At 32.2% G+C, this 70,002-nt stretch overlaps 8 protein-coding genes, 4 non-coding genes and 2 pseudogenes across 16 annotated transcripts in view; 11 read left to right on the forward strand and 3 right to left on the reverse strand.

Moving 5' to 3' along the window:
- The first annotated feature begins 5,612 nt into the window (after positions 1-5,612).
- Positions 5,613-13,885, forward strand: LOC124822470 (SPX domain-containing membrane protein At4g22990-like). The gene is made up of 12 exons (XM_047294475.2): positions 5,613-5,812; positions 8,708-8,814; positions 8,906-8,981; positions 9,347-9,467; positions 10,117-10,428; positions 10,657-10,770; positions 11,079-11,533; positions 11,633-11,934; positions 12,049-12,221; positions 12,497-12,687; positions 12,986-13,119; positions 13,424-13,885. The coding sequence occupies exons 3-12, from the start codon at positions 8,929-8,931 to the stop codon at positions 13,660-13,662; spliced, it is 2,094 nt and encodes a 697-aa protein (XP_047150431.1). The 5' UTR covers positions 5,613-5,812; positions 8,708-8,814; positions 8,906-8,928; the 3' UTR covers positions 13,663-13,885.
- A 96-nt stretch (positions 13,886-13,981) lies between these two features.
- On the reverse strand, positions 13,982-14,819 carry LOC148199099 (kiwellin-1-like). The gene has a single exon (XM_088114432.1). It carries the CDS (start codon positions 14,792-14,794, stop codon positions 14,228-14,230), a length of 567 nt encoding a protein of 188 aa, XP_087970558.1. The 5' UTR covers positions 14,795-14,819; the 3' UTR covers positions 13,982-14,227.
- Positions 14,820-16,522: 1,703 nt separating this feature from the next.
- LOC124822472 (uncharacterized) lies at positions 16,523-24,298 on the reverse strand. The gene is made up of 5 exons (XM_088111956.1): positions 23,944-24,298; positions 20,463-20,561; positions 17,366-17,512; positions 17,112-17,219; positions 16,523-16,748 (listed from the first exon to the last, which is right to left on the reverse strand). Exons 2-5 carry the CDS (start codon positions 20,547-20,549, stop codon positions 16,650-16,652), a joined length of 441 nt encoding a protein of 146 aa, XP_087968082.1. The 5' UTR covers positions 20,550-20,561; positions 23,944-24,298; the 3' UTR covers positions 16,523-16,649.
- A 1,838-nt stretch (positions 24,299-26,136) lies between these two features.
- LOC148199100 (digalactosyldiacylglycerol synthase 2, chloroplastic) lies at positions 26,137-30,408 on the reverse strand. Its single transcript, XM_088114534.1, has 5 exons — positions 30,234-30,408; positions 29,081-29,474; positions 28,710-28,976; positions 27,613-27,962; positions 26,137-26,887 (listed from the first exon to the last, which is right to left on the reverse strand). Exons 2-5 carry the CDS (start codon positions 29,360-29,362, stop codon positions 26,395-26,397), a joined length of 1,392 nt encoding a protein of 463 aa, XP_087970660.1. The 5' UTR covers positions 29,363-29,474; positions 30,234-30,408; the 3' UTR covers positions 26,137-26,394.
- Positions 30,409-31,377: 969 nt separating this feature from the next.
- LOC148199101 (uncharacterized) lies at positions 31,378-34,649 on the forward strand. The gene is made up of 7 exons (XM_088114136.1): positions 31,378-31,572; positions 32,130-32,462; positions 32,558-32,651; positions 33,174-33,295; positions 33,461-33,610; positions 33,826-33,915; positions 34,281-34,649. Exons 2-7 carry the CDS (start codon positions 32,145-32,147, stop codon positions 34,329-34,331), a joined length of 825 nt encoding a protein of 274 aa, XP_087970262.1. The 5' UTR covers positions 31,378-31,572; positions 32,130-32,144; the 3' UTR covers positions 34,332-34,649.
- A 1,223-nt stretch (positions 34,650-35,872) lies between these two features.
- On the forward strand, positions 35,873-36,654 carry LOC148199102 (NAD(P)H-quinone oxidoreductase subunit S, chloroplastic pseudogene; annotated as a pseudogene).
- Positions 36,655-49,001: 12,347 nt separating this feature from the next.
- Positions 49,002-54,125, forward strand: LOC148199103 (uncharacterized). The gene is made up of 2 exons (XM_088111244.1): positions 49,002-49,276; positions 53,757-54,125. The coding sequence occupies exons 1-2, from the start codon at positions 49,100-49,102 to the stop codon at positions 53,832-53,834; spliced, it is 255 nt and encodes an 84-aa protein (XP_087967370.1). The 5' UTR covers positions 49,002-49,099; the 3' UTR covers positions 53,835-54,125.
- Positions 50,184-50,326, forward strand: LOC148199104 (small nucleolar RNA snoR135). Its single transcript, XR_015786420.1, has one exon. It is a non-coding gene; the product is annotated as a small nucleolar RNA snoR135 (small nucleolar RNA).
- On the forward strand, positions 50,611-50,734 carry LOC148199105 (small nucleolar RNA snoR135; annotated as a pseudogene).
- On the forward strand, positions 51,014-51,156 carry LOC148199106 (small nucleolar RNA snoR135). The gene has a single exon (XR_015786418.1). It is a non-coding gene; the product is annotated as a small nucleolar RNA snoR135 (small nucleolar RNA).
- Positions 51,445-51,585, forward strand: LOC148199107 (small nucleolar RNA snoR135). The gene has a single exon (XR_015786419.1). It is a non-coding gene; the product is annotated as a small nucleolar RNA snoR135 (small nucleolar RNA).
- On the forward strand, positions 51,902-52,044 carry LOC148199108 (small nucleolar RNA snoR135). Its single transcript, XR_015786421.1, has one exon. It is a non-coding gene; the product is annotated as a small nucleolar RNA snoR135 (small nucleolar RNA).
- Positions 54,126-57,422: 3,297 nt separating the features above from the next.
- Positions 57,423-64,786, forward strand: LOC124820019 (NAD-dependent malic enzyme 59 kDa isoform, mitochondrial-like). Of its 2 annotated transcripts, XM_088112184.1 has the most exons (19): positions 57,423-57,784; positions 58,684-58,780; positions 58,928-59,046; positions 59,155-59,322; positions 60,237-60,365; positions 60,963-61,023; positions 61,366-61,469; positions 61,556-61,639; positions 61,759-61,865; positions 62,011-62,119; positions 62,417-62,524; positions 62,709-62,774; positions 62,930-63,002; positions 63,095-63,181; positions 63,345-63,396; positions 63,491-63,562; positions 63,866-63,928; positions 64,187-64,301; positions 64,529-64,786. In XM_088112184.1, exons 1-19 carry the CDS (start codon positions 57,665-57,667, stop codon positions 64,598-64,600), a joined length of 1,806 nt encoding a protein of 601 aa, XP_087968310.1. In that variant the 5' UTR covers positions 57,423-57,664; the 3' UTR covers positions 64,601-64,786. The 2 variants fall into 2 exon arrangements, with proteins under 2 accessions (XP_087968310.1, XP_087968311.1); XM_088112185.1 differs by lacking the exons at positions 57,423-57,784; positions 58,684-58,780; positions 58,928-59,046; positions 59,155-59,322 and adding an exon at positions 59,757-59,912.
- Positions 64,787-69,287: 4,501 nt separating this feature from the next.
- The window catches only part of LOC148199109 (short-chain dehydrogenase/reductase 1-like), a 2,323-nt gene continuing 1,608 nt past the window's right edge, over positions 69,288-70,002 (forward strand). For all 4 annotated transcript variants that reach the window (XM_088112191.1, XM_088112193.1, XM_088112194.1 and 1 more), the window contains exons 1-2: positions 69,288-69,307; positions 69,409-69,655. In XM_088112191.1, the coding sequence (XP_087968317.1) occupies positions 69,288-69,307; positions 69,409-69,655 (267 nt within the window). The remainder of the gene's footprint in view (positions 69,308-69,408; positions 69,656-70,002) is intronic.

Consider the following 70,002-nt stretch of genomic DNA (forward strand, 5'->3'; position numbering starts at 1 on the left):
TTAAATAATGGTATAAGTACTCGTGTAATCGTCCGCATCAGCCTAGTACTTAATACTCTTGATCTAAAAATTAAATAATGGTATAAGTACTCGTGCGATCGTCCGTATCAGCCTAGTACTTAATATCATTAATGTAAAAATTAAATAATGATATGAGTGTTCGTGCGATCGTCCGCATCAGCCTAACACTCAATACTCTCAAGTCTCCCTAAATAAGTAGATAACGGTATGAGTGCTCGTGTGATCGTTCGTATCGTCCTAGTGCTTAATATCGTTATTTCTCTTTTAAAAAAAATAATTAAAAATATTTAAATATCATTCTAAAGGTATGAGTACTCGTGTGACCGTCCGCATCGGCCTAGTACTCATTACCTTCTTTTTTCTCGAAAATATAAAAAAATATATATAAAATATTCAAAAGCCAAAAACATCAACACTTTAAAGCAAACAAACAATATTTTGACCAGAACTACGTGATCCTTGATTCTCCATCAAAAGTGGAGATACGTAGGAGCAAGGCTAGTCCTTGTCAGGTTCACTTCCCCAAAAATCCAAATTTATCCAAAATCATTTTCCAAACAAATTTTCTAAATCATTTCCAAACAAACTTCTCAAACAGTTTCCAAAGAACTACGTAACCCTGATTTCTCATTTTGAATGAGAATACGTAGGAGCAAGGTCAATCCTTGTCGGGCCCAAAAAACTAAAAAATACATTTTGTTTATTTAGAATTTTATTTTAGGGGATAGTTAAACATTTTGAAAACCACATCATATTCGTGCATTTAGTTAAAGGTACTGCCTTAGGGCAGGCGTTGTAGGGTGCTAACACCTTCCCTACGCGTAACCGACTCCTGAACCCAGAATCTGGTTTTCGTGGACCGTGTCTTATCATTTTATGGTTTTTCCGTAGTTTTCCAGAATAAACTATGGTGGCGACTCCAAATCTCTTTTCAAAACCCGTTCCATTTTTTTGGATCGTCGTCCCGTCGCGAATTCCGGTTGCGACACCACCAACAACTGACCACCATATGTTGTCTTCAGATGACAATCATCTACCCCTATGAAGGACCTGCAACTTCCTAAGAAGCCTTGCTTACAGCCCTCTAAACACATAAAATGACCCAAATCTTGGTGGCAAACTTGGTTGGGGTTGATTCACTTTAATTTTAAAGGTTCTAGACTTCACTCTTAGCAATTCACCCACATAATCATATAGACGACCATTTTGTCGTTCTCCATCACCAACAAAAGAATCCAAAGCAATTTGCTTGGCCTTTCCAGCTTTCCAAGCAGTTATTCCAACACTGAATGACTTCTTAATGTCATCAATGATTTGATTGACTGTCATGTTAGCCACATTTACAAACCTGTCTACTAATACTTGTGCAATCCAGTTTACATTTGCACTTTTGTTTCCAAAAACCCTTCCACAACTGTGTCGTCCAACCAAGTTTTTGACCCTAAATGTTTGCTTGCCTCCTACCTTGCTAGCCATAATAAGAAAACCACATTTGTTTTTACAAACTGCCCTTACTCTGTTCAGGTCATTATTCACAAACTTAACCTCTTTTCCATTTAATACACTATGTTCCATTAGTGCATTTTTAAATTCCTTTAATGAACAAAACTCGATCCCCAGTTCGAATATGAAGTTCTTGTTCATATAATCTTTTCTATACTTTTTAAAGTTTCCATTTTTCAACCTCACATCCTCATCACTATCTACATTTGAATCCAATTCATCACTATTGTATTCTTCATTGATGTCATGATCTCCAACTTCTTCATTCATTATAAATGAACCGTCCCCAACATTGCCTCTTCTAGTCACACATTTCTTCTTCTTTTTTCATTGTAGTCCACCTATCCAAAACTGGATTAATGTTTCTACGAACTTGGTCCACCCTATCATGCTCAACACCAAACCCATCATCATCATTAGCCATTCTATCTTCACTGTCATCCAGACATTCTTCAGCTAAAGCTTCTACTTCCCCCTCAACCACATTCCCCCTTCTTCTTCTTCACGAAGATAATCATATTCATCACCACCATCACATTCTTCTTCTTCCTCACCCATTTCAACCTCTTCTTGTTCATCACCACCATCACACTCTTCTTCTTCCTCACCCATTTCAACCTCTTCCTGTTCGTCACCACCATCACACTCTTCTTCTTCCTCACCCATTTCAACCTCTTCCTGTTCATGACCACCATCACACTCTTCCCTTTCCTCACCCATTTCAACCTCTTCATGTTCCTCATCACCATCACACTCTTCCTCACCCATTTCAACCTCTACAGCCACATTAACATGTGAACACTGTTGCTCAACACATTCACCCTCTTCTACAACACCATCACCCTCTTCCAAACCCATTCCATCCTCTTCTACAATCTTAGCCACTTCTTCCTCATGTAAATTAACCTCTTCGTCACCCACTTTCGAAACCACTTCCTCCTCTTCCACTTTTCCTTCATCTGCCACTTCACCACAACTAAGAAAGTGAACTTCCACTACCTCACTAGGAACATGTTGAACATAGATTTCTACCTCTTCCTTATTCTCCTCTACATAGTTAGCCAAGTACAGTGCTTCCCTGTCATCACTCAATAATCTCACATTATTCATCAGCCTTTGTTTCGACCTCTTCCACCATAGTTTGAAGTCTGCATCATACTTAAATTCTTTAACTATTCCAACTGCTTCAAAATACAACCAACGATCCGGATCAAGTCCTTTGATCATGTGTATCTCTCCTCCAACATATTATACCCCCTTATTACTAACAAACTTCCTCATGTGATGCAAACAAATGTCGAAAACCATTTCTAGACCTACATTTAGACATCAACGCTTTACGCCCAAATTACAACAACCATAACCGAAAAAGAAAAACAATATCTTAGCTTACCTTTACGCTTGTCTTTCACACCCACCGTTTCTTTCACGAGCACCGCAAGGACCACCTTGATAGAATGCTTCGAGTGGAATGTTTCCAGTACAATGTTTGGAGTACAATGCTTCGAGTAAAACTACTTTTCCCCAATTGAAAAAATAAACTTTGCCCAATTAAGAACCCTAATTGTTAATCTGATTTCAATCAACAACGTGTCAATCACTTAATCTCATTTCAAAAATTAAACAACCAACGTGGCAGAGAGTGAACAGGGCAATTGGCATAAAATGTGGCCTCGCCGTTTGCCACATCTACTAAAAGTTAACGCCGTCCAATTTTAAGGACTAATAGTAACAGTTTCAAAACTATGAGGACTAAAAACCATCAAAGTTTTGAGTAAGGACTAAAACCGAATTCGTGTGATACTTAATGGACGAAAAACATATTTAACCCTAAATTTAACTTATTTATCATTAATGATGAATTATTTTAATGAATTTTCTCGCAATAAATGAAATAAAAAATTTCTAATTTCGAATTCTTTACACAATTTTACACAATCCTTAGCAAACTCCCAAATAGGATGTTGAAGTTAAATTAAAGCCAAAAGTACAAAAACTAGTTAAGATTTTGTTTAGTGCTGAATAATATTAAAATATGAAGCTAAGATCTTAAAATAGAATCATGCCTACTCAAAATCTTAACCTAACACATTGTAAATAAAAAGAAAGGACTCCCACTAAGGTAAACTAGAAAGACTATTAGCCAATGCTCATTAATTATTTTTTAAATGAAAAAGATTAAGAGTGCTCTTAACTTTTAGACCAAAAGTGACAAATTGAATGGGAATGTAATGATATTTTAGTTTAGATCGCCTCTATATGTGAACTGTCAAGTTAATATCTTTCTCTTTTATAACATTACATCACTCCTCTTTATTTTAAATACACGTGCCTTTTAATTTAAGTAAAAAAATTAAACACGGTTTTATAGACACTAATGCAAAAATCTTTAGTCTAGTTAAACCTAACGATGAATTATTAGTGTAAATCGGAGATGACAATATCAAGAAATATCAAAGAAAAATTATTAGTGATTGTAGTTTTAGAAGAGATAATTAATAAATAATAAAGGAAAGAAAGAAGTATTAAAAGATTGTAGGAAAATAAAAAATGAAAGAAAATGAAGAACCACCTTTTACATGGTTTACATTAATACTTTGTTTACTACCACATTTGGGATTTGGCAATTTTGATTGACGAATAACATCTAGCCAGCACATAAACTTACATGTTCTTATCTATGTCTGAGTGACCCACATTTATAGTGTAAAGAATACTTAAACAAAGAAATTGTGGGAAAAAGTGAGACCATGTATATTATTCATCTTGCGATATGGATAGAACAAGTATATTCTTTGTGGACCATACAAAATAGTCATTTATTATTTTCATCAATATGGACCCTAACTAGATTTTGTTGTGTCCTATACTAAATTTTTAGTTTGGGAAGTATCCAAACTCATATATATCTGCATCAGAAATACAGTTAGGAATATTTGGATTATTTCTTTCACATTTTTTAAGCATATATAAAATTGTTTTATATAGTTTATGGATTATTATTATACATATAATAATAATAATAATAATTCATAAAGTATATAAATAATATATTTAAATTTTTTGAATTATTACACACACATATATATATATATATACTTGAGTTTATCACAGAATACCCAGACTCAACTATGCTTGGCCGAACGCTCAAGCATAGTATTACAACACGAAGACGCTCGTCCTCAACTAAGATTCTTCTCAAATGAAAGAATGTAGAAGCTCCTTAGATAGAAGAATTGAAATGTAATACAAGTTCTAAAATATTCTAGAAAAACCTAAGATAGGAAGAAAAATCAAGAATATTCTACATAGGTAAAAATCTAGAACATTCCACATAAATTGTGGCTAGCATGTTCTAGAATAATCTATGGGTCTATAAATACCCATGAACTCTACCATTTGATGCAAGAAGTAGCCAACATCTATCATTTGTATGAACCAACATCTACTACAACTAAAGACAACTACAACACTTCTTCCAACTACTACTTCTACATTCTACTATCTCTACATTTTCTCTACCACATCAACTACTCCTTTCACAACCTTAAAATACTAACACTTATGATAGTATGTAGTTATAATAAAATATGATTTAACAGTTGAATTTTTAATAGTTTACATGACATAAAGTTCTTGAAAAGTATGTGTTAAGACACATTGATAGAAACACTCCCTAGAGTTTCTGATAAACTCTAGAAGTCCTTCACGTTTGGTAGGGTAGTGCTTATAAGAAATTCATAACACTGTTAATGACAGAAAAGGGAAGATATATTATATATAACAGTAATTATCAACAACTATGGACAAAAATAATTAACTAAACTGCATAAAGTCACTTTTGCAATCAGGACAAAACACCTGTCCACTACTGATAAAAAGGTTTGGTATTCCATCATTTACTAAGATCATCATGGTGATTCTTACCAGGCTATAAATTCAATAGAGGAGTTGTATAACATGTGAATGTGGCCTTTGGTTTTTCTAAAAGCCAAAAGAGTGTCTGAGTGCTGCATACTGGTGAGTGTGGCCTGTAAAAATGGATTTGTTGGTTGTCAAATCACTCAGTTTCTTACACATACATGTCTATGTGTATCTAAGAGCTCCTGAAATATTTTTAACATTACCACATGCATTCGCTAGTAAAACTTAATTTCCATATACTTTCTTTCAGGTAAATTTTTCCTCCATTGAGTTCAGCTTCTGTCAAACTGGAGTGGCTAAACTACTAAACCAGAAACATTGCACTCATGATTGAAATGATATCTTCAATCTCATATCAGCTATGGTAAGTAATGCATATCTCTAATCTGACTACGTGCATATATTTTTCCTTTTTCATTTTCATTTTCATTGACAAGTTAAAAGTACACATACTTCGTATTTTGCATCTCACGGTGTGTGTGTGTGTGTATATATATATATATATGTATATATATATATATATGTATATATATATATATATATGTATATATATATATATATATATATATATGTATGTATATATATATATATGTATGTATATGTTGTTGTTGAGTACTATGTCATATTTGAATTTCTTGGCATCATGTTTCTCTCATCATGTAAACATGAAGTAGGAAAGAATCAGACAAGGAAAAGTGTGATTGGATTATTCTAATAAAACGAGCAATTATATAAATAATCTATATTATCAATGAGAAAATCCATGGTTAATGTCATGTGTGCATCTGTTAAAAGATTGGCCATTATTTTTTCAGCAATCATTGATGTTACTTTACTGAGCCAAATCTGAAAAAGTAGACCATATATATCCATTGCAAGGAAAAAATAATTACTGGATAGAGCTATGTTATATTTGCTACTATCATTACCTCTTTACTAATCAGAAGGGTGATTAATTGGGTCCCATACTCATCATAAATTAAGTAATATTTTAGTTAGTGCAAGAGTATCTTTATCTCTGTTATAAAAACTCATTTTTTCTTGTAGTTAAACTTAACTGTATTTACTTCTGTAAGAATTTTATAAGCAATAGCTCTGCTCTCACACAACAGTAATTCTTATTATTTCTTTGCTCATATCTGTATTTTGAGCACATATTTTATGGTGCATGATTTTTCAAGACTTACTTCCTATGCATAATCTCAGAAAGCTAAACTGATGAGTCACTGGTGAGAACAAGCTTTGTGATATATCAGTTTTATTCTGTGTTGTATATTCTTTTGGAAGAATCATTTTGTCTGTATGTGTTCTTAAGATTCTCTCTATCACCTTCATGCTTTGCTCGTGTTTCTCTAATTTCTTTCTATATAAATATAGTTTTACTTGGTCCATATTCTTTCTACATGAGATTTCTCATCAGGATCACACATGACTCTCCTGTGAAAATATTTTTTAAATTTATATATTTATCTATCTATCTATATATATATATAGATCAATGATGATAAAAGAATGATGTGGCTGATGCTTTTTCCAAACATGGTCTTACTACTTTTTGAGAAGCTCAGTTTTTCTTTATCTTCTATAATCTTTATTCGTTAGCCACGAGAAATTATATTATAAATAATTTTAGAAACTAGTCATAAACCATTTTAATGAGTTTAATGGACATATATTTAAAGAAATCATAATAGTTAACAAATTTCAAAGGAACTATAAAACTGATATTTATAATAATTTTAGGAAACCTTAGAGTAACTATGATATTTTAGGAAGTTAATAAAAAGAAGCACTATAGCAATTTTGAATATAACATATAACCGTATTCTTTTACAATAATATGTAAAAAATAAATAATTGTTTTTAGTCTATTACACTGTCAATTAAATTCTTTTATAAGGAAATTAGATCCAGGTAATTTTAACGTTTAAAGCTTATATAAATTGATTGATTGATTTTACATTATATAGACTTTTCATAAAAAATTAAACTACATTTTTAATTAGTTGATGGTGAAAAAATTCAGAAAACTCGTCTCCACATACATAGGTTAGTGCATACGTGTGTGGTGGCAAAGAGAGTTTTCCTTCATGTCACGTGCTTCGTCTATCAACATTACATTTGTTACTTCCGATTGCTGTTTATAAATAAAAGGTTTAAATAAATTTGAGGTAGTGGTATGTCATCCATGTTTTTTTTGAAGACCTAATAGTATTTATTAAATATTTAATTTTAAAAAATAAATATTTAATAAAATTTGGTTATATATTTAAAATTTAAAATTTATTTAAGCTTCAACAAACTAATTCAACTTAATAAAACTCTGAAAAAAGAATTAAAGACAAAAAACCTAACAATTTAACAAATTAAATATATAAACTAATTTTTTTATATTAGATTGGATTTTTAATTTATTTTTAAAAAACTGATTTAATTCAATTGAAATTGATGTTATATAAACTAAAAAACATTTTTTTATTATATTGCAACTAATTTTGAATATAACTTAAAAACATAATTTAATCCAATTCAAATAAAAGTTATATTATATATATATATATATATATATATATATATATTTTACGAAATATCCTCCCAAAAAAATTGGACTAAAACCGATAACTAATTTTAGTTTTGAAAATAAGTTATTTAGTTTTATACTTTAATCATAAAATATAAATTACGATAAATTTGATTTCTTCAAAGTGATCTAACAGAAGTTTTTAATTTGTAGTCATTAAACTTTTTTTATTAAATGAGAAGAAATTTAAATTTTAAATACAACCATTTTCTATCGGCAAACATGCATGCTTCCGTTTCTAGAATCCCAAATATTTGTGATTCTCTATCACATGCAATTACCGTTTAACAGCATTTCCTTGGTTTGTCTTTGTCATGGGAACTTGAGTTTCTGAATTGTTTATGCATGTTTTTGTTGTTTCTGATGAAACTAGAACACACAAGATACTATATCCATGTCCCTGACAATGACATAGACAAAGGTGCTTATGTTTCAATATTTTGAACTCGGTATTGCTTTCTTTACTTTCTGCACTCTCTTTCCTCACTTCCTGGTGATCATTTACTTTTGGAAATCATCACAGGGCATGTTTGGTGTTTTTACTTCTGCATAAAACCACTGTTGCAGTTTTGGATTTTCAATTTAGTGCTGATTTTCAAAATGATTTTTTGTGTTTATGATATCAATGGTTCGTGAAGAAGATCATAAGTTTTCATTGAATGACTCTTCCTGATTAAGGTTGCAGAGTCCATGATGCTGTACCCTTACTAGTATTCCTTTTCTCTGTGGTCTTCCGATTGAAGTATTGATCTGAGAGGAAAGAGAGTTGCGGCTATTATTATCAGGTTCATCATTCCATTTCCATAGTCTTACAAAGCTTGAAGTTTGTTATGTAGCTTTGTAGGGATTCTAACTCTTGTTTCTGGTCTGCTACAGTTCACTGACATTCTTTCTTGAATATGGTTGGCTACGGTAAAAAGTTGAGAGAATTACAGATTCAAGAATGGAAAGGGTACGTTCGTTTGATCAGCTCTATCAAAATTTTGAAGATTTTTATTTATTTATATCATATTTATGTTATTATATTATATTGTGTAGCACCTTCCATGTCTTGTTCCACCTTGACTTTGGACAGATTGGACTTTCTGTTAAATAACAAGTACGATGACGAGAAATAAAGATGATTTCATAAGATTTTTCTGATTCTTTTTTTTTTTGTTTATGGCATGATTGGTGAACTTTAATATTGTTTAATTCTTTCTGTTCTATTTGGTAGTCGTATTTTTAACTCTTTTGTTTTAATGGTGGTAATGATACTTGCACCAAAACGAGAAATGGTTGTTTAAATTCTGGTAAAACTGATTGAACTTTTTTCAGATATTATATCAACTATAAGTTAATGAAAAAGAAAGTTAAGAGATATGTAGAACAAATGGAGGTTGGAGCTCAAAATCGCCATAATGTTCTCAGGGACTTTTCAATGCTGCTAGACAATCAGGTAACTTAATGTTGTCACTTATATAAGATTGAAATACATATTCCACTTTGTGTGGAAAAGTTCATCTCATCCTTTTTTGGCTTTTATGAATTTGTCAAACACATTCCAACTCATCTACTACAAAAGATGCTTTATTTAGGATAAGCACACCAGACATTGTTATCATTTTTCTTTTATGGGAATTAATTATTCCGTACTTTAAAATAGTCCCTTTTAAACCTTGAGGTTTAGATAGCAACTACATGAAGTAAACCACACTGAAACTGACACCCCCACTCTGTATAAAACTTGAATACATGTGTTGAAAGTCCAATATCGACCGGAGATAAGACTAATTTATAATATATAAGTGGATGCAATCTTAATTTACTGTAAGGTTGAGTTAGACTTTTAAAGTCTCTTTCTTAACCTCTTATTAGATAGTCAATTATGGGTTTTCCAACAACATACATGATCTTTCTGTGATATTCCTTTATTTTGTTAACTTCCCATGTACAAAGAGAAAAACCAAAGAGGTTTTTGTGTTATCAAATAAAAATGCCACTTAAAATTTTCAAAAAACAAATTGAGGTTAAGAGTCATATCAGTCATGTCATATATCCAAAATATGATAAAGACTAAGTAATCTTTCATTGATCTTGAATTTCAGATTGAAAAAATTGTTTTGTTTCTTCTTGAACAACAAGGAGTACTTGCACATAGGCTGTCAGATATTGGAAAAGAGCATAACACTCTTTTCCAGCAGCCAAATAGTATAAACATCTCTGAACTCCAAGAAGCCTATAGAGATGTGGGACGAGATCTTTTAAGGCTTCTTACTTTTGTGGAAATGAATGCTATTGGTCTGAGAAAGATCTTGAAGAAGATTGACAAACGGTTTGGCTATAAATTCACAGACTATTACGTCAAGACACGAGCAAATCATCCTTATTCCCAACTAAGGCAGGTTTTCAGGCAAGTGGTAATGTTTCTATCCCTGAATACCACTTTTTTCAAATTTTAGTTCAAATTATTTGAGATTGTATGATGCAGTAGGTTTTTTATTTTTCAAAGTAGGTTCTTTATCATCCTGCTTAATGTTACAACACTAACACTACAAAATGTGAGATTGTATGATGCAGTAGGTTTTTTATTTTTCACTGTTTGCTCTTTGTTTGTTTGAGCAGTATCAGTAATAGCTTCTTTGCAGGGCATTGGGGCAGTTGTTGGTGTTTTATCTCATGGTCTGGCAGACCTTCAAGATCTACAACAATGTCAAGGAAGCTACATTTCTATATATGACCAGCCTTCTTATACTCATCAGGTTAGCAGTTGCATGATATTTGTTGGCATTACCAACACTTTTCTTTGCTCTGATACCAATTTCGGTGGAGAAAAGACAAGCACAGAGATTTTTTGTTTTTGTTTTCTATCTTTATTTTTAGTTAAAAAAGAGTTCCCTTGGTCTTCTACAATTTATAGCATCCAAGGGGCTATTTTATGCTCTGTTTTCAGAAGTTTGTACATAAAACAGTGTAAACAATTTTTGATTGTTTTCAATTTCTATTTTTCCTATTTCCTAATGTATCCTTGCAACACTTGATGACTGTCTCCTTCTGACTTCTCTTGAAGGATCCTGTTCTCAAATCTATCAAAGCAGCTGTAGGCAGATTATCAAACTCAACAAACTTTCTTCAGTTTTTGGGAAGACATGCTTTTACCATGCAAGAGGAGCTACCATCTCCATCAGAAGATCAAATTGTTGATGAAAGATATCATTTTATGTCACTTCTTTTGAACTTGGCAAACACATTTTTGTATATGGTGAACACTTACATTATCGTACCTACGGCAGACAACTATACTTTGAACCTTGGAGCTGCAGCAAGTGTCTGCGGTGTTGTCATTGGTACAATGGCTGTTGCACAGATGTTTTCTTCAGTTTATTTCAGTGCATGGTCAAACCGATCATATCTAAGACCCCTCGTATTCAGTAGCATCGTTCTTCTGATTGGAAACACCTTGTATGCATTGGCTTTTGATATGAATTCAATAGTAGTTCTACTAATAGGACGCCTTTTCTGCGGGTATGTTGTTCCTGTTCTCTTTGGTTCTATCCATTTTAGAACAACCAAAGTGATTTCCATCTTTTATTAAGTTACATGATTGATATAATTATATTTCAGGTTAGGATCTGCAAGGGCTATTAACAGGCGTTATATCAGTGATTGTGTACCTTCGAAACTTCGGATGCAGGCTTCAGCAGGTTTTGTTAGTGCAAGTGCTCTGGGAATGGCTTGTGGTCCAGCTCTTGCTTGTTTGTTACAGACAGATTTTAGGATTTACAAGTTAACCATGAACCAAGACACTCTACCTGGCTGGGTAATGTCTCTTTCATGGCTTATCTATCTACTGTGGTTGTGGATTTGTTTCAAGGAACCCGCTCATGAGAATGAAGCAAATCTTGTGCTATATGAAGCAACTACAGGTATGACAGCAGGATCACTTTTATATGAAACGAATCCACCATGTTGATCTGAAGTGATGCTTCTCTCAAACTGTTCCATTAGTTTTACTTTTTTCATTTCATTAAAATTCATAGGACCAGCAATACATGTTGCAGTAGAGAACGAGCCTACTCAACCATTACTAATGAACTCCGAAGAAAAAGAGCATGATGAAGAAGGAGAAGAGGAAAATGATAATGCTGAAGAAACCAAGAAACCAGTGACTTCTATTGTGGTGGCATACAAGTTACTTACACCATCAGTAAAGGTCAGAAACCCATGATTATGATTTTTGTTTCATCTACATTGTTTGATGTGATAGAAAATATGATGCACTAACCCTATTATACTAATACTGAACTGGACTGAACTCCTATTCCTAGTATCAAATTGAACAAAAAACAGATAAAGAAGTATGATATCTGAAAACCACTATTGACTTTTTCTGTTATTGTTGTAGTAGAATCTTCATGGCTTTTGTGCTGGAAAAATTTAATGTGATGGTATTCAAGCTTTTGCACTAACTATAAATATATTTATCAGGTTCAGTTATTTGTGTATTTTATGCTCAAGTATGCAATGGAGATCGTACTTGCCGAATCAAGCCTCATCACGGAATACTATTTCATTTGGTCAACCAGCAACGTATCCATTTTTCTTGCATGTCTTGGTCTTACAGTGCTTCCAGTAAATATTGTTGTTGGAAACTACATCAGCAACATGTTTGAAGAAAGGTACAGATTCAAGTATTACTAAGGAAATCTTGTCTTATTAATCATCGTCATCATCATTCAAATTCCTTGTGATCCTAAAGATTGGCGTTTTAATAGTTATTTTGTTTCTGATCCTCAAAAGCTCTAGGATTTGTTTTGTGATAAAAAAAATTTAGTTACTTGCTCATGGTTTAATGTACATTTTAAATGGAGTTTGTACCACATTTGTCATCTGCTATCTCAAAACAACTAATCTTACCTCTTTCTATTACTTTCTCACACATTTGATCATTCCATTCTGGTTGGCTTCTGGTTGCAGGCAAATTCTACTCACATCAGAAATCATGGTTTGCATTGGACTACTCCTAAGCTTCCATATAATGATTCCTTATTCAGTGACTCAATATGTTGGATCAGCCCTTCTCACATTTGTGTCTGCTGAAGTTCTTGAAGGTAATTTGTTAATGATTCCCAAAATTTATAAGTAGAATCTTTGCTGACAACTCTACATTATCCGACGAAAATGGCAATATTTAAACTATTCAGATAATTATGAATTTTTACTTGAACTGGGAAGTGTCACATGAACAAAGTCCATTAGTTGTTAAAAAGGAAACAAAAAGGATACTTTACGTGACAATCTGAAATCTCATGAAAATATTTTAGATCTATTAAATTGCTTCACAACTTGTGGTAAAATCTGAGGCTGAAATCTGCTCCTTGAATGTGCCCTCTTATTTTTGTTTGCTGTATTCAGGAGTAAACCTTTCACTTCTATCAAAAGTGATGTCATCAAGGCTTTCACGTGGAACCTTCAATGGGGGATTGCTGTCAACGGAAGCTGGAACTCTAGCTCGAGTAATTGCAGATGGAACAATAACAATCTCTGGATATTTCAGTGAAAGTAATCTCCTCAACACCACCTTACTCCCTGCACTTCTCATCTGCATCTCATCCATTATTGCTACCTGCTACAGCTACAACTCTCTTTATTAGAACAATAGCAGTCAGCCTTTCCATAAAGGCATTGAAATCTGAAGTGTATATAGTGATTCTGTAAGCTGATCACTTACCTGTGATCAGTAAAAGGCTGTAATAGTTAGTGTCAGCAGATAACTGAATCAAGTTGACAGAATAACGTTTTTGACATCTACTGATATGCTTTTGAAGATAACGCTGGAACATATCTCTCTAGTGGATGATTTTCTTTTTCAAGATACACCTTCTTTCCCTAATGTTGAGCTGTTTCAATCAGAGTATATTAAAAAACAATTAGGATTTGAAATCAAGATGAGTTTGTAACTATCAGAGTATATTAAAAAACAATCATGATAATGGTAAGTGTCCCATAGTCAACAAATTTAAGATTAATCCTCGTATACGTTTCAGTTCTTTTTGCCATAGAGAACTGACACAACACCTTCAATATAATACAATACAATAGGATGATAACCTCACACTCACATCTCACAGCATGTACATGATACATGATACACACACAATAAAAACTAAAGATCTTATCCAATACAGAAACATTTACTTAAACATTACACTTATAATATCAAGCATCCGACCATGTAATGTCAAGGCCACCCCATTGATTTTGGGGCACTCCCAATGCTTTCCAGACAGCCTTAGAAGCATCAACAATGTTGTTGGGACATGGAGGTTGATAATCATGGTCTGCATCACATCCCTCAGTTGAGTCACACTCATCAACCACCATGGCCACCACACTTCTTCCATTCGCACTGATGGTGATGTTGTGGAGACACCTGCTTCTGTGGTTGAACCAGCCTGTAGACAGTGCGACCACAGGTGTGTCATCAGAATGGTACTGGTTGTCACATTCTGAAGGGCCACCACCATCTCCACCCTTCTGAAAACTGTTGAGAGTGAGGTAGGCCTTGGTGTGGCTGGACATAGGTGGTGAACATTCATATGTGGTGTAAAGTTTGCCTTCTATGCAGCAGTCTGAATCATTCTCTTGGTTGCATTGTCCTGGAGGTGCTTTCCTTCCTCTGATTCTCCCACTTGGCCGACACTTTTGAGCCTCAGACTCAATACAACTTGCTAAGATGAGAGTAGCTAATAAAATGAAGGATGCGTTTGAGAAAAACCTCTTCATTCTATCTATCAACTTCTCTGTTTCTGCTATTTGTTCTTCTTTTGAGTGTTTGATTCTTGAATGTGAAGATTTTACTTTCTATATATCGAGGTCTCTTGATCAGGTACATGTTTTTGCTTCGAAACATAGGTTTCTTTTAGGGTCAAGCAATGATTTATAAATTGTCTTGTGTTGTCAAAATGACAAGCAGAAATTCAAATAACGTTTGATTTGGATTTTGAACATATATTTGTCCTTGTTGCAATAAATATAGTCAGACCGTAATCTCATACTATGGAAAATCAGAACATGTATATGTTGGCGTAACGATGATGGTGTTATTATTTGGATGATAAACATTCTTGTTGCATGTTAAAAAAATTGGTTTCTTGATTTTGAATAGCACCAAGAAGTTGGTCTAAATAATAATGAATAAATAATAACCCTTCACGATCCATATAAAAAGGACAGAACCCTTAAAAGAAACAAGATTCATAACCATAATAAATACAAAGTTGCAGTCTGTATGATTTTTAATTTTTTTTTGTAAAAGTATTTATTAACCTTTCGTAAATTTGCGCATGTCTTCAATAAATGGTTAAATCAATGCTCTAAATTCATAAAAAATGTTTCATGTTTGGTATTATATTTCCTGTGCAAGAGCCGATTTTGTGATTTAGGACCTAAGTGCTAACTATTACATATTTTTTCTTTTGATTGAATGGATACATATTTTAAAATCCGTGAATTAATTTGAATTTTTTATTTTTCAATTTCAAGTTTAAATCAATGATTCTGATTTTTTTTTTAATTTTTATAATTAATATGATTTCTGAATGTACTGCCAATGTGATCGTTACATTGATTGAATAGGCTTAATACATATTCTTATGATCGACTGCAATTTTTTTTTATTACTGCTTTGTTAAATTTAGGGTTTCAGCTACTCACATGAGACCTGGGGATGTTTGACTTCCAGAAAAAAAATTTGAAATTGTTTTTTATGTTTAAAATAAATTTCAGAAATGATGGAGTGAAGGAAGAAAATGATGGAGTGTAGAAAGTAATGGTTAGATATGAATTGTTAGAGAAAATACTAGTTTAGGGATAGATATTGCTTCCTGCACCCCCTATAATGATAGAAAAAGATTCAAACATCCTCCACTACATCATTGTTGCTGCTTCTATCATTACCGTCACTGCAGAAAAAGAAGATAGGAAAAACGCTGCAGAGAAAAAAGAAAAAATAAAAAAAAAATAATTTGTTCTGAAAAGCTCTTTCAGAAACATATTTTGAGTATTTCATAAAAGCTCTTTTCAAAATATATTTTATGTATTTCGAAAAAAAAAATTCTGAAATATATTTCATTTAGGAATATTATAGAAAACTAGTTTCCAAAGACAATATATACATTTTGAAAAGTTTATTCTAGAAATCCTATTATGGAAAACCTTCTTGGGAATGTATTTAATGTTTTCTGAAAATCTGATTCCAAAATTTCTATTCCGAAAACCTGATTCCAAAAATTCTATTTGGAAATTTGTGAAGGTATGCTAACAAATTGAAGGGTGCAGGAAGTAAAAGCCCTTATGTTCATATATTTAGCTTCTCAAAAAGTCATTCTCCATCAAAGCCACACTGTGATTTAGTTCATGATGCTTAAAATAACTTTTTCCAACATGAAGTCATGATCAGCATTTGCAACAGAGATTATGCATACAAATAAGCCATGCCCGAATGGAGAAAAATTAGGAAGAACCAAATCTGTATTTATAATCAGTTCGTTTAAGATGAAAAAGTTTAAAAGAGAATGTTGAGAAATGAAAAGATAAAAAAGTACTGATATTCTTAATAACATATTGTAGCCATAAACATTCAATCACGTCCTGCTTGCAAACATGTCCTTCGGTTATGTCCAACTTTACCACACAATCCACAATGCACTGACCTCTTTTTGGGAACAGGAATTTCAGCCTACAAAATTCAGAATTACAAGTTGGATTAACTATCTAGAATTAACAAACCATGCTCTCCAACAATCTCACATGTAAATTTCCTTCTAAGTTCATCTTACTCTAAAATGCATTTCAATTCTCATCATTCTATCATATTTCCATGTGCCCCATTAAGCATCATGCTCTATTTATTAGTTTCTTATCTTCTGTCAAATGGAGAAATAAGAAAGACTCAAGTTTCTCCCTTTCCAAAAGTTCTCATCTTCTGCATTCATTTCAACAACTCTTGTTTACTAATGAGTTTACTATTCATGTATGCTTTTCTGTGTTATGTTATTTAATCATAAACAGAATCTATGTATGTAATTCATTCTTCTAGTACCGATTTTTGAGTTGTAAAAGAGAGATCACAATCCGGATCGAGGTGTCCACGTTCATTACATCTATTGCAAGTTTGATTGAGCTCTTCAACGGTTACTCTCCTTAAAGCCTAAAATCATAAATGCATATGAAAATGTCATCATTCTGGAAAACGAAAACGAGCTCAACAAATCGTCAAAAATAATACTTTTGCGAATAATTTTGTTCATGGTAATTTAGTTGGATAATAGAACAACACATGAAAGTTTTACATACCCATTTTCGGAAGTTTGGGGAAAAGCAGACTAGCTGTCCAACTTTACCACATTGTCCACAGCGTCTGTCAGCCACACCCCATGCTATGCATAATTTCTTGTGGACTCTTGGACCATTCCCAAAAAACAAACGTAATGGTAGTTCTTTCTGCACATAAATATGTATGAACAAGAATGAAACAAACTAGAACTCATATCAAGTATGATCGGTTTCTAAGATAAGAGTACTAAAGTCATATAAGTGGATATTCATAGTGGTTCTTGAATATTTGTTTCTCCATATGATCTTTTTCTTTATATAAGATGTTGGAAGTCTCACATCGACTAGAGATAAGGCTAAATTATAATATACAAGGGAGGTGCAAACCTCACCTTACAAGCCGGTTTTGTGGGATTGAGTTAGGTTTAAAGTTCACTTCTAACATGGTATCAGAGCCATGGTTAGAGCTTATTCTAGTCATATTTCTTATTTCTACTATCGGATCACCCATTTCTACTATCACACTCGAGATGTCTATACCTCGGCGTGAAGGAGGCGTGTTGGAAGTCCCACATCGACTAGAATAAGGTCAAATTATAATATATAAGTGGGATGCAAACCTCACCATACAAGTCGGTTTTGTGGGGATGAGTTAGTGGTTCTTGAATATCTATTTCTCCAGATTATCTTTTTCTTCATGTAAAATGTCTTAAAGTCCACTTCTAACATAAGATTTACTAGATTATTATTTTGAGTTTATTCAATCAAATTCTAACCCATCTCATTATTAATTATCAGTATGCAACTATGTTACCTTCTACTACAAGAATACATTTTATTAAGTTTCCAAATATTTAGAGTCGTCTCTATATATAGAACTTTGATAGAGAATGGATGAAATATATTTTTGTTAAAGTCGCCTATACCTACTCTAAATTGTGACTATAATTTATAAGAAACAAGTGTAATATTTTTTTAGAGTTGCACACTAACTCACTAATTGTGAAAATTAAATTCATTTTATTGTTAAAGTTGGTCTAGCTGACATTAACTAAAATTTAAAAATTAATTATATATTATTCTTAGAGTTGGTTGAATCATTGATAACTCTAACTTTAAAATTTAAATATATTTTATAATTAAAGTTGGAAAAGCTGATTCTAATTTACAGAGCAGAAAAGTACCATCACATATGCTTTTGTGTCTCCTTTTAATTTTCAAAATCTGAATATAATTTCTTATATTCCTACTCTCTTTTTTCCTACTCTTAATCTCTTCCTCTCTTTCATAATTTCTTCTGAAAACATCACTCATTTTTTCTCTCCGTATTTCATTTTTTTCTTCTCCCTTTTGTAAATGTTTAGACATGTTTTATTACTGTTGCAAGTAGATGAAGCATTATGCAATAAAGATATCATCGTCAACATTGTTGCTAGCATGAAAACAACTGAACTGGTAAAGCAAACGATAGATAGAAAAGAGAAGACCAGGGTGGCGGTGGTGTGGAGAAGTTTTCTTGTATTAAGTCCCTTCTTTGAGTCAATGTCTTGGTTCTAGATATGCTTAGTGGACAAATCCAAGGAAAGGTATTATGGTGCATACTTTTGTAGATGAGATAATCTTAGTTGTAGAATCAAGAGAAGAAACAAAATGGATGTTACAAATTCAAAGACAAGCATTGGAAACACATTCCACGTAAGTAGAAGTATAAGATAAAATAAATCGAATGCAAGTTTAGGAAGAAATATAGCAATTCTAACGTAGGTAAAAACGGGTGAAAACACTGCGACAAGTTGAATGTTATAAGTACCTTGGGTCCACTGTACAAAATGACAAGACAAAGAATGATGTAAATAACAAGATCCAAGACAATTTAGTTCCTGAATTTACCCTCCCTCCAAAATAATCCTTAAACTAACGAAACCAAACTGTTGAAAGTTGAGAGGGATAATTGGTTTTGAGCATGTATGGAGAATAGCCATGGAAACACAAAGAGGGTGGTTAAAGGGATGAAAGTCAATAAATTGGAGGTAGAGGGAATCATAGAAAAACTATAGTCAAATCATTAGAATTTAGAACTTTTGAGGTAAATAGTTTAATAGTACACTTCATACATGACAGAAATTTATGGTATCATATGATCCTACAGCAGACTCCATCATATACCGAAAGGTTTTGCCATTGCTGTATGATTTACTAAATTTGGGAAAATAATATCAATATAAAAAACTTATAAAACACGTCAAATGGGAATTACAAGGTAGCCAGAAACAAAGACCAATCCCACTTTACATCGCAACAGTGTTAACCCTTCCAATAGAAAATCCTAGCATTTTTCTAGAAACAGTTCACAAACTACTACACACATCATAGCTTAACAAAACCTCCAACTATCTTTCCGTTTTGTATCTTCTAAAATGAATTTATGGCAGGGTTAATTTAGTATGAAGATGTGGCATGATAGGTTGGCTCCTTAATCAAAAGTACTTCTAAGAATAATTAATATATACATATATATATATATATATGTATGTATATATATACATACATATATATTATATATATATATGTATATGTATGCATACATATACATATATATATAATATATATGTATATATACATATATATATATATGTATGTATATACATACATATACATATTTATATATATATATATATATATACATATTTATATATATATATATATATATATATATATATATATATATATACATATTTATATATATATATATGTATGAATATCAAGTATATCATTTACTCAAAGAAACTATAAATTCTCATAATCTCTTCTTTGAAGCAAAATCTAACTCCTTGAGCCATTTGAGGACAGAGACAAATAACACATGACAGATTTATACCTTAATTACCTTTCACCTAAAAACATCACTGCTGAAAATAAAATGAAACAAAGGCGAAACCAGACTAGATAACGCTTGATTTGTCTAAAGCATTCAAAGTCAGACAACTTGAAAAGCCATTACTATAAAAGATAGGTTGGCTCGTAGAGCCTTAGGAAATAAACTATTCTTTTTTATTTTTATGTTAGTGATAAAGAAAAAAACAAAGAAAATAAAACGCAACAAAAAATGAAAACTTACCTTTTTTGAAACAACTTCAGGTTCTGCAGTTGCTTTGTCAGCCAAACCTTGTGGATCTGTTGAACTTAATCTATCCTCCAAATCCATAATCGTGTAACACTACAAGCACAAATTGCATTCTTTCAATTTTGTAGAAATATAAAAAACCTTAGTGCATGTACTAGCTATCCTCACAGATCAAATCATCAAAGTCTTATTCTTCCATAAAGAAGTCAAAGAACTTGATAAATAGAAACGCATACAAATTGGTAACAAAATTAGTAGCCTGTTTTCACTTATTTATGTGAAGGAGATTCATTTAAGACCTTTAACAAGCAACTACAACCATTTAAAGATGCAATTAGTTTATTCCCAGCAACTGCTTCTATGTCTCAAAGCCTTCATTTTCTACCTTATACGGTTACGTAGTATATGCTGTGGATGATTCTATTAAACAAGCATTTTATTCCATTTCTGTTCATCTGGTTTAATCTGTATACATATCATTTCTGTAAGAAATTATGACAAATTTTGAAAGAAAAGCATGCCACCATACTTTGTACTGAATTTGGGAGCACTTCCTCCATGAAAAAGGATATCTTTCATGAGTCATCTCATGATATGACAGTTTGTCAAGTGATTAAAACAAAAAATAATAATAATGCCGCATGCTTTATTTGGCATGTGACACAGTTGCTGATTCTATTGATCATTTTCAAAGAAGATGAAACAAAATGAATTGCTAATACCAAATAGTGACTAATCAACAACCTATATCTAGCCCGTCACTTGCTGAGTTGATTTCTAATGAGATAAAACTATAAATGCATTCATATATTTTACACAGTAAGGGACTATGTTAAAGTGTTATAAATGGAGGACATAATTAGAGTAAATGAGAAATATATTTTGGTTAAATTAAGTTGAGATGAAAAAAGAAGAATAGGTTTTGTTTATTTTCACAAAATAATGCTTTACAATCACAACAAAAACAAACTGTATTTACAAATAATCCTAATAGTTGTTTTTAAAGGCCTATACAATATAGGTCTTCTCTTACTTGGATTAGATGGATTTACTCAGTTAAGAATGTTTTATCTTCTAATTTATTTTCTTATATTTATTGTAGTAAAAAAAGCAGATTGACTATCCTCCTCTATTTGCAGTAATACAATAAAAGTGTCCATCTATTCCATGAACTTTATTATAATAATGGTAATTACAAATTAAAATAACATCTGTAATTGGAATTAAACATCTAAAATATTCAAACAATATTGAACAAGATTGTAGTCTTCAAAAATATCAAATTTTCAACCAACATAATTAGAACTAATAAATAATTATAACAAAAAGGTTATGAAAAAAATGATAAAAAAAATAATAAAGAATTATTAGTGCAGAGTTATCGGTTAACCCACTTCTAACCTGACTTAAACCTATTTAACTCAGGTTAAGTATGTTGGATTGAGTTTGACCCATGTTAAAGAACTAAATTTTCTAAACCAACCCAGTTCAAATAAACAGTGAGCCAGGTTGACTCACTAGTTAAAACCATTGTAAAACCTAATAAGAAAAGGTTGACAAAAAAAATAAGGAAAAAATATAAGTGAATAGTAACAAATTTTTTTTGAAATTTTACTTTATTGTTATTAAGTTAGATTCACTGGATCTGGAAACAAGTTTATATTAGGAATAATCAGTTAGACAAGTGGTTAACTATTAAGAAGAGATTGATGGGCTAATAATATATTCGTACAACTAAAAATTTATAAACCCTATTTTTCCCATAAAGAACATATATAAAATTCCAGTTTCTAATTTTCTCATTTTCCCCGGGAAGTACAAATTCAGGAAAAAGTGTGAAAAAGTCTCAAACTATGACAATTTTAACATTTCATAATTTCTAGCCAAGACTGCGAAGTCAGAAACTACATACAAAGAGAGTAAATACAAGGGCATGCACCAACCATGCTAATTGTTAAGCTTGCTCTTAGTAACTAATTGTTAAGCTTGCTCTTAGTAATGCACATAGAAAACTACTAAACAATAAACAGAAAGAAGTGAAAGCTCTCATATTCTAAGATGATGAGGCAGATTGGTAAAGCAAAAACAGCTCCTCACTTTAACAAAATGCATCCCTTGTGTCCAAATTTCTGTCACAAAATAATCACAAATTCAAAGTTGCTATTTTTTAAACAACTATAATAATTTGCTACATGCAAGTCCTATCCTAAAGAAGAAAAGTAAAGGCTTCCAAAGATGGTTCAGTAATGTCTTTCATTGAAAAGAAATGAAGGAACTCTTTACATTTCAACAAATTGGCACAAAAATAGCATTCACCTATGTTTACTTATCCATAGGGAGGCGTCCTCTGTGACCAATAATAAGCAAATGAACCATTAAAAAATAGATTATAAAAGCTCATACAACTAGACAAAAGTGTGTATTCTCATAATGTATCCAATGTCGGCCACAGAGAATCCGATGAAACTAGCAACAATTCTAGTTCAGTATATTTGGTTTTAAAACATCTTTTTTTTGTGACTTGTTGATTATAATTTAAACGTGTAGCTTCTGTTAGTGGTTCTTAGTACTACTATATAAATGCATACTATTATGCATATGCTTCCTGAAGAATAAAGGTTAGCACTTGGTCCATCAAAATTTTTACCTCAGATTTTTCCTGGGATTAATAAAAAAAATAGCACATTGTAATATTTGGCATGTAATACTCGTGGATATTAATATCAATCTGGCAAACAATAAAAAAAAATTGGTGTTCGGACCTAGCACCTGCTAGATTAGATTATTTGTTCTTGTAAAAAGCAAAAACGGCTTAACCTGCATAGCTAAGGTTATTAGCAAAGTTTTAAGAATGATTTTAGTTACTCTAACCAGACAAGGTGGGATCTTAGATGAATGACTAATCTTCTGGGTAACACCTAGAGACTGAGAAAGAAGAAAATGACAACTTAGTTCATCAAACATAGAATTAAGACTTGTGGTTAGAATATGGTACATGCAACATATCAATTTCATTTCTAAAAAAAAAGCTCTAATGTAGGGAAAACAACGCAGTAATAACCCTAAATTAATCTAAAGTACACTAGCCTTAAGAGCAAACAACCAAATCAAACTATAATGAGAAAAGGGGGCTATTCCACATATCAAAGAATAAAAAAAATTGATAAATGGATTTGAACACTGAATTCACTATAAATATTTTCTTCCAACACAAGCTGTGGTCAATTCGGATACATCAAACTTTGGTGAATTCTGTGGTGAATTCGGATACATCAAACTGAATACAGAAAATCCATTTAAATAGAAAAAAAAATCAGCTGGAAATGAATGAAACTGGCAGAAAAACTAGTGAAAATGAAATAAAAGAAATCAAATCCACCATTACACAATCATGTTGCAAGGCTCTTGAAATTCAAGAAGAATATGTTGATGGAATAATAAATAGTGCTGCAAAACAATTAATCAGCGCGCTTACCTCAGAGGATCTATGAAGCTATTGAATGAGGAATTAAACATAAGTTTGGAACCCCTTTATGCTGCAGCACCTCAAGCAGCAGAATCCACAGGAAAATAATACCAAAGGTAGGAAATTTATACATGCAATGGTCCAAACAAAGTAAAAACAACAGTGGGGTAATGAGTAAAGCTGGTTTTGAGTACGTGTCATACATTCCATACTGAGGAATGACCATAACGTGTTCAATGCATGAAACACTGCACAAATTGCAAACGGCACTTGGTGGTGGGATTGTGCGCATGAATTCGAAACTGGGTTGGAAGTAGTTTCGTCGTTTTGCTGATAGCTTCTGGGTTTCTGAGGTGACAACCAGACCAAATTATGGAAACAACAGTTGCTGGTTTAAATAATGTTAGGTCCGATCTGAGGTTGCTGGTTTAATAAAACGACGACGTTCTTACAGCGGTTGAAGTGTCCAAAATCAAGGTTAAATTGAACATATTTCTAATCAAATTTTCATGTGAGATATCTTCACACAACCAAACAATCACAAGTTCTTAAATAAGTCATTTCTAAACTAGATATTATACAATTTTATAAATCTATCATATACTTAATATGAAAGTTTTTAAATTAAATGCATTTATTAGGTATGTAATGTGAATTAAATTATCTTATGACATCTTATTGTTTATTTGAGTTAGTATATTTACTACTATAATTTTTTTCATCTTGAATTAATTTATTTCCCCTTTAAGCTGATTTTGATGATAAGTGAGAAATCAATTATATATTTTCAATACATTAATTTTTATTATTCATTTCTGTCCCTCTCATGCATGTCAGAAGTTTAAGCATTTCAATCTCAATTTTATATTTTATGTAATTTTGGATGTAGTTATTATTATTTTTTACTCTGTGTTACACGGGCAATGGAAATGGATGATTTTACCATATTCAAAAAAATTCACTAAATTTTTGTATATGCATTATAAAAAATTATAAAACTAAAAAATATCACTTTAAATTGTTAATAATGTTGTTACCTTTTTATTGAAGTACTTCTCTCTCATTCAAGTGTAAATATTAATAATTATTATTTTATTATTGTTTAGAAAGCATTGTTTATGAATATATTTTAAATAGAAAATAATATTTAGATTAACATAATATTTAAAAATGTTTCATAATATATTATAAATTTTTATTTAAAAATTAAAACAAAAATGTTATCGGAATTTAATTTTCATTTTTTATTTGAGTTAAAAGAAGGTTAAAATTGATTTAAAAATACTTATCATACACTTGTTCATATCTGACTAAGATAATTTGACTATTTACTATATTTTTATTAAGCTATCTATCTATCTCTGTCTATCTCTATATATAATACATTATTATTTTGATCTCATTCGGTGGAGAATAATGTTAGGTGGTTGTGCTCTTCATTCGGTGAGATAACAACAAAATATATATATATATATATATATATTAAATTTGTTTTTTTATTTTTTGTTTGTATTTTATACTTATTAGCTAAATTTTCAATTTTTATTAGATAAAAATATTTTTAATAAAAACTAAAAGTAATTTCATCTTATAATTATATTAAATAGATTGAATTTTCTAATTATATTTTTTTACTTCATTTATTGTTTGTATTTTTATATTTATTAGCTAAATTTTTAATTTCTATTAGATAAAAATATTTTCAATAAAAATTAAAAGTAATCTCATTATATAATTATAGCCATAAATTTTTAAATAAAAAATATTTAAATAGTATTTTTTTAAACTTTTGTAATAATTTGATAAAAAATTGAGGATATTTCTATTATATAATTATAATATTACTAAAATTAGAAAATAGTGTTTATGATGTTTTTTAAATATACATTTTTTTATAATTTTAGTAATACTTATTAACATTATTTATTTATTTATTGTCATCATAGATTATTAGACACAAATATGTGCACATAAGTATCTACCACTTAAAAATATTAAAAAGATAAAATTAAAAACAAAATATATGTATGAACTACTTTTTAGAAATTCTCTTATATAATTTATTAAAACTTTTATTTTTAACTTGTATGTAAATTCACTTTGATTTTAAATGAAAATTCATTTTATCTTTTTCCTCTATAAATTTAAGTTTTTATAGAGAAAATCACATAAAAAAATATCTATATTTTTTAGAACAAATACTAAGAAAAGATAAAAATATTCCTCTGAAATAAATTATTCATAATAATTTATAAATTGATATCACTTAGATTAATAGAAGCTGTGTAATATAAATGGACACATGTCTAATGCTACACTTACAGGGATGCCTTTCTCTAGATATATATGTTCCAAAGACCGAACATTTTCCACCATGGCTAGGAAGAGACTATTTTGCAACAAACATTTTAGGGACAAAACATACAAACAATCTCTACAGCATTACAACATCATTTTTTCTTATTTTGTGGTAGCATTAGTCAACCCAAGTTCCTTGCGTAGCTCTTCATCTGGCTGCAAGGTATGTGGAATAGCACCAAAGAATCTTCTTGATACCTCAAACCCAGAAGCTACATGATGCACATATGCTGATGCCTCATCGACTGTCTGCTGCAAATTTAATGAGGCAGCCATAAAGACTGAAGAATTTCTTGACAACCTTTTATCTAATTGTTTGTCCATGCCAACAGCCTTAAGAAACCGATTTGTCGCAGCCTCCCAAGACAGTTCACGTCTCTCAGCATTAGTAGGCTGTGCAGGCTCTTCAGCCAGTGCCTTGAGTGTAAGTTTAACAAATTCATCACTGTTATCGTATGTCCAACAATTTGAAAAACGCTTGAAAAACTCGTTAGAGGGATGATTGGCGCACACAACAATTTTTCCCATGGCTAAAGCCTCTGCTGTTGTTGTGCAAACCACATCTGTTGTGCTTGGATTAAGAAACAATTTGTAACTGGCATGCAGGAAATGAAGTGGAGTGTTAGCATACATAAGTTTCCCTTAGTACTTTCTAAGTAGGAATTTCATTTCAGATAGGATAATTAGAAAGACTATACAAAATATTTTAAAACAAATGGAGAAAAAGAAGAAACCTGACTTTTATACTCAAAATTGGTGACAAAATATCATAGACTAAGATATTATCAGCTTATAGTTACATCTATGCAATGCTCAAACTATATAAATCTTAATATGGGCAAAGCTGAAGAAGTGACAAACTGATATCTAAGAGAACAAACAAGTATGATAAGACAGAGGCAAAATTGGCTGTTGCTAACAAATAACAGAATGATTTTCTTACTTGCAAACTAATGTTCACAATGTGCAATATTTCTTGTTATATTTCAACATATTTCTCTTTTTGGAAGGAGATTATCATCAAATCCTGTATAAAAAGACTAAAGGGTTTGGAGGAGCTCATAAGGATCAGAAAACTACCCTGTATGAAAATCTGAATGAGAGATTCCTGTCTTTTAACCTAAAGTGACTTACTTAATGTTATGGTTTCAGTATTTGATCAATTAATTCCAATTGAATATTAAAATGCAGATTCCTGTTTACTTCTTTCCTTTCCAAATTAAGCACCACTGTTTTCTTACAAATAAGTAAAACATTTAACATATTTAAACAAAATGAAAGTCAAACGTGATTATGTATGCAGATCAGTAGGGAACTTACTCATGAAAGAGAGGATCTGCATGATCACAACCTGGGTAAACTCTAACTGCCATTTGCAACTTTTCTGCAGCTTTCTGAACTTCTTCTGAGTCCTCTCCACTGCCAAATAAATCAATCTCAAGTTCAGATAACTCTTGCTGATGATCTTGAAGAATGCGGAGCAATTCTCTATATCCTTTGCTCCATATCATCTTCCCAATAAAGTAAGCACCTTTGGTAAAGGCCTTGACCCCCTCCTGTTGTTGCTCCCTCTTTTTTTCACCAATCTCAAGAAATCTGGGATTAACACCATGAACATTACAGATGATGGACTCGGTGTATTCCTGAGTGGCAGCAGATAATCTAATAACCTGCAATTATTCAGCTAATCAGATCTAAGAGACAAGCATGCAAAACTTGCAAGCTTATGATGAACATTAATATTATTTTCATGAAAATTCATAAAAAATAAGAGTCTCATTCTCATCTCTCATAGGATGATATTCACTTACCTAAGTTAAGCATTAAGTTGCTACTTTGAGGATGGCTTTTGTTGGATTTTAATCCAGACAAGAATAATACACTATGAAACATCATCAAAACATTTTCTTTACCTAAGCACAGCACGCACATGTGCATGCCTATCAAACAGAACTGATCTATTCATTCAGAGTTAAAACAATCACCAGTTAAGAAATCAAAATGGACTCCACATTGTATCACATAAAGTCAAGTCAATTCATGAGAAAAACAAACCAAATTAAAAATAGTGTTTGACTCCAACAAATGTTCAAATTTTGTTCAGTACCTCAAATTCATGCAAATATGGGAAATTACGGATACTTACATTCTTTCAATACACACACATAACAACACACTTATATATTAGGTGGACAATATATATTCGTTTGAATATCATATCCACCAGAAACGTGCATTGAACAGTATCAACTTAGCTACCAATGCTGATGACAAGAGGAACACTCAATTTATCTTTGCAGCTAAAAATTGAAAACTAACACAATTTCCAATTTCTAGCTTTACTTATTGAAAAAGCCAGAATGACAAGGTAACATTGAATACACATACTATTTTTTTATAAGGGTATAATAACTTGCCTTGTGACAATATATACCAACAACCCAATTGTTTAAATGTTTCAGCAAAAAGGCTTGCAAGGTTCCATTATTCTCTCTCCTCACGTATTCCAAATAATTTGTGTGAATTATCCCTATCACTAGCCTGAATTTAGTCTTCCATCTTTTCCCATGGTGAAACCATGTTAAGTGTTCAGGCTCCTCTAGCACAGCAATATCTGCCACTTCATCAGGGATAATTTCTGAAATATCTCCAACAGCAAGAATGCTCCTTTTATCTATTGAAAACTACATTAGAAATATAGAACAAATTATCACTACTTGTTAAAAGTAAAAGCTGATAGATGTTCAAGTCTATTAACAAATAGTTTTACATAAAAAGAAATTATCACCTTTCCTGGATAAAACCGTATGCTGAAACCAGGACTAAATCCAACTCTTTCCTCCAGCCATTGACAGATATACTCCTCATGTTCTTTGGGTGAAGCAAATGTGATATTGTTGGGATATACTAGTCCTTGATCTTTCAAAGTTAACCAAGGGATCACCAAGGTAACATCTCTTTCCTCACTTTTCCAAAGATATACAGCGCGAAACAGTGGGTTCACAGCTGTTCCTGTCAACCACGGAAGGCTAGCAGTAGTAAAAATTGCAATATGCTCTTTCTTATCCATATGTTTCTTGGTTAGGTTCAACTCACAAAACTCATCATGTTTCAGAACTCAAATGCAGAGAAAAATCACCAGCAGCATACAGCTTTAGAGGATAACTAAATGATCAGTTAAACTGCAAAATGGTAAAAAAATATATTATCCGACACTTATTATACACAGTACCACAAATAAGAAAGAAAAATAAATCGAACATTAGCTGAGACATATGGATAACAATACACGTTAGTGCATATAATATTACAAATTTACAAGTAACATTAGTACCACCCATTAAAGACAAAACTTCTCAAAAAATAAAGTTATAATTTCACAGAAAACATATCCCCACCACCTTATCGAGATTAAAAGGTATTTAGGTATACTGCAAAAAAAACCATGAATAGGATTTAAAAAAGTTTGGTGCTGCCTGGACTATGAAACTTTTAATCGTACATGATCCATAATAAGAATTAACCATCATGCATTTGACATCAAAACGTTTGATATATATACATAAAAAGGAAAGTGTCACAAATCCCATTTTTCTTAAAAAGAATTATATTTTACCCATCACAGAACAAATTAGAGGAAACAAGAAAAACCATAATCCATACCATTCATCAGAAGCCAACACTATTTTCTAAAAGACTTATTAGTATTCACTGATTGATTAGGAAGCACCCAACAAAAGCATACTTCAGAAATCAGTAAAACCACCTCAGTTTCCAAAACCAAAATCCACCCAATCGAATCTCATACCCTTATGGTTCCTTTCTGTGTTTCCAATCCAGATCACCCCGAAATTCAAACTTGCGTATAAATTTTGCTAAAAATAACATCAAATGAAAAAAAAAAATGATTGAAAGGGTGGAATGGTGGATATAGAGTGTACCTTGAAGGGGTCAGGTATAAGGGTAGAAGGAAAGAATGGTAAGGAAGGGATCTTAGAGAGAGAAACAAGTTGGTGAAAAATGAATGGCAAAGAGAGGGAAACGATGGAAATTGAGAAGAGGGAAGATAGAGAAATCCAATGCATACTTCCAAAATTCTGGCTCGCATTGGGACCAATCCGTGCACAAGCTAAGCTTAAAAAACAACAAATCAATCCTCAATTATTTATTTTTATATAAATTGTATATCATATATTATCAAAAATAATATCATATATGTAGATTTCACATGGAAGCGTTATACTTATTTAACGTGATTATAATTCATATTTTAACTAAATTAGTTCATCACACCATAAAAGAGTTAATATATAAATATATATATATATATATATATATATATATAATGCTTGCAGTACTTTATATTCTTTATTCATTGAATTAATTCTCCAGTAAATAAATATAAATCGTCTATCAATCTTCTTGTAGTAAAATTCTGCAATTCAATAGGTGATTGAAGGAGTGACACTAAATAATACTTGATGAGTTAGTCTCAACGAAAATTAAAAAAAATTGTAAAATAAAAATAAGTGAGGAGTGATTAATATAATTGTTGTAATTTAACATTTAATTAGTGAAACTCTTAAAAGTTTTTAAAAGATAACTAAACATAATCCCAAAAAATATTATGGGTGGACTTATATAAATTTACAGTGTTAATTTTTTTCATTGCATATCTATTAGGAACAAATGTCTATATAGAAAAATAAAAAGGAATTCTCTGATCATCCCCTACTTTTATCTTAAAGTGTTATAAGAACTTATATTGCTGTAATATTTTATTTACATTAACAATTTTGTAATTTAAAAATCAATGTAATTATTAAATATTTTTATTGTTGGAATTAAAGATCTTATGAGTCGTGAATTCTAAATTAAAAACCTTAATCCTATCAAAACAGTTTGTTGTAATGAAAAATTCTTTTAAGACACGCATCTTTAATTTAATATTCTTCTTTAAGATAAATTAAACCTTATTATTCGAAACACCCGTAGAATATACTTGTTGATTTTTCTAATATACAAGTGTTATTTAAAATAAAAATAAAAAAAAAAATAAAACAAGTGCAATTCATTTTGCTTCTTTTCCGTGAAACCAGTGACAATCACATTTTCAGTCAGTTGAACGTTTGGTGTTCTTTTTTTCAGTTTCAGTTTCACTTCACTTCACTTGCATCTCATACGACAAACCCTGTACACGAGAGAGTACTGAAATCACCATCTTGCAGGTTCCACCCACGTACCCGTTAAATCATTTCAACGCTTTTCCTCAAAGTATAGGTAAAGGTTTCACCTTTGTCTTGGATTTCATCAATCTCGTCTGTTTCCTTCAAATTCTGAGAACTTCTCTATCGGTAGGGTCTAAAGCAAATGGGTACCCATATTTCTTTTTTGTTATTTGTGTTCTCTAGGATGTGATAAATGGTTTGTGATGTTGGTGTTTGTTATATTTCTTCTGTCCTGATTTTATGATTGCCAGTTAGGTCGTTGTTTGGAGTTATATTTCGAGTTTAATAGTGTGTTGTGAGGGAAAGCTACGATAGTTGTTTGTATTTTTTGAGAGATGTGAGAATAAAGGCATTTGAAAAAGCTTCCCAGTTTTTTGGCATTTAGAGTTTCCTGCCTTGTCTAATCCAGTTGAAATAACATGAATATTTAATGTGGGAAATGTCTTTTTTTTTATCTCAATTTGCTAGCCTTCTGAGATCCGAGGTTTCTAATTTCACTCTGAAAGATGAGCCTTATGGATGTCTGAAGTAGTTGCACTAGAATAATGAGGTTTTGTAGTTCTTATTGTGCTAATGTTATTTTATTTGTGTACCTTTTTTCTTTACTAGTTTGTGGTTGAAGAGATGTTGATTGGTCACGCAGATCACATATCGGAGTCTAGGTCATTTAAGGATCAGATAGCTGACTCTGGGTCTGAATTAGTTGATGATGAAGAAGATGATTATTTGGAACAGATACTGTACTCAGCATCCTTTGAAGAGCTTGCAAGCAATAGCGTTAAATACGACACAGTCATATGGCTTGCTATATCATTGCTACTGGTGTTGGCTTGGGGAATTGGCCTTTTTATGTTGCTTTACCTGCCCATGAGGAGATATGTGCTTCAAAAAGATTTGTCTTCTCGCAGGTTATATGTTACACATACTGAAGTGGTTTATAAGGTATATAAGAGTTGTTCTGCATAATTGTAATTTTGTGATATGAAATGAGTTTTGTTACGGCAAGTGATGTTTATTCCCTTTTTCCCTTGGTCAAGGTATCAAGGCCTTCATTTATACCATTTTGGGGGACTGTAACAATTGAGAGGCGTGTACCTCTTTATCTGGTGATTGATATTATTATTGAACAAGGTACTGATGCAGGCATACCTAAAATTTTTCTTGCACCCTATTTTAGTAAGCTTTCTTTAAAATAATTGATCTTACTTTCTTGATATGTTTCGCGAGACTTGAATGTGTGTGTGTGTGTATTCATCCTCCATTATTGCAAAGAATAATGAAGTGTTCTTCTAGAAAATGGTTTACATTTTATAGTCTGTTGATAATGTTGTGTGATTGAAAGGACTGATATGAATGCCTTTCTGGACCCTACAAATTTTAACTTTTGAAATAAATGTGTAATAAGATTTGGATAATATTTTTTTTTTGTTTTTGAAGACTAACACTCTAGCTCATCAACTTTTACTCACAATTTGTGAGTTTTATATCTTTCAAAAGAGTGAGAGGGACTATGGGGTTTCGAATGGCTAAAACTCATTGACTAAATACTAATAACGAAGCACATTTTAGCTTGTGCTTAAAACCTTACCTACATTATGTTTGTTATGTCTTATCCTTTTTTCTTTGACTTGATTTTCTCATTTCAATGTCCAGGTTGCCTGCAGTCTATATATGGTATTCATACTTTTCGACTTGAAAGTATAGCACATGGAAAAGCTGCTACTGTAGATGAGCTACAAGTTCAGGGAGTTTATGACCCGTCTCTTTTGAGAAAGGTGAAACAAAATGTTTCCTAATATGATTCTTTTTATTTTTAGAGCCAGATTGTAATCTTCAGTATCATTCTTTACATTTACCCTGTAGGAATTCTTATATCATTATACTGCCAACTACTAACAAAGGGGGTGCCATCGTCTTAAAATGCTACAATTGGTTTGCAGATGATCATAACAGAGGCTTCAAAGATCACACAAGATGCAAGCACAAGTGCGATGCATGCTGCTCCAATCACAGATGTGGAAAACATCACTCGTATGCCAGCAGCTACTGAAGGATCTGTTGATTTGAGATCACCATCAAAAAGTCTGAAGGTAATGCTAGACCTCCTCTCATGCACCCTAGCAAATTCACCCTTAAGGGGTTGGATGAATGCTGATCTGTGTACCTTTAGTAACTTTGGTTGTTAGTTTTATGATCTTTGAGCTGGTAGGAATATGACCTTTGACTAACATAGAATGATTTGTAGCCATAAGTGATCTTTGTAACAGTTGATTTGATTAACATTGAATTGTACTCTCATCTGTAGACAGCAGGCTCATCGCATGCTTCACTGGAGCGCAGAGTAGCTGGAGGGTTGCTGCTTACTAAACTTGAAGAAGTCAATAAATCAGTAAAGGTTTGTGTCTTCTCTTAATAGAGCATAATTCTATTGAAGAAATTCAGATTTTTGTCACTCTAACTAGATAGAAGCACCATTTCTAAGTTTCTTCTTGCACTAGGAAACCAAAACATAACTGTTTCTTCAGAAAAAATTATGTATTTGTTGACCATTTACTGCTCTCAACTTCATTAGCATGGTCTTATTTAATAAATCTCTGTTCTTCCCCTCCCTCAAAAATCACCCCACTGGCATGAGTGATTGTTTGATCACAGTAACGTAACAGAACAGCACGTCTAGGAACTGCATTGTTCAATTCTGTTTTAGATTATTTGCATTCATCTTTAGCTGACTTGTTTTTATTCTGTGTTTATTTTGAGCAGAGACTTGAGCTGCTTATTGAGAAGTCGCATGCTTCTCCCTCCATCAGATGAAGGCACCATAGTTTAGCACTGCAAGAATTAAATTGAATTGAAAGGAGTTTTCAAATTACTAGAACCTTATTTAACTATGGAAATAGTAAATAATGATTTCATTATGTTAGTGCAACTTAGTCACTGCTATCAATGACTGACTCTAGAAAATTCCGGCTGAGGATTGTAGATTTTAGAACCTCAAATTTTGATTGCATTATTGTCTTTACTATTTTCTTCCATACTAGATTTTTGATTGTATATAGCCCAATTGGTATATACCAAAAGCCTCTATTGGTTTTTCCTTCATATAATAACTAAGTTTTCTTATTGCTTCCATTTTCATTTTGTGTCTTTATTATTCGTCCAAATAAAACTCCTATTCACACAAATTTTTTGTAGATATAATTTTTTATGGTATTCTTACACCTATTGTAAATTCATGCATATCTTAGAATTACACAGGAAGTATTACTCTTTCCAACTCTATTTCATATAATATACATATCATATATATGATATTTTGTTTACACCATGTCATGAATAAAGGGTTTACTTGCTCTACATTCTAGTTTAGATTGTGTTATTTTGATACTCTTCTTCAAACCTTAATATGTCATTTTGTAAAATCTATCAAACTTTATTAATTTTTTAGTAAATTTCCTATTTTATTCTTTTAAAACTATTTTATACTAAAATTCACATTATATAAACCCATATATATGAACATAAAATGATAGTTACGGGGTTTTGGTAGGAAAACAAATGGATGGAAATATATTGAAGGTTGAATAAAAATAAATAAATAAATAACTCTTGCCCGAAACATGTTATATTCAATATTTATTTTTTAAATTAAATTAAATAAGATTACATGAAACTCCCCTGAATTTGTAACCTAAACATGCTTAGCTCCACTCTTTGCAATTTCAAAATGTATACGTATTTTTTAAAATTAAATATAATGTTTTATCAATGCAATATGAAAATATGCTTATCACCTTTAACACAAGATTGAAATTACACTAACTTTCGAAGGATGTGAAGTGTATTAGTTTTTATCTAGGCTAAAATAGTGTTTTCAAGGTAAGAAGAACATATAAATTAAGATTAAATAGGTTTTTATTTTTTAAATTTGTACATAAAATAAAAATTTATTAATGTTATAAATTTTAATATATTTTGGTTTCTAAATTTTAAAAATAAATAAATACAATTTTTTAATTTAATAACATTAATACATTAAAGAGTGTTTGATATCATATATATATATATATATATATATATATATATATATATATATATATATATATATATATATAATTTAGAGAACCAATTATACGAAATGAAAAGAAAGGTGAATTTCAATTGTGAAATTTAACTAAAAATATATTTAAGTCTAGAAAGCATCATTGTAGAGTTGAAGCTATTGGTGCAGCCGAAAACAATGACAGCCACCAATTGTATGTCAAAATCGTACGACATTAACATGTGGTTAAAATCACACAAGGAAACTGTTCATTAAATTTTCTTACAAGAAAAGATAGAGACTAACTATAATATCCCAATACATAAACTGTGTTCATAATCTAGATGTTTGTGTCTTGTTTATTAAACAACTAAGAATGGCTACTTTTGCTACTCTTCATGGCTTGAACAACCCTTTTCCTCGATCTCAATTCCTAGGCCAAGAACACCCTTTCCCTCTCAAGCCACCACCTTCTACAGTGCATCCAAAAGCTCCACCAACTCATGAGGTACTAAAGCCACAAGCCAAGTTCAACATATTGGAAATGATGGGAGGGAGAGGACTGTGCAATGGAGAAAAGGGTATTCAGCAAGAGCTGAAAAGACAGCCTATTGTTGTTGATCAGCCTCCACCCTCAGCATCAAGTACAAAAGAACAAGAAGATGAAATCGGTGATGAAGGAAGTGATGAGCTTCCAGCAGATGGTTTTGAGAAAGAAATGATGGGACTTACTGGGGGGTTCCCTGGTGGTGAGAAAGGCTTGAAAAAGTTCATTGAGAAAAACTCTCCTCCAAAACCAGATAATGTTTTCACCATCTCATTCTGAGAGGACCCTTTGTGAAGAAGACCAACCAAAACAATTTTTCACTTACATTTCATCAATATATCTATATATATCTGCCATTCTGATTTTTGGCATTTCATACTTTGATGAGGTTTGCCATCTTTTCTTCTTCTTTGATCTTCTTAAGATGAGACTCTATTTTTGTACTGATAGTTTAGACTGTTCATTTTTTAGTTCATCATAGATATCATACATGTAGCTTTATTAACAGTTAAAAATTTAGTGCATCCAAAGTTCAAATTCTGCTTTTATTGCGGTTGTTTTGTTTTTCAGTGATGTTCTGATTGTTCATCGTATGAGCTTTTTCTTCTTCTTTACTTGAGTGAGGTATTAAGGAGATTCTCTATTTTTCCTCAGAAGAGCTTTCATTTTGGTCAATAGATTAGCAAAGTATAACATCATGTTCTTCTTTTTACTCGTTAGCTTTTGGATAACTGCTCTACCAATTCTGATGTTAAAGAAGTAACAAAAAAATGTGGTAATTTCTGTTGGACTGAATCATTACTGCAGAATCTTTCCAAGAAGAAAATAGAATTTATTCTAGAATTATCAGTAATTATAGAATCCAATCATGTGCTTTTTCTATTATTTATAAACTGGAATCATTGCAGCATCAATTATCTATACCTTTTAGTAATAACTAATGTGAATGCAAATATTTAAATTTTCTATCTCCAAACTGACAAAATATCTCTGGTTGATTCATAGCCACAGTCCAAAGTTAAAATTGTCCTTATTCTGTTCACCACAAATGTGAAACAGGTATCCTATGTTTCTTTTATCTGTTTTATAGGATTGCTCAAGATAAGGGTTATCCACTTTATCATGTGTGTGTCTCAGGAATAAAACAAGTTTGTCTTGAACATGCTTGAATCCTAATTATAACTTGTTCAATTTTAATAATCTAAAACTGATTACATCTCTAGTTAATTGCTTAAAATATAGTAATTATGCATGTATGACTACATATTTTGTATAGCATTTTGAGTGTTTATAAGCTATTAGTTTTTTAGAAAAACTTCCTCAAGCATGCATTGTGTGTAAACACAGCCAATTTTAAATGTTGATTGGTTAATGGTAGAAGCAATAAAATAAAGTGTTGGTCTTTTAGTTTTTTTTTTTCCCAGTTAGTTTTCTGAGTGATAACATTTTTATTTAGATTCTCTATTATATTATATTACTTTTTATGTATTTTAGGTTGTGTGTATGTTTATCGATTATTATATTTACATTCATTTTTTGTTCAACATATGGAAAAAATAATTAGTATAAGATCATCCATCAAAGTCAATTCTTAATAACATCAAATAAAACTTATGAGATAGGGTGAACTTATTTTAGAGTGCATTGTTAAAAGAAGTCTTATATTTAGTAATAATACTTAAAAAAAATCATTAAAACAAGTTCATGTGAAAGAAGATATCTTAAAGTTAATCATGTTTTCTATAAGAACTTCGACTTTCACAATAAAATGCAATTTATTAAAAATTAAAATTTTAAAGCAATTCAAATGTAAAACAAACAAACTAGAAGTTAACAATAAAAGAATAAAGATCACAAGTAAAGAATTTTTTGAAGTGTGTAGATCACTGTGTGACACCCGGGCACGGAGACGAGGGCGGGGAGTGACGCCGGTGCAAGAAGCATGGTGCAGGGACACAGACAAGGAGCGGCTCCTGGCAGCTTCGGGTGGAAGGGGTACATGGACGAATCGAACATACACCGGAATGAGAGGGATCTGGAGACTGTGTAGGTATGGGACTATACAGTTGAAGGATAGCTTAAAGGAATTGATTTGACTACTCATATCACCAAAATGCATTTGCTTTTCGGTAGCCTGACTCATAAGAACTCCATGGTAAAGCACACTGGAAAGCCTGGTGGTGATCTGTGGGGGCAGTCGATGGTCCCTGTGAGTTGCCGGGGCGTATCAGATGGTATCAGAGCCTAGCCTCTCCCAGTAGGGTGTGGTTAAGAAAAAAGAAAGAAACTAAAAGAAAAGAATGAAATAAGAGTGGTTTTTGACGATATTTTTAGAATGAAAGAAATGTTCTATTTATAGAGCTAGAAAGGAGATGAGAAAAAGGCCTACGGTCCAAATTTTGTGGAAACTGTCCCTAAATTTCGTGATACTTGGAGAAAAGGAGATTTGAACGTTTAGAGGAGAACGTTCATCACACAATGTTACGTTGTTTTTGAATATCACTTTTAAATATATTTTTCATGGATCAAATGTTAATTATTAGTGACATAACTAATTCAAAATTTTCAAATGATATCAAGTACAATAAATTACTTTAAAATATAATTAATTATTTCTATAACATTTGATAAAAATAATGTGTATATAATTTATTGTGATACTTTAGAGTAAAAATATAATATATATTATATATGATTATGAAATTTGATGTAATAAATGATAGTGAAGAGGTTAAACAAGATTAAAAGTTCTCTAGTTTTCTTTCTAATATATATATATATATATATATATATATATATATATTATGTTCAGACTAATGTTTCAAAGTTTATGTATATAGTTAAGGTAATATAAGCTAATATCATATCTTATAGGATATACATGTTTCTCAAGATATATTAGATATTTTTAGTGTCCATTATTCTCAACAAAATCCACTTGTGAGCGTTTTAGTGACGTCATTACTATTAAACGATCATTTAATATTGTAAATATATAATTCGGTATGATATTTTTATTTGGAGTTATTATTTTTTACATGTGGATTAATTGATGGGTGTTTCTTCGTGCACCTCCAAAACTTCTTCTTCCCACACTTCCAACTTAAAAAGAAAAAAATTTCACAACTGACCTTGGTAAAATATTTTTAACTTAAGTAAATATTTTTAACATTTTCTCTCTCCTAATAAATTCACACATCAACCCACCACGACACACACGGATTTGGAATTTGAAACTCTAACCGCCACTCTGCACCCATTTTTTCTTTTTCTTCATCGTCTATGCGCACACTTCTTTTTCTTCATCACCTCTGCGCACACACTTCTTCTTTGTCGCCTTTGCGCACACTCACTTTTCCTTTCCGCCGCGCACAACCCTTTTCGTTGGTCACAAATAAAAGTTTTGCTCATTAGACTCACTTCGTTGCTCACTAAAACAATATAAGTCCATCCAAAAATAAACACAAAAAAGATAAATAAATATTGATAATTTTTTGTATCACTTATGCATTTATAAGATAAATATTTTCTCTCTTAAAATATCTTCTTTTTTATTCTCATTTACAATACAATAAAAAAATGTTAACTAATAATATTAAAACACAAAATAATAAATAATTAATTAAATTAAGTGGATTGATAACCTAACCCGGCTCATCACGGGTTCAACCCGGGTATGCAAGTTCTAAGTGGGCTAGATTGAAAACTAGTATGTATCAAAAAGTTACATTTTTCAAACTCAACCCAGCCCGAACTCATGGTGGGCCAGGTTGGTCCGTTAGTTACAACCTATTTTGACTAGTACTGTCAAAACGGGTTGTAACCCGCGAGCCAACTCGACTCACAACGGATTTGAACTGAATTGGGTTTGAAAAAAATGTATCTTTTTTATGCGGATTAGTTTTCAACCCGGCTTACTTAGAACCCGATTCATCGGGTTGAACCTGTGGTGAGCCGAGTTGGCTCACCAACTCACCTAATTTAATTTAATTATTTATTATTTTGTGTTTCAATATTATTAGTAACATTTTTTTATTATATTGTAAATGGTGATAAAGAAGATGTTTCAAGAGAGAAAAAATATTATAGATTTATCTATTCAAGACTCTAATATTATAAATGGACAAGTGATACAAAAATTATCAATATTAAAAACTTATTTGTTCGCCTTTTGTCATGTTTTTGGATCACACTTGGATTGTATGATATATATTTTTTATTTTGAATTGTCTTTGGAGTTTAGCATCATTTTAGTGTGACGTTTATTTACATTTGAATTAAAAAATATTGTAATTTTTTTATTTAAGAAAAAACTTATAATTAAATGAGCCATAAGCCAATCCGTTTGACCCACCAACCCGTGGTGGGTCGGGCTGGGTTCAAATTTTTTCAGCTCGCTAATAAGTGAGTCGAGTTTAGTTGGCTCACTGAGTTACCAACCTGTGGTGAGCCAGGCCGGGTTGAGTCGGGTTACCCGGTTTGACAGCTCTAATTTTGAAAGTACTACCTTACATTATTCATAAGGTTTAATCATTCGCGTAGTCTCTATTTATGTTGGGTTTTCTCAAATAGATCTCTTTCTTATTTTTTTTCTCACTTAGGTCCCTAAAAGTGAAAAATCATAGCAATTGGTTCCCTGTGGCTAAATTGGGTTAACAAAGTTAAATTTAAGGTGAGTTGTCACTATGAGATAGAATCATTAAATGACGCGGCAGACGCAAAGTCATCACGTTAAGCTGAGTTGATGGAATTCTGCTAGACGTAGTCCTCCTTTTGTATTTTTACCTTTCATAGCTTAGCTCTTAAGGAGCATGTGTTACTATAAATACTCAGCTCCTCTCTTGTATTGGGACTTTTAAGATTAATGAGAATTGAATTTTCTGAAATCAGAAATTATTCTTTCTTGAAAGTCAGGCTAGAGTCCAAGAGACCTTCTCTAGCCACCTTCCAAGCACCTCTCTCACTTTCATTTTCCAAATTTCACGGTGCTACTCATTCCTCCACGCTACCTCTCCTTCGCTGCCACCTCGCATGCGTCAGCGTTTTTCATTTCCTTCTTCAGCCACACGTCCGCTCCCTCATTCCACATCATTTGTTTTTCTTTTCACACATCAGACACGCACAGCCACATTCTCTCTTTCGTGAGAGCTTTTCTCCATCTCGCAGAACCACATCTCGTTCTTCCACTTGAGAGTCTCCTCGTCGCCAGCCATTCTTCATCACAAATCCATCTCTTCTCCTCCGTAAGTATCAGATTCACAAGTTTCTTCATCTTTCTTCCACTGTCACCAAATCATCTGCACATTTGTCTAGGGTTTCTTCATCCTTCATCATTTTCTCTGATTTTAGCCGATTAAAATCACTCTTGATTCGTTCCAAACCTTTTCCACCGTTCAATCTTCATTTTGAACCGATTAATCGGTTCATATTGGGTTTCCTTCCATTTCTAGGTTTTCTATCGAGTTTAACCCTCTGTTTTTGTCATTTTCCGCTGCGTTCATCTCTAGAGGAAGCTTCGAAGGAGCTCGCAACACGCACATTCGTCATCTCCTTGGAGGCTCGTCCATCATGAGTTGTCACTCCATTCTGCCATGTCATCATCTTCAACCTTTCCCCAAATCAGAAACCCTAGCAATCCATGGCAGCCACCGAAAAACGCCACCACTAGCCTCTATGCGTCGCCACATGACCACCACCATTGCAAAACCATGTTCGTCTTCCTACCACAATCGCAAAACCATGTACCACCACACAACCACCACCATCATCGCGTACTATGTTCAGTTTCTCTTCATCCTCGCGCCTTGAAGTAACCCAAACGTAAGCACTACGAGAGCTCTGTAACGAGTCTGAACCTGTAGAAATTCAAAAAAATCCCCAATTAAGAACCTTAAAATCCCGTCACCATTGGGCGAGTTCTCTTCTCCCTTCTCGCGCAAATCCCAAATTCTAGACTAGTAGAAAATCAAGTCAATCTCCTTGAACCCAAAAAATCAAAAGCATCCAAAACGCAGAGGCACCCAAATCACAAAACTCCTTCGTATTTGACAGACAATTCTTCAGTAACCAAGTGTAGTGAGTGTCACCATAGAAACCTAACAAAAAATATTTTCTATCCTATTTATGCACATCTCAAAAATTATCTTCCTTAAGTGTCATGGTGTCATCTCGCTGTGTAATGTGTGAAGTTTCCCCCAATAACCAATCATAAATAAATATTCATAGTATGCTTAGAAGATGTCATTGAACAAACATAGAACTTAGAGTTAATACATTTCCAATTAAATATGAGATACAATATGCCAATGTAGAAATGATGTAAGATGTCATGCACAAGAACACCCCAAGCTTAAATATTTACATTGTCCCTAATGTATAAAAAAGAATAAGTGTAGGGGGCTAGAACTCACAAAATCATTGATGACGAGAGCGAAGCAAGGTGAGAACGTCTTACAAGAGCTGTTCAACATCGTGCTGATGGAAAAGCTGGGTATCCTGAAACTATATGAACTCTTGATAGTGTGTTGTGGTTGTTGAGTTTGGAGTTCAGTAGTGGACTACTGAAAACATGAAAATGTGTCAACATAGGAGGTTACAGGAACATGAGGAATTTTAGAGGAGGGAGTAGGAACATGAGGAGAGGTATTTTGGAACCGAGATTCAGAGAAAATCCACCTATCGTTACCATGCACAATAGTGAACTCAGGATTAGGAAGAGGTTGAGGTGGCATGCCTATAATATCCCTCATGACCAGGCAATAATAATCATCCCTTTTAACCAACATTTCATTATTCATCAACATTTCTAGATCAAGTTGGGAAGTTCCTAATATTGGCTTGTCATACTCCAAAGAAATGTTTAGATGTAAAGCAATAATAATGATTAACCCAACAATTGTTATTTGTTCAGATGAAGTCTTCCCTACCTTCAGGAACTGACGAGCTAACCAAGTGCCTGAATCTAACTAAACATCATTGACCATACTCCACAAAAATAGCAATTCAGATTTTCTAGCTACAGTAGTATTATCACCCGAAGCAAATATAGTATGAGCCATGAGGCATTGAGCATATTGAAAACAGGGGTTATGAATATGGGATTCTATAATTACACATATTCTAGGTAACTGACTCTGAATGTGTCACCTCATTTAATGATTTCACCTCACACGGATAACTCACTTTAAATTTAACTCTGTTAACTCAATTTAACAATAAAGACCTCATTGCTTAAATTTTTTACTTTTAGAAAAAAAAATAAGAAAGAGATCCATTTGAGAAAACTTAATATAAATAAGAACTACAAAAATGATTAAACCTATTTATAGTAATACCATAATAATACCTAAAAATTATTAAAAAAAAGTCTAACAAATTAAAAACAAAATTAAAATAATAAAACAGAAAAAATAATTAAACATATTTTGAAATCCGATAAAAACTAAAATCTTTGGTTTCTTCTAAACGAATTTTCAAATTCGTGAATTTATTAAACAAATTTTCACATCCGGTTACTTCCTAAGCTTGGAAATGAAAAAGAAATAAAATAAAAGTCATGCAGCTAATTCTCTTGTCTTGAACTAGTTCTTCTGTACAGATGAAAGATTGTAATTTCTTTTATTTCAAAATGAATTAAAAAAAAAAGTTAAATTTCTTTTATAGAAACAAAAGATTTAGACTAGATCTTTATGTAATTTTTTTCTTTTTGTAATTTTAGGTCTCATACTCTTTTAAGAGATTACAATCTTAATTAATATTCAATTTCGAAACATTTTCGGTATTTAATTAAACTATTATTTGATTAGAATTTTCCGTATTCAAGAGATTTTATAAAATAAGAAAATTAATATTAAGAAATTTAAATCACAAATTTGTTATCTATCCATTATCTTTTATAATATAAGAAAAAGAATATATTAAGAAATTTATTTTATTACTTATGTCTCCTTTTTACAAGTGTTTAAAAATTTAATTTTTAAATTGTTTGACATTTTTAATTTATTTTTTATATATATTTATTTTGTTTTATTTATGTTTATTTTGTTGACAAATAAAAACTTGTTCTTTTTTGTTATTTAATTTTGGGTTAAATATGTTTTTAGTCCCTCAACTATCAAGCGATTTTATTTTTCGTCCCTCTTTCAAACTTTGGTACACTTTGATCCTTGTCCTTAAGGAAACTATAATTTTTAGTCCTCCATGATTAACGGTGTTAATTTTTTTCTTAGGTGGCTAACGGTGTGCCACATCATTTTTCTTTTTTCTCAAACGTGTTAATCCTTCTTGCATCTTCACGCCGAGCTTCTCTCCCTCCGTCTCCAGGTGACAAACTGTTTCCCTCTACATCGACCAAACATCTCCGATGAGCTTCTCTCCTTCCCACTCTATCTCCATCTCCGGCGAGGATCCCACCGCACTCATCGAGATCGATGATCTCTGTAAGGCAAACCCTTATCACCCGAGGAAAATGCTGACCTTGAAACCAAGCTCTGAATAGAATCACCTCTGATTCTGTTGAGTTATTCACGATTCCGATCACCATAAGGTTCCATATTATTCCAAGGCTTCTAGGGCTTCTGTTTCCCACCCTCATAATCCCTCCTTCCAAAATCCCTTCTTTCTAACATCGTCATCTCTAAAAGGTGAAGGCAAATTCTTGTTACCATCCTTCGCCCCATCCCAACTTATGATAATTACAAAGGATTTTTCATTAAAATGTATAACATGGAATATTTGGTGTTATTTTAATTATTGGCATTTGGTATAGATGGTTTTGTGTCTGCGTTATATGGTGAATTATGTTGTGGTGGAATATTGTAGTGGGGCCATGTGTATGAGGTTACCCTTAAAACTATCATTACAAAGTTACACTTAATGATATTGTCACCACCGCTTGAAATTAATTGGAAGATAATTGAATTCTTTCGCTGATTCACCAATTGGATGTTGAACTTCCTCAAAATCATGACTTTGCCACTGTTGTAGCATACTGGCAGTGGAATTGATCGTGGGCGGTGCAGGTGGTGGGTATGACCTTATTAATGCGTTCAGATACGGTTAGATGTTTAGTGATGACTTTGCCACTGTTGTAGCATAGTGGCAGTGAAATTGATCATCTGCAGGTGATGAGTATGACCTAATTAATGTGCTCGGATATGATTGTATGCTTTTCGTAAATATGTTGTCAATTTCAAAACACTGCATTTGCAATGGTCAATCCTCTTCAAACACTTCATTTTGATCTTTTCTTTACTTGACATTTTTATCAGAATTTAAAAGTGTGCGATTGCCACCAAAGATGATAGCTAACAAAACCAGTGATAAATTAAAATTTGATTCATGGTTGACTAAATTGTACATTGCACAAAAAGATACATCCAAATAAAGAACTGAGACTGTTGTTGCATTTCGCACCTTCCATAAGTTTTTGATTGCTTCTTCTTCTCATTCTGATAATGATCCTTCCACTGCCAGAAATCTATTGGGCTCTGCCATTTTTCGCACTTTGCAGGTGCTAATAATGTTTCTATTTTAGAAGTTGCGTCCACGTGTATGTTAGTAACTGAAAAGTTCAGATTCCACGGTTAATTGCTGATGCTGACTCATTTCTTTTATCACTGCTGTGGTTTAGGCATGATGTATTCAAGTTTCTTTGTTTTATTTTCCAGGGGTTTCTTGTGAACATGATGTTGGAAAGTAGAAGACTGTGTTGGAAAGTAGAATACTGGTTCCAAATCATCAACATCTACAATTTCAATATCAATGGCATCATCATCAGCATTAACATTATCATCACTGCCAACATCGTCAATTGGAGCATCATCTTCCTCCCCTATACCCATCTAACCGTCACTAACATCACCAATCAAGTCATCATCTTCCTTACCGGCAACTTCATCCAAATCATTTTAATCATAGTCAGTGTCTGGTTCCAAAGATGGATCAGTAGAATCCAACATATTCTTTATCTCTTCATTAGCACTTTCATCCCCACCATCAACCTCACCATCATCAATATCAAACAACTCCTCGGCTGCTGATAACGGTAATTTTTACCATTATCTTTGAACCAACTTTCGTACCAAATCTACCCTTTTGAAGCTTGAAACATGTTTAATCCTCCCTTTTTATCTAAGTTTGTGAATAAGTTTAGTGTATGCTTTACATATAAGTTTTCATCATTAATTCCTCAAATTTGTAGGCAATTTGCGTGTATTAGAGAAGTACTTAACTACTAAGAGTGGGAACCAAGGAAAAAATTCAAAAGCAGGAGGCTAAAGGAGTAAGGAAGGCACCTCGCGCCTGGGCGTGACAAAAGGGGCGCCCGGCGCGAGTTTACAGCGAGTCTCGTCCAGGACGCTCGCCCAGCACGAGAGGACGCTCGCACAGGATAAGTGGACGCTCGTCTAGGGTGGAAGAACGAGCGGACGCTCACTCAGAGATAAGAGGACGCTCGCCCTGTGGACGCACGAGAGAACGCTCGCCCTAGTGAGAAGCGAACGCTCGTCCAGTGAGAAGTGGACGCTCGTCCAGCAAATACGTTCAGCGGACGCTCGTCTAGCGAAGACGTCCAGCGAAGACGCGCAGTGGACGCTCGTCCAGTGAGGACACGCATTGGACGCTCGTCCAGCGCGCTAAGAGGACGCTCGTCCAGAGAGGCGCTCAGTGGATGCTCGGCAGCAAGAAGTGGACGCTCGTCCACTTTCAGTGGAAGCTGAATTTTCCAGAGAGTTTCACGCCCAGGCGTGAGAAATGTGGCGCCCGGGCGTGACTTTTCCAGAGAGGTTCGCGCCCGGGCGCGACTGAGAGGGCGCCGGGCGCGACTTTTGCTGATGTGTCAAAATGCCTATTTATTCAAGGGGTCTCGAAGCATTTGGGGATCTTTGGCTGCCCAAACACGATTTCTCTCATTTGGAGCTCTTGGAGGCGAGCTAGGAGCTGTGGGAACAATCCTTCTTTAACCTTGGGTCTTCTTCCTTCTTCCATTTCCACCATTGTTGTAAGCTTAAGCTCTCCATTCATGGAGAGTTAGTTTCATTATTGTTGGGGGATTGATGTAGCCACTGAAATCTTATGTAAACTACTATGTTTTGAATGAATTTATGCCTCTTTCATTGATTGTTAGTGTTTAATTCCTTTTCTTAATGCTTGTTGTGAAATTGCTACCCATTACATGATTTTAGGGTTTGCTTGATATTGGGAAATGTTGGGTAAATCTGGACTTGGATTAAACACCTAAAGGAAATAGTATCTAGGGATAGAACTAGGACCTTTGGTTGTCTTAGATCTCAATTCTTAATGCGGAAATAATTGTTAGGTCTTTCAAGGGAATGGAGCTTAATAAGGAAGTCTAGGCTCTCTCTACCAAGGGATTGGGTTTGAGTAATTTAGTAGATTGACATTGGCATATTAATGAAGAGGAAGTGATTTTCTATACATAAGAGTGAAGTAGGTGAAATCATACCCCCAACAATACCATTCCATATCATTTCTAATCTTTCCATTTCCAAGTGTTTGAGTATCTAAGATCACTTTTATCAATTATGTTTCATGTTTACTTTAGTTGCACAAAAACACAATTTATGAAGCATTCTTTAGTCTAAGTTAGTCGGAAATTATACGATTGTTTGGTGACACGAGTCTCTTGGGAAACGATATCCGGTCTTACCGGTTTTATTACTTAGAACGATTTGGTACACTTGCCAGAAAGTTAACAGCTGCCTCTTCATCAGCTGACTTCTTTTTCTTCGATTTAGTAGTAGAGATCATTTTGTTTGTGTAGAACTTGTGGAAGACAAGATCCTCAGAGGGAACATCTGCCTCCGCTAGTGAAAGAATTTCTGCCCCAATCAATTGATTGTTGACATCCATATGCAAAATAAAGAAACCACTTAACAAGAAGTTGAATTAGGAGGCTAGATAAGAGAATGGGAGATTACGAGATTGAAAAGTCTACACTTTTACCTGCTTGGCAGGTTCAATATGAGAACCACCATGCCATGTGCGTGGATGAAGGGGAAAGGTTGGAGTGATGCACGAAGCTGCAAACTAGGGTTCGGGGCCTGGTAGGTGTTGGCTCGACGGGTGTTGTTGTTCTCACAGAGCAAGAAGAGGGAATGACTCCTATTTTGCCCAGGGGAAAAGAAGGGCAACTAATGTCATTTTGGTTTGAAGTTGCGGTGACCGGTTTGGATCGAAGAAGGAGACTTGCATTGAACAAATCCAAAGTGGCAAACGTTAGAATGAAAAAATGTCTTGACACGTGGCCAAAAGTTAGCCACCTCAGCTGATTTTTAACGCCGTTGGTTTTGGAGGACGAAAAATTCTAGTTTCCTTAAGGAGAAGGATCAAAGTGTACCAAAGTTTGAGAGATAGACGAAAAATAAAATTGTTTGATAGTTGAGGGACTAAAAACATATTTAACCCTTTAATTTTTTATTTATATTTATTTTGTTATCATAAAAATGATTTTACTTATCTATTTAATTTATTTTTAAACTTATTTGTTCAAAAAAATAAAATTATATTTTTATATTTTTAGAAAAACTATTATATATTTTTATATATACTTCATTATTTGTATTTTTACAAAATTTATTATTTGTATTTTTATAAATATATTTTTGAAATTAAAAAATAAATTTTTATGTTAATTTTATTTATAATCAAATTATATACCCAAAAAATTTTATTTATTTTTTTCCGTGATTTAAAACTACTGAGAAGGAGAACAAAATTGTAAAATAAGAAAAGTTAAAATGCGTGGTTATTCAATTGACGGTTATCCTGATTGACTCCTGATTGGTGAAGAGAGGGGAGAGTAGCATAAGGCAGTTAGACACTCCCGCAGGGGATCTCAGCCTGAACGAAACGAAACCTTGGTTCCTCTCTCTTGTCCTCACAATTTTGTTCGTGCGTGTATCCCAAAGAGAGAGAGTGAGCGAGTGAGTAGGGTTTCAAATTTTCAGCCAGACCAAATCGGAATCGGAAGAAATGGGCGGTGGAGGCGGTGATCACGGCCATGGAAACGGCGATTTCAGGACCAAGGTGTGGAGTATGACAGGTGGCCCTTACTGTCGTCCCAAACACTGGAAGCGAAACACTGCCATTGCCATGTTCGGCGTCGTCCTCGTCTGCATCCCCATCGCCATGAAATCCGCTGAACTTGAGGTCCCTCTCTCTCTCTCTCACACACACACACACACGCACACACCGATCTGGTTCCTCGATTCGATTTAGTAAACGGATTTTTATATGATTTTTCACGGCTATATGTTGATGATTGATTGATTGATTGTATGGATGGTAATGTATATATTTGCAAACTATAAGGTTCAATGAGGCAATATTATGTTGTCCCAATAGTGGCTTTATTTCAATTGAATTTTTCAAATGGTGTTGTGGACTTTTTCTCCGATGTTATTTTTTTTTTATTCTATTGATTCTTGATTATGTTGCCCCAAGCCCGCAGTGTCGCGATTTAAGTTATCAATGGTGGCAAATAGTGCTACTGTCATGCCGAGGTTGTGTTCATTGGTGTAAGAATGGTGGTGAAATTGTAGCTGAATATTCTCCATATGCAAACATTTCCTCTCAGCACTTTGACTCCTCCATTTTCTGGCTAGGTTCTGATAGCTTGCAATTCTTGCGCAAGTTCACCCCAGTTTGGCCTCACCAATCACTTAGCTGGCTGAGCTCATTTATTTTCTTGCTAGACACTTAATACCTATCGGTCAATTTACCGACGTTTTTATTGATAATGGGGGTTAAGGAGTTCACCCTTTTTTTCTTAGTTTCAGGAAGACATCAACCTTGAATAGAGTGCCCTTTTTTAGCCTAATATAGTTGCCCAGATTGGCCATATTTTTTTCCTTTCACCAAAATGGATATCTCAAACTTAAAAGGATATCATTTCATATAGGTCAGTAAATTTCATCTATCCTGTAATCCCCTTAACTTTTTTTTTCCCCTAAAAGTAGAATAGGTATACTATTATTTCTCTGGGTTACAAAAAGATGCAGAGTTTAAATCAATTTCGAACAGTGGAGACTGAAAAACGGTAGTGAAAGGCCTTGTTCTGGCAGGGATTGTGTGTTTCGGGGTTGTGCTACAATCGTTGCATTGTTCCAAAAGAGTTCCCTCCAAAACAAATCTGGGGAAGATGGGCAGTTGTGTTTCAGTTTGCTGTTGAAAATAACAACAATCATCGCCACTACAATTTTTTTTTTCCGAAAGAGGAAACAAATTAAGCACCATTGTTTTTATCTTTTGTCACTAGCTTTTGTTATATTTCTCTTTTAAGAAATACAATGCTATTTCCCCTTAAACAAGGTTGTGATAGGTGAGACATTTTTTCGTAGTTTATGTCAGCAAATGTCATCTGTCCAGTATTCCTCGCAACCTTTTTCTTTATTAAAAGAATATCATTTTGACTAATTTTCCTGTGTGGTATACAAAGATGCAGTATTTAAATCAATTCCAAATAGTGAAGTAGGACTTTGTTCTTCACAGGGATTGTGTGTATCGGTGTTGTGCTACAATCATTGCATTATTCTGAAAGAGTTCCCTGCAAAACAAATTTGGCCAGTTGTGTTTCAGTTTGCTGTTGAAAATAACAATAACATTTTTTTCTTTCCGAAAGAGGAAACAAATTACAAACCTTTTCTTTTTCTGTTGGTGATTTTACTAGCTTTTATTTTATTTTTTTAAGAAATACAATGCTTTTTCTCATTTCACAAGGTTGTGCTTAGTTGGATTATATAGTTTATTTCACTAAATGTCTTCTATCCAGTATTCCTCTTAAACCTTTCTTTAATTAAAAGGAGATAATTTAAACTCATTTTCCTGTGTGGAATACAAAGATACAGAGTTTAAATCAATTCCAAATAGTGAAGTAGGACTTTGTTTTGGGCAGGGATTGTGTGTATCGGTGTTGTGCTACAATCATTGCATTATTCCGAAAGAGTTCCCTGCAAAACAAATTTGGGGAAGATGGGCAGTTGTGTTTCAGTTTGCTGTTGAAAATAACAACAATCATCGCCACTACATATTTTTTTTCCTAAAGAGGAAACAAATTACAAACCTTTTCTTTTTCTGTTGGTGATTTTGCTAGCTTATATTTTATTTTTTTAAGAAATACAATGTTTTTTCCCATTTCACAAGGTTGTGTTTAGCTGGACGTTACTTTATAGTTTATGTCAGCAAATGTCATCATCTATCCAGTATTCCTCTTGACCTTTTCTTTAATTAAAAGGAAATCATTTAGACTCATTTTCCTGTGTGGTATACAAGGATGCAGAGTTTAAATCAATTCCAAATAGTGAAGTAGGACTTTGTTTTGGGCAGGGATTGTGTTATGGTGTTATGCTACAATCATTGCATTATTCCGAAAGTGTTCCCTGCAAAATAAATTTGGGGAAGATGGGCAGTTGTGTTTCAGTTTACAGTTGAAAATAGCAACAATCATCTCCACTACATTTTATTTTCCATAAGAGGAAACAATTGTCAAATAATTTTTTTTTGTCAGTGAGTTTTTTTTGTATTGTAAGTTGGTGATCTGCTATTATCTTTATTTTAATTTTTTGAGAAATACATAGCTATATTCCTGTTCAAACGGTTGTGCTAAGTTGGACATTATTTCATGGTATATGTTAAGTATCCTTATTACCTTAACTTTTTCTTCTTTAAAAGAATACGAGTTAGACTACTTTCTGTGTGGTATGCAAAAAAGTGTTGTTTAAATCAATTCCAAAAGGTGTAGGATGATAAACTGGGGTGGAGTAAGGCCCTGTTGTTTTGGTGGGGATTTTGTGTAACAGTGTTGTGCTGTCATATTTTGCATTACCCTGGAAGAGTTCCCTGAAAAACAAATTTGGGGAAGATGGGCAGTTTTGTTTCACTTTGATGTGAAAATAACAACAATCATCTCCCTCACATTTTTTTTTCAACATGGAGCACATTTCTTTTTTCTTTTGGTGATTCTACTGCTAGCTTTAATTATGTTATTTAGTTTTCTAAAAGGCATATGTTGCTATATTCTTTTCCACAAGGTTGTGCTAAGTTTCTTAGGCGTGAGACTGGTAACATCACTTAAAGTATAATGTTAAACTTGTTTGCGATAACTATTTACTATATGTTGCTAAACTTATTATTAGTTGTAGAAATTGTTGGCTTTATGTAATGGATATAGACTCTGAATACAAGATATTGTATGGTAAATGCATTATGATAATGATATGATACAAAATATGAAACACTAGTTTCTATAGGAATTCAGACTCATAAATCAGATAATGAAGCAAAATAAGAAATAAAAAGAAATATGAGAACCATCATGGGAGATAATTTAAGATGGTCTAATTTTTTTTTTTCTAGATACTATCAAGATATTGTGTAACATTTTGTAAATATTCTAACCATGGTTGTCAAAATTGTAGACCCTTCCTTGGATTAGACGTCAGGTAGAAATTTGGAATTTGAGATCATAATTCAAGACAAGATGTAAAATTATATTTTAGAATATATACACATAAAATAATGCAAATAAGATAGTAGTAAGACGATGACAATCATGAGTAATTTCTAAATGCTTTTGCAATACTTTCGTGGGAAACTGTTGTTAATTCCTTTGATTTTGGGGAATATTTAAGATGTGTGCACAAGATAAGGATAGAAGTGAGGGATGGAGATAATCATACATGGTGTCACATACGGTTTCAATTATTTCTTGTGCTCGAATAATGGAACTATAAAATATATTTTTTTGTTAAAACTTTAAACTTTCAAAACAGTAGGAGCACCAGCACAAGTAGGGGTACTAGTACTGCAGGTGCACTACAACCAATCTGAAGGAGCATTAGCATTTTCGATGACATTTTCCAACAGCAAACAGCTTAAGCTACCAATCAGAAGCAACACTCAAACTTTCCCTAGTCAGAGACAAAGCCTATAAGATTCCACAAACTAACTATAAAGTAGGGCTTTGTCCTGAGCAGGTATTCTGTGTTCCTGATCAGAGAACAACAGCCTGAAAAACATATTTGGGGGAGGTGAAGGTTAATATTAATTAGCATAGCTTGATACTGTGACTTTCAAGATGCTATGGTTAACTCTATAATTGACAGACAATTGGATGTGTACTTTTTGTCTTGACCACTTTCATTTGGATGCCTTTTGGGCATCAAATACTTTGAAATTATTGAGCATATAAACCGTGTTTGATAGTTACATACTATGGAGCATATTTTGTCCATTATTTAGATCTTATGCTTCTGGTTCTAGATTTATGCGCATATAAAATTAATATTTGCGTTTGCATCAACCTGATTAATTTCCTATGGTTTAGTTTGATATGCCTGAGTAGATGATTGATTTGAATTTCTATTATGTAAGTGGTGGAAGAATCTGGTTCAACCTTTTTTAGTTGCTGTTCTTTATTTCTGTAAATGTGAGGGTAGGGTGGGTGAGTCTTGGCACAGATTAATTATTTTCTCGAGTTGCTGCCTTGTGACCTTGCTGGGATGATGCTATATGGTGTACTCATTTTTTTTTCTACTTTATTCATTTCTTATAATTTGTTCTTTTATGTTTGCTCGTAACCTTGACTATATGACTGTATGGATTGGCTAAGAATTTTTTTTTTATCTTTCAGCAACGACCGCATCATCCTGTTCGCCCCATCCCTTCTCAACTCTGGTGCAAGAACTTTGGAACTAAAGATTATGAATGAACGGAATAACAATTGCATCACTGGTGTGGGAGTCCACATCATGTCAAGCAAACATTATTTGTTATATATGCTCTAAGAATATGAACAGCCTTAAAGAGTTGCTGTTGTTGATGTTATCCAAGACTTTGATCTAGCATCAAGTAGTGACATTATTTTTTGGCTATATTTGATGGACATCCATTTTAGAAATTATGAAATTAAATAAGTGCTATTTTCTGAAGTTTTGATTCGAGAGCCTGTTGAAACCGATATTACTCGTTACTGTAATAATTGTAATTGTGCTTTTATCAATTTGCCTATACCTTCTCGCATTAGTTCTTTCCCCATTTAAATGCCATGTAGAAAAAGAGAAAGTAGAATTTTATGTTTTTAATGGAAAAGTTGAAGTTATTCCAACCTGCACGATCGAATATTTAAAAGTATATCGATTTCTTTAAATTCATAATTTTATGTTTAGGTGCATGCATGACCTTATGATTTTGATGTTTAGAATTCATGCCTACACAGAAATAGCCTTGCTAAGCATAAAGCATTGGCTTTGTTATGTTACAGGTTTCTCAAATTTAGAAATACCCAAGTATGTATTATGAAAAACAATCTGAGGTATTTGCATAAGTACACGTGTAATCTAGTCAGTGAAGTCGTGAACAACTTTGGTTCTTCTACGATGCTATCGCCAAATAATGAATACCCAGTTGCCAACTGAACGAATGAGTTGAAAGTCATAAAATAATAGAACGAACAGATTTGATTCCAAGGTTTAGAAAGATCAAGCTATATCCATCCATTGCAAGCCTATTTTTCTGTCAATTTCTTAGTATTTTTTACCTGCTCTTATTAAACTTAGTCCAAGTAGATAATATCCTCTTTAGCATTCATTTTTTCATTCACAGACTCTCATCCGCTTGAACCATATTCTCTTGCTAATATGGAAAGAGAAAAATGGGTTTTATTCTATGGAGAGAAATTTTAACCACTTGAAAAGGAACATGAAGAATGTATTCTGACAACAAATATTACTGTTGTCTGTGTTGTTTTGAGAGACCACTGGTTTAGTTTGCTGAGCATGTGCTTGTAGGGGACCAGTTTCATTAGAAGGTAGTATTGCTATTGTTGGCCATCTAATGTGGACATGGCATATTCTTAACACCACTTCCTAAAACTTAAAATAAAACCATGTTACTGTTCTACACAACTTTCTATTACAACATTTAACTATTTCATACTGAATTTGTTAGTAACATAAACTGTGGCAAAAACTTCCCTTCAAAAGTTAAAAGTACTCACATTTGCTAAAAGTGTAACTTTACAAGTGATTTGCACATATAATGAGATTATTTGTAGGACATAAGGTGTCTGCTTAGTTTTTTTTAAGTGACAATTTTAAATAAAATAATTATTTATTATAACTTTAAGTAAGTTTGAGTAAACTTATTTAAAAAATCTATTTTTTAAGAAGTAACTAGAAGTTTAATTATTATAAAAAGCAGATGGATAAGAAAAGATAAATGTTATTTTGCCTTAAAACACACACACATCAATTTAAACTTATATAAGAATCACTTAAAAGTATTTTTTAACACAAATAAACCTACTTCATCTATATTTTATTTTTTCTATCTCTTTCTATCATATAATTAATTACACCGCATACTTTTCTTTTTCCTCACTTTATATTATACAAGTTGTTGTATAGATTAACTATTTAAAAATCAATTGTTTTCAACTTTAAAATAAATCATTGGGTTATCCAAAACCCTAAGAATGGTATTGTGAAAGAGGCACTAACGTGCTTGGACAATTATAAAAGTCAATGTTTTTTTTATGTATTTGTTAATTTTATTTACCTAGTCAACTTTTCTCGTTGTGATATGTCATTCTTTTCGTCCATAATTTTGTTATAAGAATTCATTAATGTTTTGTGTGTATTTGTTTTTAATTATTTTTATTGAGTCAATTTGTTGTTTCGTGGCGTGTTATATCTATTTTCTTACACATTGTTTTCGACAAAGAGATTGATGGGACAATTATAAAAAATAATGTTTTCACTTATTTGTCATTACTTTTAACAAGCCAACTTATTGGTCGGTGACATGATAATATTTATATTAATTCTCATTCTGAAATTTTCAAAGTTATATTTGTCATCACATTAATCTTCTAAAAAATTTTATCACTAAAAAATTTGCTCCAAATATATTTCTTTAATATTTAATTTCTCACTAAATTAGTGAATGAAATTATATTCTTTTTTATTACCAATTTAGTTCTATAAGGATCAATTTGCTGAAAATTTCAATATTTTACCTTTAATATTAATTACTAATTCAAATTCTCAAATATTCTCTCTTTTTTCCATTTTAGTCTTTTATATATATATATATATATATATATATATATATATATATATATATATATATATATAGATTAACATAGTGACATTTATATTTTTTTAAGAAACAACTATCAACAAATCAATTGTTTGAAAGATTCATTTGTTGATATAAAATTCGGTAGGCTAATAAAATGAACATAAATCTTTGAGAAATTAATTTAGTCTCCATATTTTAAAGAAACTACTATAATGTTATATAAAGGACAGTATTAAAAATTTGCACTGTTTTATTTTCATTAAATTAATATGTTATTATGTTTTGGATTAAAAAATTAATGTTTCGAGAGTCAATATTAATTGTTTACTTGTTTTCGAAAGTTTTAATGTTTGTCCTAATTTAGCGGTTGGTCATAATCTTGGTAAAGAAAGTCAAAGTTAGTAAAAATTTGATAGTTTTAGTAATAAATTTGTATTAAATATCATTACTTATTTCTTTATCTTATTTATAGATTTTAAAATAAATTATAAACTAACGACCTAATTATAACGACTTAATTATGACTCACTTAATAATAATTATATTTTGTCATAAATTAATCAATGTTAAATCTAATTATTTTGAAGAATAATCATTCCAAATATATATTATTACTTTTCGATCTTAAAATAATAAATATAATTATTGTTATGATTTGTCTGGTAATTCAATTTAATATTGACTGAATGATCATATATACACTAATAACAAAACCTTACTAAAAATTAGATACAAATACAAATATTTTGTGAAAATTATATATTTAATCAAATCAAAATTGAATTTTTACTATTTTTAATCCTTAACTTTTTCATCCTTTAACCATTAAATTTTATGGTTAATGGGTCTTATTTCATCAACCAAAAGTTTAGAATCTAAAAAATAATTTAAAAAAATTTAAATAATTTGATGGAGAAAAAGACAAAAAGTACGACATAGACAAAACTAACTAAGCTTTGCCATTGCCATCGTCACCAATCTCTTTTTTTCCTTGGATATAAATAAAACACTTTTTTTGGGTAATAAAGAAAATAGTCCACGTGTTTTATTCATCCGAGTTAAGCTAGTCGCTATCTTTGGGCATCCCTGCCCGAATCTCTCCGGGGCAGATTTTCCTGCTGTAACTGTCCATCCTACACTGCCCGAATTCGTTGGGTAGTAGCACCTGCAACACCAACTGCTTCAAACTGTTTCAACTCTCGGAAACAAACATAGGAGAGAGAAAGCTAGAGAGAGAAAGCTCCTGACGCTATAAATACCCTGGCGCTCGTTTCCACCTTCCTCAATCCGCACCTCACAAACGACATCGTTCTCTCCTCCTTCGTAGAAAATGCGCTTCTCGCAGCTCATAAAGACAAAACCAAATCCAAATTTCTTTTAAGTTCGCTTAATCGTAGTGTTATAGGTGGTGCTGTTGGGTGCTGCATTTGATTTTGATTTCGATTTCGATTTACAAGAATGTGGAAGGTTGTGCGATTCGCGGCGTCCAGATCACGGCGATTCTCCACGGCGATTCCCGGGCCGTGCAAGGTCCACAAGCGGGGCACTGATATCCTCCATGATCCGTGGTTCAACAAGGTTCGCACTGTTTTTCGATAGACACTGTTTTTCACTTCGCTAACTTTGTTTTTTATTTATTTATTTAATGTTTTTTTTTGTGTTGGTGAATTTGTTTGTTTGTTAGTGTAGTTTATTTGGTTGAAAGGAAACAAGCTTTAACCTGAAAAGAGATGGAAGCGATTGATTATTATATTTTCATACAATATAATTATTTTAAGAAGACCACTGCATCAACTTGTGTGGAGTTGTTTCAATTTAACGAGTGATTCTGAGTTTGAACCTTGAGTTTATAGGTGCAAAGGAGAATATTTTTATCTAATAGCATTATACGTAACAAGATGAAGTTATTGTTAAGCGGTTCAGGATCATCACTTATAATTTGGTGTTGTTAACTTTTTCCTACAATTTGAAAAGTGTCACGTTAAGAATGGACCAGACCATATGAATCAGAGCATCTCGTAATTTTTTCCCCATACATGCTTTTTTTAGAAAGGTTGAAAGTGAATATTTAATTATTTTATTGTTACTGTTTTAGTTTTAGAGGACGCTAAATTAAGTCAGATAGGTTGTATTAAACATAATTTGAGTAACATTCCAAATGAGTTTTTCGTATAAATTTGTAGCTCTGTAATTTTTTTTTTATTTATGTAGAAAGTGTGTAATCGGGAGCCTCGTGTGACATGCATGAAATGTAGAATCTAAAGTGGAGAAAATTCGTTATTGATATTTTGGTGGTATCTGTTTTGAGTTAGTTCGGGTAGATGCATAATATGGATTCATTAAAAGATGCTTTTCATTGATATAAATATATTATGTTTACCATCTCTTACATTAAAAATCGAAGCTACTCACGGCTGTGCTTGATCACTGTCTGGGATTCTAAAACTTCATTTACTTAATTAATTTTTTATGTGTAGGATACTGGGTTTCCCATAACTGAAAGGGATCGATTGGGACTTCGGGGCCTTCTTCCACCTCGTGTCATTTCATTTGAGCATCAATATGATCGGTTTAGTAAGTTTTAAACCTAACCGTTTCATGCTATGTGCATATGTTCTTCAGTCTCAGGAATTATTGCTTGCTCATCTTTAGACTCCGCTTGTGTGTTTGGCTTCATGTTTGCTTCTTCTTTGATTATATTAATATATTATTATTTTTCAGTGGATTCATATAGATCTTTGGAGAAGAATACACGGGGCCAATCAGATAAATTTGTTGCCTTATCCAAATGGAGGATCTTAAATAGATTGCATGACAGGAATGAGATTCTGTATTACCGAGTGAGTTTGATGATGAAGTTGCCTTGCGGATATGACAATATATTACAAAGGTTATTATTATTATTATTATTATGTGCTTTTTATCTTGCTTACCCTTTTCTATCTCAGGTTCTTATCCGTAACATCAAAGAGTTTGCTCCTATAATATATACTCCTACAGTTGGATTAGTGTGTGAAAATTATTCAGGGTTATTTAGACGCCCGCGGGGTATGTATTTTAGTGTCAAAGATAAAGGAGAGATGATGTCAATGATCTATAACTGGCCTGCTGACGAGGTATTGAACTCGTCTTGGTAAAATTCTGCCTTCCTTTTCTTTTCCTTCATGATAGAAAATGGAAGTGACTTTTATTTTTCATTCTTCCCTTATAATCCATACAGCTTTCTTAAGGTTTTGACATGCAAGGGTTAAAATTATTGAAACTTGGTGAATTCTGTACTTACTGGAATTCTCTAATTATGTCGCCGAGTTTAGTATATTTGTACGCCCTGAGGGATAAACTGGAATTCAACTTCATGGATATTGCTGTATTTTTAGTTTTGTTGAAAAAATTGTGTGTAAAAAATTGACAGATTTGTCAGAGACCCGAAGTAGTCTCATCTTGTGAGGGTCCATTTATTGTTTCATTAGTGTCAAAGATGACTTTTCTTGGACAAGAATATTAGTGTATTTTCTCGTCAGAGGGAGGTCTACGTAGGTATTAGGTTTATAAAACAGAGGGGAGGCAGTTGAAAAAATAGAATAATCTAGAACGTTTATAAGAACCTGGGTATCATGGGGTGCCTAACTCTCATCAAGAAAGTATGGGATCTTGAGTGGAGTATTTAAATATTCGATTCTCCCTCCTAAATAGGTAGCTCATGAGGGTGAGTATATTATATTTGTTTCGTCGTCGTTAAGTGACACTATTTCTATGGTTTCATATTATGTGCCTTGCTTGAAATTGATAATTGTTTTAGTTTTTTACGGATTTTTTCTTGTGATTTTGGTATTTAGTTGTGATTGTGGTTACTTCGTGTTTTCTCACTTTACCCAACTTCAATGATAAATGTTCTGGTAACTGGGTACAGTTCAACTATTTACATGCATTGCGAAAATTTAGGAACTTTTCGGTTACGTGGGTCAAAATTTCTCCCTGACTTGATATATCATTGGTTATAAATTATAATCATCTTGTTTCCTTGGTTCAGGTAGACATGATTGTCCTGACAGATGGTAGCCGTATTCTTGGCTTGGGTGACCTTGGCGTTCAGGGCATAGGAATACCTATTGGAAAACTTGACATGTATGTTGCTGCTGCTGGTATCAACCCACGAAAAGTATGTTTTCCCCTTCCTTTCTCTTTGTATCTTGAATTTCCTCATAACTTGGACTCATCATGTGTTACTGGTGGCCCAGGACTGAGATTTTTTTCTTTAGTGAAATGGATACTTGAATTTTTGTACGGTGGGTTGGGTTGTTAACTGTTTTATGATGCTGAATAAATCTAATTTTGTTTATGTTTAATATTTGTACGTTTATCTTGTACAATTACTCGTAATCAACAAATGAACTGGAAATGAGTTCATAAATCTTGACTTTGGGTTTGTTTAGATGAGTTTCTCCGCAAGTACTTTTAGGAGAAAAAAAAATGAAACGGACTTCTCTATAATCTAAAATTAATTTATCTACAATTTTAAAAGAATTAGTTTAGAAAAGTTCTATAAAAAAACTTCTACAAATTAACTTATGGGGAAGCTAATTTCAATTTTTCTCCTTATTTTTCTCTCTTAAGAGTGTTTATGGAGAAGTTTGTCTAAGAGATCTTTTGTTATAAACTTGTAATTTTTATTTTCTTTACTTTTTAACTGCTACTTGGTAAAGTTAGTAACTCTGATTTAACTTGTACTGTATGCTGTTTTTTCCACTTGTTTCAGATACTTCCAGTTATGTTAGATGTTGGTACAAACAATGAAAAGCTACTCAAAGATCCCCTTTGTGAGTATAACTCAATTCTGCTCCTCATTTCTATGGTTATTGTTTGTCTCACTTTTTCATTTACATGGGTATGTTTGCTTTGTAAAGTGAGGAAGATGTCATGTTTTCCAGTATCCTAGATTTTGTGGTTGAGTAATATAATCTTGTAACTAATGAATGACTTTTCTGCTTTATTTAGCTAAGTTTATCTAATTATATTATGCTCCAATGATGAGTTGGAGTGGGATTTTTCAATTACTTTGACATTCTTGATCTCTTGAGCATACAAAAAGATAATATGGTAATTCCACGTATTTGACATCATGAAAGTTACTGTATTCTGACATGATTCTCGTTTGTCAGATTTAGGAGTTCGACAGCCTAGGTTGGAAGGTGAAGAGTACCTATCGATTATTGATGAATTCATGGAAGCTGTACACGCTCGATGGCCTAAGGCTATTGTTCAGGTTTGCTTTTCTTTTACAACGTTTTTCTCTCTGTTCAGTTTATAATTTACTTATCTAGTAACCGGATAATTAGCTTATTTTTTCAGTTTGAGGATTTCCAAATGAAGTGGGCTTTTGAAACCCTTAAACGATATAGACAAAGGTTTTGCATGTTTAATGATGATATACAGGTAAGAAAGTGATATTATATTTTGTTACATTTAAAATGTTCAAGGTGCTAAGTAATGCGTTATTTTCTTGAAGTGACTTCTAAAGCGTGCATTTTTTCTTCATTTCCATTGTTTAATAGGGCACCGCCGGTGTTGCACTTGCTGGGCTATTGGGAACTATAAGATCCCAAGGTCGACCATTGTCTGATTTTTTGAAACAAAAGATAGTTGTTGTTGGAGCAGGGAGGTACTTGCAAAACTAATTTTGATGTATCTTTGTTGGGTATCCAGTTTGTTTCGTTGTTCTATCATGCTCCTTATATTATTATTTTCTGCTTAAATCTTGCTGCCAAAATTCTGTTATACGTGTCACTTTTTTGCCTGATGGGCAGTGCAGGGCTTGGTGTTCTTAAGATGGCTGCCCAGGCTGTTTCAAGAATGTCAGGGGGCAGTGGAACTGCGGCCACTGCTAACAGCCCATTTTTTTTAATTGATAAAAATGTATGCTTTCTTGCTCTTTGCTTTCAGTGTGCTTTAAGTTGCAACTCAAATAAAAATTGTATTCGTAATAATATATTATCTGGATCCCTCGTGATTTTGATTCAACTTTTTGTTATCCAAATATCTTCATTTTTTATTTTCATATTCTGTCTTAAATTCTCTTCATTTATATGACTAACATCGTCATACATATTTTCTTTTTGACATCCTCTTTTGGATTCTGTTATTTCTGTGCATGCTTATTTTTTCTATTTTTATTATGATAATCTTTAATAATGATGTGATTGTTGAATGTAGGGTCTTGTCACCACGGAAAGGAGCAATCTAGATCCAGCTGCTGTTCCATTTGCCAAAAATCCAAGAGATCTTGAAGGACTTACAGAGGGTGCTAGTATAATTGAAGTGGTAAATGCTACGGAATTTGTTTGAGAAAAACTTCATTCACTTCGATATGTTATTTATTTTACATTTATATCATAATGAACAATTATTTTTGTGTAAGAGTAAATTAAATAATACTTATGAAGAATAAAAAATATGCATTCTAATTGATATCCATATTTCATTTGTTGAACCTAATGGTCCTTAGGTTAAGAAGGTTAAGCCACACGTGCTACTTGGATTGTCTGGAGTTGGTGGTGTTTTTGACACGGAGGTAATTACCTTATGTTTATTCCTCAGTGAAGTATATTTGATTAAGTGAAATACACATGCTTTGAAAAGATTTCTTGTTTTAATATCTTTGGGTTCTGCTTCCTTCATTTTATTGTAATTGGTTTTCTTCAATTTAATGGTTGAGATTCAACTCAGGTGCTCAAGGCAATGAGAGAATCTGCTTCAACAAAACCTGCTATCTTTGCAATGTCTAATCCCACCGTGAATGGTTTGTTTGTACAAGGCTTATTCAGTACGGACAATTGCTTAATTATGTCCATGTTTTTCATTTTGACACTTGTTTCGTTGTCACTGGGACAGCTGAGTGCACTGCTATTGAAGCTTTCAGTCACGCTGGAAAAAATATCGTTTTTGCAAGTGGAAGCCCTTTTGACGATGTAGATCTCGGTAATTATCATTCTGTAATATGATTAATTGGTTTTGGAAGTATGCTTGTCAAGTTCGAAGCCGCGGAGGCTTTTTGTCGTAGGAAGAATCTTGTTTCTTTACATTTTTGACGTTCATTTCAATATTATGTTTTACCATAGCCTCCAAATGAATTTTTGTACAGGAAATGAAGTTGGCCATGTCAATCAAGCCAACAATATGTACCTATTCCCAGGGTAAGCGTGCCTTTGTGGCTCTATATTTATTTTTTTCACAAATCATGCACTCAGTGGAAACATTGGCGTAATTATACTGCAACATTTCATTCAGGATTGGTTTGGGTACACTTCTATCCGGTGCTCGTCATATAACAGACGAAATGTTGCGAGCAGCAGCTGAATGGTATATTTAATTTGTACAGTTCTTTTGTTCCAACAAAAGCTATTAGACTCGATTTCAATGGAAGTTTAGTGAATTATTTTCTTGATGTTTGTAGGGCTGCTCCCGTGTTAGGCATAACAATTGAGCAGTCTGACCTTGTATTCTGTGTTGTCTAAATCATTTTATCTGTTCTGTGCCTACTTTAAAAAGCTTAATACGTTTTCTGGGTGTACATTGCCGCTCATTAATAAATAACTTCCCCCCTGATGAGATGCCACTTTGGGCCTTTTTAAATACATTACTAACTTGCTGCTATCCTCTCAGCCTTGCTTCATATATGACAGATGAGGAGGTCCAAAAAGGAATCTTGTTTCCATCTATTGACTGGTAACGTTCCTTTTTTTCCTTGTTACGACTTGTTTTCATTTTCTCACGGCTCTCCTCTCCTTTTCCATGGATCCTTTCTGAACCACTATGAGAATTAAAATTTAATCTGTATAGACACTAAAACTGATTCTTGGAATGTATATTGGATTTGGATGCCATGTACGGTACTAAATCTAACAATATAGTTTTGGTTTACTGATCTCTTAACAAAGATGTTCATTGTGGCCTTCTGTAATCGAATGGTACCTTGTTTGGCAGTATTCGGAATGTTACAGCTGAGGTTGGAGCTGCTGTTATTGGTGCTGCGGTTGCAGAAAATCAGGCTGAAGGATATGGTGATATAGGGTTGAGAGAACTAGCAAACATGTCAAAAGTATGGAAATTTCAGATTTCTCATATTCTGGTTGAGTGTATTGTTAATTTTGCATGGTGTGAGCGGATAGTGAAGTTTTGAAGATTAAATACAGTTGCAGTTTGCGTCTAAATATTGCAAATTGACTAGTTCCCATATTTTGTGCTTTAGTTCTCAGCATGTCGATGGCAACTTGGTATGATGTATATTCTGCTGCTGGTAACTGATGCTTGTTGGTTTGGTTGCAGGAAGATACTGTGGAGTATGTGCGAGGCAATATGTGGTACCCTGAGTATAGCCCCCTTGTTCATGAAAAATGAAATTGTTTGAAGGAAGGCCTTTTGGTTTGCTATTTTTCATTTTTTATCTTAGCTATTGATGACTAGCAAGGTTTTGATAGTTGAAGTTGTGAGAAGGGGAAAAGGCCGCGTAGGCAGTGAATTCTCTGTGTACTCCCTTTCTTTTTGAAGCTTCACTAGTATTATAGACAATTCTTAATTTCTGCTTCTCTAATCGCATCATTTGCTTTTTAACATTTACAATACTGAAAACCACGCATTCTTACAATCTGATTCACGTTACTAAATCATTTTTAAAATTTATTTCAAAGCTACCTATAGAGAGGTCGTGGACAATGATTTGTTTTCAAGAATATTAATAGAGTTTACTTGTAATGTTTTGAATCAGAAAAGTGACCTATCATTTAACTTACATTACTTCATTAGGCCTACCTAGAATTCACTCTTTAAGAATTAAATCAAATCTAAACTTTTATAGTAACTTCCTTGATTATAAAGGTAAAATAAAAACCTTTTGTGTAGTAGATTAACTTGTTAATAAAATGTCAATATTTTTACTATATTTGTTATAATACGATTCATTTATCTTGATTATTAAACATGTTGATTTACACAGGAATTTAAAATTATGAAATTATTCAAAGTTAAATTTATATTTTTGATTAAGATCTTGCTAAAAACTAGTTTTCTTACGTTATATATATATCTTAAATTCATCATAACATTAGTTGATCACGTTGGTTGGTTTATATCCATTAAATAAAAAATAACAAAATGACAACTAAAAGCAAAATCAGATCAAATCTTCTACATAAAAATAACATGCAAAATAATAAGATACACAAAAATAAGGAAGAGATAACCCAACAGAAGACACCAAAACTTTTTAATATTAGAAAACCTCAACATGGAGGAAAACTCCAGTAGACCTAATCTAATAAAATCTTTCATTAATAAGAATTAATAAATATACCTAAAATTCTCTTAGAACTTCCAAAGAAGAGAATATAAGATAAGAAAACTCCAATAAGTACTTAGCTAAAATAACATAAGAAATTTTGATACATGAGATGTGGAATAAAACATTTTTTCCAAGTTAGCTTTTTTTGCATAGAGTTGCACAGATACACTAATTACTCTTTTCTTCACTCTCTCGAGACTTTTTTTTTCTTCTTGTCTGACTCGAGGTGTTTACAGTTTGTGTCTATCTATCCCCTTCTATTTCCCTCCTAAAACCTGATGTAAAGGATTGTATAATTTTAAATTGCTTAATAGGTTGGAGTACATAAAGAAAAATGTCTCTTTTTCTTTTTCTCGATTAAGTTAGTGTGACTCTATAAATTGATAATTCATTTGAGATGTAGGATATCCAACATGACATCACTTTAAATACATGATAATTATGCATATATAAATACATTATTCTTCCTATTATAATGGCAAGAGAAAAATAATTAATTCATGGCACGTGACTCTCCTTTTATTTATCCGTTGGCTATTGTTTCAATACTGTTGTAATGTCACGACATAAAAGTGTTGTTCTTATATTCAACCATATTTTATATTAGATAACCCAATTAACACAATCCAAATTAAATACACTATGTGGAATGTTTTTGGTGATTGAGTCAAATAACCTAACTTGAATTTTAAATAGTGATGTTAAAATGGGTTGGAAGGAACTATGAGTCAACTTGGTCCATCATAACTTTGAGTTGGGTTGAATTGAAAAAAGAAATTAAAATTTTGATAGGACTAATTTTGAGTCCAGCTAATCCGAGTTGAATTCATTATGAGCCGAATTGACTTACCAATAATCCTAATTTAATCCAGAAGAGTTAGGTTGGCTCACCTACCTACCTAGTTTTTTCTAATAAGTATTTATTGTTAGATTAATCATTTTTAAAAAATATTGAAACAGAAGTTCGTATGAAATTATTTTTGTATGGAATAATTAGGTAATATAAAAAAGTCACAAATCTATACTTAGTAACTCAATTTTTATGCAGAAAAAAATTTGAATCGCTATGAAACCATTAAAAATTTTGTTGATGAGATTTTATGATATCTTTGCGTGAATGAAATATTATGTTTGATTGATCATAAATATAATTTAAGACCATTTTCCTTTATTTAGATTTGAATTAAAAACTTATAATTAAGTGAGTCAAATCGTTTAACCCATCAATATGTGGTGGGTCGAGTAAAATTCGAATTTTTTCGACTTGTTAATAAGTGAGTCAAGTTAAGTTAACTCACTAAGTGATCAATATATAGTCAAGCCAAACCAAGTTAGATTGAATGATTGTTTTCACAACACTAATTTTAGATATGCATAATCACTTATGAGACATTATCAGAAAAGATAGTATATTTTTAAAACTTAATATTTTTGTTTGTAACTTAAAAAAACAGTTTCCACATCGAGTTGCTAACAAATAAGATTGATGATATATGAGAGTAGTTTGTTTCCTAGGCCACACGGCTCCTGTTAAAGAAAAGAGAGAAAAATTAAACTTTAAAGAACAAGTGACACATAATATAGTATATATTGAGAATGATCTCAATCTTTGAAGTGTAAGAAAGTTGCCTGAATTGACCAACAATAGTTTTTAAGTGATTCCACTTACTATTTGATCAACAAACAACAGCTCCCAGTTGCAGTTTTGAGCATAAAATTTTTCACAAGAGACAATTTTTTGGTGAATGAGACGATTGATGTATGTGTGTGTGGGTTCTAGAAGATTGTCATAATGAAAGAAGGTTGAAAGATTAAAATGAAACTTGATGGATATATTTTATTCAACCTTATTTACGATTCAATTATAATAAACCAGTCAAACTAGACTATATATTAAAAATATACAAAGTACAGTAATCACCTTCAAATTTTGTAGAATTATATAAATGCTTTGTGTTTTTCTAACATTTACATTGGTTTCTTTTTTTTATAGTTCAAGGTTTTATTTGTATTGAATAATTTAAATTTATTGAACACGTTAAAATTAACATTGTTAAAAGTTCCACGTTCATTAGAAATAAAATTAATTTAAAATATATATAAAGACAAATCTCATTTTATAAACCAAATGATGTTTTATGTGTTGAAGGTTCTGGGGGAGATGTTGTCTGTTGGTATTGTTAATGAATTAAATGTAACTTTTAATTTGTTTAACAAAAATTTAAAAAAAGAATGTTTTGAAAAATAAGAAAATAAAATCATATTTGTTATATAGTTAATAAATTGTTGTCACCTACATTAAATAATTATGATATTCACTAATGTATGAATGCAACTTCACTTAAAAATTTTGATCGACAAGTAAATCAACTTTTGCAGCATTATTAACTTTAAACGGGGCACTATTGTGGTGAATAGTTTTTAAATTTAAAATAAATAAGAATGTCGAATCTGTAGAGATTTAGTGTGATAGTAAAAGCTACACCAAATTTATACTAATAAGCATAAAATAAATTGATAGAACATAAAATGAGATTAAACAACAAAAACCTAAAAGAAAAGTTAAAATTAAATAGTACATTATTTCTTTATCTTTGAAAATGATAAAGTTTTTTTTTTATGATAAAAATATATGATATGGATATTGTTGGAATTATACTTCACAACCTCACTCTTGTTTCAGTAAGCTAAAAAGTAAAGAATTTCTTTTTCTTTCGGGTCTATCTTCCTTTTCTTAGATATAACTCCATTAATCCTTATCATGAAAAAAATTATACTTGAATCTCTTAGAATAAATCTTAGGTATATCTTATACAATTCCTTATCAACTTAGTAAAATAAATTTTCAACATTAACTTCAAGGACTAAAGATCATTAATACGTCAATCTTCGTTCTCAAACAAATAATTTATCAATGCTCTTATTTTAAAGGTCAACAACTCATAATAAAATTTCAATTTCTATAAAATTCAACTAATTTATGGTTTATATCAAGCCACAACAAACAATAAACAAAATTATTAAACATCAAGATATAAATTAATACAACAAAAAAAATATACAAGAAAGATGGAAAAAAACTTCCATCTTAATTATTATTTTATTACTTAATAATTATTGTCATTTAATTATAATTTTATTACTTAATAATTAATTATTTTTATTAAATTATTGGTAATTAATTTATCAATTAATTATTTCCTTATTTGATTTAAGTTATGAATTAATTCATTGTTTATAAAAATATTTTTAAATATTATAATTTATATACTTTTAAAATAACTTTAAAAAGGTGGTAATTGGAATCCAGGTTAGAAAAAACTCAAGTTCTAAATGGGTATAAAAAATTTAAAAACTTTAGTTTGGATTAGGATACCTAGCCCTAAATTCTAAATTTGGCTGATCAATTTAAATTTACAAACATGAAAACTTATATTTTACTTACGAATGTCCATACCAGATTAGGTAAAACATTCTTTGGATTTTTGCATTGTCTCTTTCGTCACATGCTGTGGTCACTCAGTTTACAATACCATCTAATATTCCATTTCACCATGCACCACACTGTGCAACAAACACTAACAATTTTTTTTCATATCTTGAACAATGATGCTGTGGAATAAACAACAACAACAACTGCAGTAACAGGTAACAACACAACTAACCCGTTTGACTAGCCGCCATTTCTTTCTTTCTTATACATATATTCATTTCTCTCCTTAAGCAGTTCATCAAGATTCAGCATCTATGATAGAACCAAAACCAAGGTTGTTTAGTCGAGTGAAACAACATTGTTCACATGCAACGATTCATTTTGCATGTTCTTTCTATGTTAGAATGATGTTGTAGAATGTGGTTGTTTTTTCAGGTATGCTGTTGTTACTGGGGCAAACAAAGGGATAGGGTTAGAGACTGTTAAGCAGTTGGCCTCAAATGGAGTGAAGGTGGTGCTCACTGCCAGAGATGAGAAAAGAGGGCATGAAGCGATTGAGATATTGAAAGAATGTGGTGTCTCTGAGTTGGTGGTTTTTCACCAGCTTGATGTCACTCACTCTGCTAGTATTCATTCACTCCTGGAGTTTCTCAAGTCACAGTTTGGGAGACTTGATATCTTGGTAAGAACACATGCTAGTGGAATTCATTTTCAATATCTTATACTTTAGAAATTATTACGTCATTAGGAACCATTCTATATATATCCTTAATGTACACACATCAAAATCTTAAACTGTTTTATATAACTTTTTTCTTATTTTTCCTTCTCCAAATACAAAGGTAAATTTTTCAATACAACGTGACTTTTGGGCTCTATAATCTAAGATTGGGAGACTATAATCTAAGCTTTCCAGGAAAGAGAAATAGGATAAAATTGAAACTAGAATGGAGTTAACCTTGTGTATAAATTGTGAAAGTGCACCACTTTTAGTTTTGTGTATTTCCTTACTAGATGTGGAAATTACAG

Source organism: Vigna umbellata, chromosome 4, assembly GCF_029865625.1.
Source record: "Vigna umbellata cultivar VRB3 chromosome 4, Vumbellata_1.0, whole genome shotgun sequence".
NCBI lineage: Eukaryota > Viridiplantae > Streptophyta > Magnoliopsida > Fabales > Fabaceae > Vigna > Vigna umbellata.

Bases quoted from the DNA above. Each gene is read 5' to 3' on its own strand.
- LOC124822470 (XM_047294475.2), top strand. From the start codon at position 8,929: ATGGTTGGCTACGGTAAAAAGTTGAGAGAATTACAGATTCAAGAATGG. The intron at 10,429-10,656 runs GTAATGTTTCTA...GCTTCTTTGCAG, and splicing joins GGCAGGTTTTCAGGCAAGTG to GGCATTGGGGCAGTTGTTGG. The intron at 13,120-13,423 runs GTAATTTGTTAA...TGCTGTATTCAG, and splicing joins GTCTGCTGAAGTTCTTGAAG to GAGTAAACCTTTCACTTCTA.
- LOC148199099 (XM_088114432.1), bottom strand. From the start codon at position 14,794: ATGAAGAGGTTTTTCTCAAACGCATCCTTCATTTTATTAGCTACTCTC.
- LOC124822472 (XM_088111956.1), bottom strand. From the start codon at position 20,549: ATGGATTTGGAGGATAGATTAAGTTCAACAGATCCACAAGGTTTGGCT. The intron at 17,513-20,462 runs GTAAGTTTTCAT...ATTTATGTGCAG, and splicing joins CTGAAGTTGTTTCAAAAAAG to AAAGAACTACCATTACGTTT. The intron at 16,749-17,111 runs GTACTAGAAGAA...TGAATTTTGTAG, and splicing joins CTTTTACAACTCAAAAATCG to GCTGAAATTCCTGTTCCCAA.
- LOC148199100 (XM_088114534.1), bottom strand. From the start codon at position 29,362: ATGGATAAGAAAGAGCATATTGCAATTTTTACTACTGCTAGCCTTCCG. The intron at 28,977-29,080 runs GTGATAATTTCT...TTTCTAATGTAG, and splicing joins TACGGTTTTATCCAGGAAAG to TTTTCAATAGATAAAAGGAG. The intron at 26,888-27,612 runs GTAAGTTCCCTA...CCTGCATGCCAG, and splicing joins GCAGATCCTCTCTTTCATGA to TTACAAATTGTTTCTTAATC.
- LOC148199101 (XM_088114136.1), top strand. From the start codon at position 32,145: ATGTTGATTGGTCACGCAGATCACATATCGGAGTCTAGGTCATTTAAG. The intron at 32,652-33,173 runs GTACTGATGCAG...TTCAATGTCCAG, and splicing joins TGATATTATTATTGAACAAG to GTTGCCTGCAGTCTATATAT. The intron at 33,296-33,460 runs GTGAAACAAAAT...ATTGGTTTGCAG, and splicing joins ACCCGTCTCTTTTGAGAAAG to ATGATCATAACAGAGGCTTC.
- LOC148199103 (XM_088111244.1), top strand. From the start codon at position 49,100: ATGGGCGGTGGAGGCGGTGATCACGGCCATGGAAACGGCGATTTCAGG. The intron at 49,277-53,756 runs GTCCCTCTCTCT...TTTATCTTTCAG, and splicing joins TGAAATCCGCTGAACTTGAG to CAACGACCGCATCATCCTGT.
- LOC124820019 (XM_088112184.1), top strand. From the start codon at position 57,665: ATGTGGAAGGTTGTGCGATTCGCGGCGTCCAGATCACGGCGATTCTCC. The intron at 61,470-61,555 runs GTTTGCTTTTCT...TTATTTTTTCAG, and splicing joins GGCCTAAGGCTATTGTTCAG to TTTGAGGATTTCCAAATGAA. The intron at 62,775-62,929 runs GTAATTACCTTA...GATTCAACTCAG, and splicing joins GTGGTGTTTTTGACACGGAG to GTGCTCAAGGCAATGAGAGA.